A 70,441-nucleotide genomic window follows, 5' to 3' on the forward strand; every position below is an offset into this window, starting at 1 on the left:
TCTAAGAATCAAAGTATCCTGGATGACCCTGGATTGTACTATATTCACTTTCTATCTTTGACTCTACACACCTGAAATCAGTGCAGCTGTTTGAGTGGTTGTTTTTTGCTTCTGTGGCTGTGGAGTATTGTTCTAATTCCTCTTTCAATCCCCAAGGGCAAGGGCTTGAGGAATCTCTCTTTATTCAGACAGTAAGTACCATTAGTTTTCATTTACCTCATTCAGTAGGTAGCTGTCATGAGCCTCATTCCTCTCCATATGAATGAACTCCGACCCCAGTGTGCTGTATTTACAGGTGAGAACCTGAAAGAAGAGCATCAGGGGAGAGTGAAGATTTCCAGGATGTTTTTGTAAAAAAAAAAAAAAAATCAAACAGGCATACGCACACACTTCTCTTCAATCAATCTGTCATGAATGCAGCATCGATTATTACTTTCTAGTTCATGGTACTGACAGTCTTGGGAAGCCAGTTGGTCATTTAGCAGGCGTTCTTATCCAGGTCAGATTACGAAGCAGGAGCAAAATGCAATAAAGCTGCAGAACAACAGACCCTGTCCGAACAGGCATCGGTCTCTCACACAGTGCGGAGAGCAACAACTGACAACCAAATATTCTTCAAAAAGCAGTAAAGTCACTGATATGATAATTTGGGTACAGAAAGCCAGGGGAAGAGAGCAGGGGAAGGAGGGGACTGAACACCACAAAAAAGCAAAAGCCAGACTCCTTACCAGAGTCCCTCTGCCCTTTCTGTCTCTGGTCCTTGCCTGTCACTAGGCAGTTAAGCCATTCAATGTTTCAAACAAAACAACATGCCGGTTCAAAGTCCCTAAATTTCTTTACTCTTCTCAGTATCAGTTCCAAATCTGTGCAGCTAAATGAAGGCTATTTAGGTAGTGGCCCCGGGCTTGCTGCCTACCATGGACATCCTGTTGACTTAATGTTGTGTGTTCATTCTCATTATCCAGAAGCAAAACAAAACTCGGCTTGCAGTTGGTTTCAGTAAACAGACTTGTCTGAGAAACCAGTGGTTAAAAGCATAAAAAGGGCTGCCAGTAATTTGCAATTACGTGAAGGGACATTTTTTGTCCATAAGGGGTCAAAACTTTCTATGGTACAATGATTTTAGATGTTACAGGAGTGAATGTTCCTTTCACAGTCTACACATTGCTTGGTTTCCAAAGGGCTTCTGTTCTATAAAAAATTAACTTTTAATGACCAAACACTATATCTCTTTCCTTGTCTCTGTTTTTTTTTTTCCTTTTTTCGGTTGTTTCCTGTTAACTCTGCTTTTCTGCAGCATCTTGGGTTTCTGGAACATGCTTTTCATTTGTGAAATGTGCACTTTACATTACTGCTGGTATTATTGTTCTTGAACCCTGGCCAGCAAGCCAGAGACAAATTTTGTAACTATAGATGTTATTGTTATTAGGTGGAATGGCTGCATATTGGGAAATTTCACATCTGCCCTGTGAAAATGAGAAAGGAAACAGCAGAACACTGAGGTGTAAATGCATTCTTGTGATAATGCTGTAAACATGATCTGTGTTACCTTTCCCAGGTGTCTGGAATTGAAACAGTATCAAATGAACTGCTCTCTCAGGAGCAAAATGGTCACAGCGTTTCGAAATGCTGCGGCCGCTGAACGCTACCTTTGTTAAATGAAATGTATATGACAGTGCTCACACTGATCTGCATGTTTTAACAAGGAGGTAAAAACAACCCTTTTAGTTCCATCCTCATGCACCACCAAAATCGATAACAAGATGAGGGAAAGGAAAAAAGTAGAAAAAAGGGTTGCAGTTTGGGCATTTATTGTGTGACTATGAGATTGTAATGTGTAGTACTGTATATTTCTGTGTACTGCTGTTTGTAGTATGCTTGGGTGCACAGACAGAATATTAAAAGAGCGTTATATGCATTAAATGTATTTTTCATATTACTGAGAGACACAGCACCCTAAAATATTAGGCTTCACCTTACCCCCACAGACACTGTACTGACTTTAAAAATGTTTAAATGTTCTCAGTAATGTTTATTGGTGAATGAGTGTATGTTGCTCAGTCATTTTTCCATTTGCAACTTTATTGTAACAGAGCTCATTCAATCAAACTTTAATTGAAACTGTTTAATTGTACCTAAATGAATAATTGAATGTAAGAAGGTCAGCTATTTGATAACAACCTGCCCTGTTAATTTGCTTTGGTTAAATACAGGAGTGTGACTGCTGAGGGGTTGGGGGTCAGGGGTCAGGGGTTTGGCAATTTCTTTTAAATCAATGGTTTGATTTTTGTGCTTGTGCTCCCCCTGCTGTTAAGTATGGTGAATGGGCCTGCACTGTCACAGATGCAAATATTCAAATATTGTATCTGTTATCATTGTTAATATTGTTATCATACATGGTGCAACCCACATAAAGAATCACATCTGTGATTATTCTGATAAGTGGTCAGTCTTTTAAAAAGTGGAGTGGTGTGGCTGGGATGAGTGCTTGTTAGTGAGCTGGTTGGATGCACTTTAAAAAGGGGGGAAGGTCCAAAGAGCCAGGATACTGCAGCATGGTACAATGAGAGCAAAGATCCTGACAATGAAGGCAACCACAAGGAGGCATTCAGAGTTATTGCACATTATGATGACATTCTGGCTGGACATTTTGAACCTTCAACAGCGTTTTCTTGTATGGTAAAAACAAACCCAGATTGATCTAGTCTAATTGCTAGTCTGTTTTTCTGCCGTTCTATAGCAACAGGAGATATAGCAGCTCCTTTTTTTCCTGTCAGGGAGGAGAAACTACTGACACTACGGAAATCATTAAAGAAAGTTTTTTTTATGTTTTGCATGGTTGTGATGCTTAGTGTTTAACTGTTGTGGATTCGTTATGTGTTTTATGTCGTACATGCAGCGTTCGTTTTATTGGCCACAGGCAGTTCGCAGTGAGAGAGCAGCATTCAGTTCAGGAGAAACGCAATGCACAGGAGCATGAGACCGACAGATCCAGAACAGGACATAAAAAACTCCAGAAAGCTGCACTGTCCTCAAACGGTCCTGTGTTACTGTCCTCCTCTGTGTTCTTCCTCACCACTGTCACCCTGGTCTCGCTTGATATGGGAAAATTTTTATGCAAAGTCATTAAATTTGATTTGAATAGTAAGTAATGGGTTTGTATTATACTGGGTTTGTTATCTAATTGATTGTGGACTCAAATAATATGTGATATGATATCCTCCCCCCAGAAGTCTCAGCCTACCCATTTTAGAATGATTTGCCCAAAAATGTTATTAAATCTTATAGGGCCAAACAAATCATTCTCACTTCCCTCTTTTATCTTCTTCTGCTTCTCCTTTTTAATTTCACTACTGCCTTAGATGCAAATGCATTGGCACCCCTTTCCTATCCTTCTCACCACTGGTTCACCACTGAAGCCGAATGTAAGTCGCTTTCTGTCCTTGGCAGAAAATGGAAGACTGCCATCATTGTAATGGTTTGCCATGGCTCTTTAAGAGCTCTTATAATGTTGCTGTTTGTTAAGAGTGATGTAAAAATGCATGAAATGTTGAGAAGTTGTACTGCTTTTACTTTGGGACTTTGCTTGTTCTTTCCCTGCATGTCCAACAAGAATCATGACAGAAACCACCAAGTGGGCCGTTATTTGTTATCTTTTCTGATTTCTTTATTAAACTCTGAGCTGTACCGCCACTCCATGAAGGCCTTGTCATTTCTCTCATTGTCTTAACACCCGATTCAAAGCTAGTGGAGTCACGCATTCTCCCAAACCTCCTAACCTCCCCACCATTACCAGGCATGGTAGTGAGGGCTCCCTGGCTAACAAGGAGAAGGAGATAAGGAGAACACATTAGAGAAGTGGACTGTTTCACAGAATAACGATGCAGTGATCAGAATACAGATAAACTTACTGTGCGGTGTATGCTGTTCTGCGTCATACACTGCTGCTGAGTTCTGAAATACCATCAAGCTGGCAATTATTTTACATCCGTTAATTATTTGTAAAGGATCCAATAGTTTACTCCACACCTTTACATCAATATTTGAAAGCTAACTTTGTAAACAAAATTTTAATGCTATTTTCCCCTTTTGCAACTGCAATCCTAATGTGGAATCCCTGAGTGTAATACTCCAATGCAGCCAATGGGCATTTTTCATACTTGGTCTCCTATGACACCACAGCAAGCTAAATGCCTATTGGTGCTTAGCTCCATACACAGCTGGTTGTTTGGCAGCTGGATATGTATGTGTTGAGGGGAAAGGCCAGAAAGCATACAGATGTGCTGGAGGCTGGAGACCAGAGCCCAGTGGTGCACAGAAGCATTCCCTGATCCAGATTAACTGTGCTTTACCAGATGATGACAACTAATCACTTACACCCTCATCATTCCTGTAGTGCAGAGAATAATGCATACCAGGGTTCCTTAACTACTTTTTCATACAGGCCAGACTTTCAAAAATACTGTAGGTGGGCCACACATACCCCCTTCAAAGTATACCTATATATAGTATGCCTATATATTATATTCAGAACAGAACTCCCCTGTGGAAATTAATGTAGAACCAGCAAGTGCTTATTAAACAAATAAAACATATGCAAATGTTTCAGGCACAATACCAATGACAATTACAAATCCAAATTAAGGAATCAACAAGAATTGCATTGCATTAAAAAGAGAAGAATGGGATTGTCCAGATTCCTGAACATGTAGTACAATGAATGTATGTCACATATTGTTTTACCAGACATTTACATTTTACATGTTACATTGTTACGAGCAGCTACACCTGGCTCAAAAACAAACGATAAGAAATGGCAGTAAAGGAACAGCCAGCTGAACCTGACTGTTTTACTGCACATTCACACAAGACACAAACCAACAAAGCCAAAATGTGGTACGAGGCAGACGTCCCAGTCCAAAACAGCAGAAGTGAAAATGCTGAATCTGGTGATGTCCTTATGATGGTTTTATCAGTTTAGTTTATTTTAAGGATGGGAAATGGGCAACAGTCCTACTATCTGCGAAGTGGAACATACAAGGGGCGGTGACTCCAACATGCAGGTTAGTGAGTCCCCACAGTAGCGTAACAAGCCAGCCAAGCACTACAGTCGCTGAAGGTCCAAACAAGCACAGTTCACTGATGTCCCAGCAAAAAAACAAACAGTGACATCGCTGGCCCAAACAAATGCTGGCTAATAGTCTCATCATCAAAGAGCTCCTGCTCCTCCAAACCCTCTCCAGTTCAAACTTGACGCCAGAAGTTTGGATCTCCTACTCATCTTCCGGCTGGCCCTTCACCTTTATAGGCACCTAAGTGTGTGTGTGTGTGTGTGTGTGTGTGTGTGTGTGTGTGTGTGTGTGTGTGTGTGTGATGTGCATTGCACCCCCAGATGGACCTCAGTGCACCCCCAGTTGTATCCTTATATCCCGATGTCTACATGCCTGGTTTCTCCCCTGCAAATACAGCACACTGGGGTCAGATTTCACTCATATGGAGAAGAATGAGGCTCTTAAACCCATGACAGCTACATACTGAATGAGGTAAATGAAAACTTATGGTACTTACTGTCTGAATAAAGAGTGATTCCTCAAGCCCTCACTGTGGGGTTGGAGGAGGAATTAGAACAATACTCTGTAGCTACGGAGGTAAAACACAACCGCTCAAACAGCTGCACTGATTCAGGTACAGGTGTGTAGAGTCAAAGACACAGAAGACAGAAACAGAACTGTGCTAATTACCTTCTTTTCTGATATACTAGAATGTGTAACAAGTTTTTGGTGCATTATTGCCTCTGGTAACAACATTTCTGATAATAAAGTAGCCATAAAAACAACATTGACCAAGGCACACATGTACTACAAAAACATTGCAAGAATGTTGCAATGTTGACAAAACAAATTTGAACTGCAGGGGTTGTGAGCGCAGTCAATGCATATTACAAAAACCTGCAACATAAACGATACAGTCAAACTAACCCCCTCCACCACTTCTCCCCCCACCCTCCCCAGTTGAATCTTTGCCCCATCTGAAGCAAACCCCCACCCCTGGTTTTTAAAATCCCCGGGCTCCCACCTTGGTGACCAGACTGCCCCTGTGTATGGTCCGTGGAGAGCTGGCTTCTCCTTGGGGCCAGTGACTCTCCACGTCTGTGGTGATTACGTAAATTCCTCAGCTCCTCCGACTGCGTTCAGCAGACGTGGGATATTTTGTAATAGCAAAGGGGTCAAAGACAGAGCATTCACATTAAAGGTAAAATCTTTTATATTTGTATTTTTTGTGAACTCTTGCCTATGCATGGCCACTACATGTTCTAACTTCCTACTCCAACTGACAGTTAGTGGCTCCAACTATAATGAGTGTCTCAAAACACTCCTACCTCTAAGCTAACTATTTTTCTACCCAGTCATGTATTCTCTGCCTTATACTAGCTGGGTCAGAGGAAAGAGTTCACTGTGTTTTGGGTGATCAGTGTTGTTGAGGCAGACGCACTAACACCCCCAAACAGGTCACCTCTGCCCTCTGCTAGGGCTGGTCAGGGAGCTTAAATGGCTCCAACACTATGAATAGTAGGTGGATTCCTCCCATCACCCTGACTGAGCAGTCCAGTCACTACACCGGTGCTTCCCTCTGTCTCTCACTACCTTTTCAATCAATGTTTCCACTATTATCATTACATACAATAGCTGTAAAAAAGGAACAACATCATCAAACTATAAAAGTTTGGAGAATTCAATTTTTCACAATGTTGGTTTAAATGTCTAAACAACTTGCCATGTTTGCTCCTCTTCTCATCCTGAATTCCCAGTACCAAGCAAAGGCAGCGATGGCCACGAGAAGAACTGCTAGCACAACAGCAATGATTATGCCGACAGGCAGAGAGTTCTCTGGATCTGTAATCAGAGGCGACACAACATGAAAATACTGTAAACGACAGACGGGTGGAGAGAGGCAAGCATATGAACACACACACACACACACACAGAGTTATGCAAAATGCCCCTACAGAGCAAGACTGCATCTTTAACAATGCTTTTGTTTTTTGTCTTCGTTCTTCCCTTAGAGCTACTGACAGGTGGTATTAACAAAAGGTATTCAAAAATATACACCATTGGGATTGGTCTGAATAAACAGAATTCTTTAAATAATAAACTGTGCTTATACATAGGACCTACATTCACTACCTTGGAAGAACTGATCTCACTAGAATTAGTCCATTTATCTTTACCCTGGTTGGTCTTTATCTCCTCCTCAGTCACAGGCTTGATAATATTCTTCTCCAGGCTGCTGTGGTCCACAACGCAGGTGTAGTTGTGCTCCTTCACGTCTGCAGGTGAGACTGTCAGCCTGCTTCTGGTCTGGAACGTTCCGTCCTCATTGGACAGAGTCTCCAACAGCTCCACGTCCTCATGCAGGTCCTCTCCATCTTTCTGCCAGGACACAACAATTCCTTCGGGGAAGAAGCCGGTGGCAAGACAGGTGACAGGAGAGGAGGGGTCCCTCCGGAGCAGAGAGACCTCAGGAGGGACTGAGAGAGACAGAGAAGGGGAGGGAGAGAGATTTATACAGTTATCATATTTAGCTTTGCATAGGAAGTACAATACATTGTGAAGTCATGCCAATGAGGCAAAATTAGAATCTGTAATCTTTGCACCTTGAGAGATGGAAGATTCAGGAGTGCTACTGTGTACTCTCTGAGCCAGATACATTTAAAATGACCTCATTCTAATATTGCTTCTTTTTATAACAGTACAGAAGAATACTGCTGGAGTACTAATCATGGATGTTATGATCTATGGTATTGTAAGATGAATTAACTTGCCTCCTAGCTATTTTGGTTGTTTATTTGCTTGGGATTAGCTGACAGAGAATTCAAAAGTATGGATAGTGAGACCTTGTTGCTTTGAGTTCAACAAGATGTCATCCCATCAGGGACAAGCTATTGTGAGCTAATTTACAGATATCTTGTAGCTAACTATACAATTTACAGTAATAGACACACACTGTTCTATTGTATGTTGATCAATTCTGACTGATGCTCCTGCAGTTTCCCCTCACAGTGCTGTACTGTAAATGATGCTCTGTGTTTGTAGTGTCTAAGTTTTACTGGAATGAGTCTCTGCACTGTACCTTTCCTCTCAAGGATCTCTCTGTCGTATTCAACTAACTTCTTCAATAGCGCAAAGCATTCATTCTCCAGGATCCCTTTCCAAAACTGAGCTGTTTCTATATGATTGTTCCAGTCAGCACATATGATACCAGCCTGTGGGCTGTGAGCAATCCAGGCAAGGGTGCTTATGTCCAGGCTGATGAAATCCTCTGCATCATATCCGAACTTCATAAACTCTCCAGCTTTTCGATCTTCACTGACCTCACAGCCCAGCATTATCTGGAGTGTGTGGATTCCTACAGGGAATAACCAGACATGAGCACACAAGGACACACCATCACCTTCAATAGTTTTCCTTGAAATGGAGCCGTTGTTTGGGTAACAGTCACTGTCAGCTACTTTCTGATGACTCCATTCATGTCCTCACACATACAGTGGTGATGCAGCTTATGATGCTAACAGGCCTGTTAGATCAGATTTAAATCCATCCGAACAGGTTCTGAGTGCGGTGAAGGGACATGTGTCACCTTTTGCTAGGTGACTCTCCGCCTACCATACACAGGTATATGACGACAGAGGTTATATAATATGTAATAAGATGATATTTACAAAGAAAACAACAAGGCGGTATTGCTAGGCAGCTTATTAACTAACTTGTTGCACCTTTACATTCAAATGTTCTGATAAAGCCTTGCCAGCCAGCTAACTACTGCAGTCGTCCATCTGATGAGTATTTCAGACTTTACCATTACAACATTGCCTTGCTATACTATACAGTGACTGTGTCACTCAGAAATCTCAGTGAGGCGAACAGTTTGACTGCGTGCTATGACTGGTAAGGCGAGATACCCTGTGTATTCAAAACAAATTTCATTTAAAAAATCACTTTAAGAACATTGTCAACACTGTCATTCCTAATAATGTATGTAACAGGCTAGATATCTGAGGGGTTCTTCAACTTTTCCTGTTTCAGAATATTTTTTTAAGTGAGAAGAAGGGCACTGCTAGCCATGTAGCATACCTGGTGGACAGCATTTACCCAGCTAGCTAATTCAGCCATTTGTCAAATACAAGTTCAGAGTACTTCGACATTTTGGATCCTTTATCTCTCTAGCCAGGTATACTGAGACATTTCAAATACTGTGGTCGAATTCACATGATTGTGACTGGCATTGCTTTGATTTTTTGCTGGTAGAGTTTCTATCCCAAATGGACAAAGGTTATTTTTCTTTCTGAAGTATTATGTCAAAATGATGATTACTAAGTGAATACCTACAAAGTGAATAACCACCCCATACCCTCCCCAACTGACATTGCTTACCTCCTGAGTGACCATAGAGCGACATTGCGAATTGTAAAGCATTCATTAAATCTGGTATGGCAGAACTAATCAGGACATTGAAATAATGAATGTACTTTTGACTGTCATTCACTTTGTTCAGTGCCCACTCCAGCCTGATCTGTAACTCTCTAGTCTTGCTGTCAAAGTAGGCGCCTGTTTCCTCATCCAGCATGAGCACGGCCACAAACTCGGGGAGGTCTCTCACTCCTGTGCTGCCCGTTACACAGCCCTTCCCGGTATGCGTCACTACAAGTGAAGCAAAAAGCCATTTTAGATTTACAATTCTGCATCTGCTTTTCAGCAATAAACAAGAAAAAAACCTAGAGTTATTAAATAGCAGGGACATGGTGACAGTATGAGCAGCAACATCGTCTTGAAATTCAACATTCCTAATATGTTCTTGACCAGCTGCACTAGTACACAAATCTCAGTCTTAAAATGCACTTTAAATGTTTTATAGTTCACAGAAAATCATGTCCTGCCTTCACAATAAGCTCCAAGTATTGGCAAGCTCTCTTTAGGCAATTGGAGGACTTCATGGAGGTAGCCTACATTCAATCAGTCTGAATAAAGATCATAATTGTAGTTAATAAATTGTAGTTTCCCCTTAATGAATGAATCAGCTTACTAGCACTTGTAGTGGAAGCAGAAACCAGTGGATGGAGACCAGCCTCGATTACACTGACATTTGCATTTATTCATTTGTCAGACGCTTTTATCCGAAGCGACTTACAAGTGAGGTACAATACAACACAAGTGAAAAACCCATACAGCCTCGATATATTTCTAGATACACCATAAGCAAAATAACAAGCTTTTACGACAGCCTGTTCCTTCGAACTTTGGGTAGAATTTAATACCGAACCCACATAATTTCTTTAAATTGCCCTATAAATTGCAACCAAACTTTATAAAAAAAGAGAAACACTTCACATATGACAATGAAATCCAGTGAGAAAGGAAGACGTTCAAAAAAAATCTATCATTAACCCTGTGTAAAATAACGAAATTAGTTCCAATGCGGAATTAAATGGAATTTATCAGGGCATGGTATGACTATGTTTCCCTGCCCAGATGAACTTTAACAACCGTCTGCTGAATTTTGAATGTAAACCCATTTTAAGTGACCATGTGTGGGACAAGAATGCCGTCAAATGTAATAAAAACAGGTAAGCAGCAAAACACAAGGAAAGGCATTCCTCTGTTACTGGCAAATATGCACTTCAGTTATTAGAAAAAAAAATAATAACAAATAATTAAAATAAATTATTTTTAAAATTAATTTTAAAATTGCCTTTGGTAGCATTGACAGTGGCATCTCAAGTACAGTTAAACCCATTGCATTACATTACATTACATAACATTACATTACTTCATTTAGCAGACGCTCTTACCCAGAGCGACTTCCAAACAAGTGCATCACTAAGCTAAGAGTAATTAGCGCTAAGCATTACAAGAGGTCAGTAAGGTGCTAAGTTAAGTGCTAAGCTAGTGTAGAGTGCCTTTTTAAAAACGAAAATAAACATAGATAGGGAGGAAGGTAGGCTAGAGGTACGCTACCTTGCTGAAATTGCGATACACGTATTTTTAGTTTGGCTTCATCAGAAAGCTTGTCGGGTATTAAAAAGAAACTGTTTGATAAAGAGGTACACAAGGAACCAAAATAGCTCATGTAAGAAGAGAGCAGGGTGACCTGTTCTATCACGGAACAGTTCCCTAAACTGTACTCAATAGTGTGAAATACATTTGACTACACCAGCATGATCTAACAGCAGCAATGGATAAAGCTAACTCAGAGCTGGTCTTGCCTGTAGCTTCAAAAAACAACTGAGTTGAACAATGTTTCCATGACCATTACTGTCAGAATTTTGTAAGTGGTACGATGTAACCGCTTACTAACCTTGTTACAACTACAATGCTCGCAACACCCCTGTAATTGCGTAAATTAATCTTAATGAAGTATTGTCAAGGAACAAAACAGGCAAAACCTCGAACTCACCTGCAAAACCGGTATGTAAGCTGCAAAGGACTATCAACACCCCAATCATTTTTTTCTCTTATAATGGTGCGGTTTGTCTACTGTATAATAGAAAATTTGCGCATCAAAAACTCTGTCCCTGTTACTAGTCTTGCTCCAGTCGTGGTCAGAATAAGAAAGCATCGGGGAACAGGTGTGAGTGAGAGTGAACAGGAATCAGAGTCGGGATTCACTCTGAGCGCAAGGGGCTGGGTTTTGCTCTTAAGTGGGCAGGTAATTCGATGCTTTCAAATCCATCTCCAAACGGGAGATACCACAGAGCTATTACACAGAGCGTTTTTACAGCGCTATCAAGAGCAGGCAGTTACACTTCAGTATTCTGCTGTTTTTTTTTTTTTTTGTTTTTTTTTTTCATTTTCACAACAGGTGTGAAATTTCCCACTATGCAGCAAACTCCTCTAATAACAATAGCAAGAATAATTACAATAATTGTTTTGATCGGATGCATATCACAGTAAAAATAACATTATTACAATAACACATTTTATTAGCCCTTTTTGAATATTCAAGAACAGTAATACGTACAGTAGTATGTAGGACTATGGCTCGGGGTGGGCACTGTGGCCGGAGAGGAGGTAAGTTCTCAAAGATAAATTTAAAATAAAGAATAAATCTGATAAATACAGCATCACTGTGGTGAAGCACCCCACAGGGCTTGATCCTTCTCTTCACTCTCAAACAATGAATGAATGAGTGCTATATGTACGCGTACAAACAATGCACACACAGATCTTCGGGAGAACGGACGCTTCCCTATACTGAGTTTTTCTGCTGTGTGCCCTCATGAGGACTCAGGTGGTGAAATACTGCTCCCTGCTGTGCGTGTCGCTCTTCGGTTTCAGGTCTGACTCCTGCCTGCCGTGATTGCTTTGTAGCAGACTTGCACAATCTCCAAACAGTCAAAGACCCATCAGACATATTCTGGAAAGTCCCGTACCACGGCGGTGGTTGGCCAGGCTAAGTAACCCCTTCTGGCAAATCTAGTCCGTCTTATTCTCTGTGTGGTTTAGGGTAAGCTGAGAGCTCAGGACGCAACATGTAACCACAACAGACAGCGAATCAATTAAGCAGCCCTGTATACAACATGTCATCACACAAAATAAAACTTAATATATCATGTGAAACAGTGACCTCCGTAAATAAAACAGCCATAGCATAGTTATACTTTAATAGGTACTGTTGGGTTAGAACGCGACATCCCCTTTTTTATTTCTTTGATTTAGGGCAGCATTTCCTTGATCAGTTTGTTATTAAGCAGCTTCAGGAGTTCATAACGAGTTGATCATTTGAATCAGCTGTGTTGGAGCAGGGAGAGATCTAAAACATGCAGGACAAGTGGGCCTCAAGGAGAGGTTTGGACAACGCTGATGTAGCGCTGCTGACATCATCTCGAAGCTACAGGTGCACTAAACGTCTGGCCTGTATGAAAAAGTAGTTAAGGAGCCCTGGTATGCCTTATTCTCTGCCCTACAGGAATGACGAGGGTGTAAGTGATTAGTTGTCATCGTCTGGTAAAACAGTTAATCTGGATCAGGGAATGCTTCTGTGCACCACTGGGTTCCAGCCTCCAGCCTCCAGCACATCTGTATGCTTTCTGCCCTTTCCCCTTAACACATGCATATCCAGCTGCCAAACAACCAGCTGTGTATGGAGCTAAGCACCAATAGGCATTTAGCTTGCTGTGGTGTCATAGGAGACCAAGTATGAAAAATGCCCATTGGCTGCATTGGAGTATTATACTCAAGGATTCCACATTAGGATTGCAGTTGCAAAAGGGGAAAATAGCATTAAAATTTTGTTTACAAAGTTAGCTTTCAAATATTGATGTAAAGGTGTGCCGTGGAGTAAACTATTGGATCCTTTACGAATAATTAACGGATGTAAAATAATTGCCAGCTTGATGGTATTTCAGAACTCAGCAGCAGTGTATGACGCAGAACAGCATACACCGCACAGTAAGCTTATCTGTATTCTGATCACTGCATCCTTATTCTGTGAAACAGTCCACTTCTCTAATGTGTTCTCCTTATCTCCTTCTCCTTGTTAGCCAGGGAGCCCTCACTACCATGCCTGGTAATGGTGGGGAGGTTAGGAGGTTTGGGAGAATGCGCGACTCCACTAGCTTTAAATCGGGTGTTAAGACAATGAAAGAAATGGCGAGATCTCCATGAAGTGGCGGTACAGCTCAGGGTTTAATAAAGAAATCGGTAAGATTACAAATAACAGCCCACTTGGTGGGTTCTGTCATGACTCTTGTTGGACATGCAGGGAAAGAGAGCAAGCAAAGTCCCAAAGGAAAAGCAGCACAACTTCTCAACATTTCATGCATTTTTACATGTGTAAAACATGTAAACAAGGACAACATTAAACAAACAGCAACATTATAAGAGCTCTTAAAGAGCCATGGCAAACCATTACAATGATGGCAGTCTTCCATTTTCTGCCAAGGACAGAAAGTGACTTACATTTGGCTTCAGTGGTGAACCAGTGGTGAGAAGGATAGGAAAGGGGTGTCAGTGCATTTGCATCTAAGGCAGTAGTGAAATTAAAAAGAAGAAGCAGAAGAAGATAAAAGAGGGAAGTGAGAATGATTTGTTTGGCCCTATAAGATACAAAATGCGGTTGGTGAGATGACGCTAGATGGTTCTGAAGAAAATGTTTGTAATGTGTTTGTTGGGTTTTTGTGGGGTTTTTTTTTTTTTTTGCAGGAAGCCACAGAACCAGCCAAACAATGCATAGACACTGTATATAAAAGAGGAGCAGCTGTTGGGCTGTAAACCTGAGGAGGTTGGGGTTTGGGTTCCCCGAAGAACATTTTTGACCAAATCATTCTAAAATGGGTAGGCTGAGACTTCTGGGGCAGAGGATATTACTTGATTACACAACCAGTTAGACAACAAACACAATATAATATCAACTCATTACTTACAATTCAAATCAAATTTAAATACTTTGCATAAACATTTTTCCACACCAAACAAGACCCTGCTTGCTTTGCGTCAGCTTGTCCAGCCACTTCCTCATCCGAGACGGAATGGAAAACATTGGGAAACATTATTAATGGATTATAAAACATTATTAATGGAAACATTGTTTTCATCTCTCCATGACAATGGCAAAGTGTTGCAGACTTATCATACAAGTTTTTCCTGCTTATAGGTTCCTCTTTTAGACCACAATAATGATGAGTAAAGCTTGGGTTTTTCCCCCAGGGGTGTGTACTGTAATGTAATTTATATATTTTTTTATTTGTTGTCACATGGGGTGGCCTGGGGTGGGGAACACAGGAAATCCTGCCACCCCAGTGATCCCCCATTCCAGGTGCAATTTCCTCTTTAACAGAAAGGAGCGCCTGTCACTTGATTTTATTTGTTCATGGTGCAACAGTTTACAGCAGGAAACTTTACAACTTTTCAAATCTGAAACAGAACAGCACTTACTGTACTATGACTACTGTTCTATGTCTCGTTCCAGAATTAAATTATTCAAGACTCCTAACGGCTGCGTTAGCCTACCAAGCAGCAAGGAGAACAAGTCCACCTCATCTGCAATCCATCATCAGACCACCATCACAGCAGGTCACTCCGTTCTGGAACTTCCCCTCCTCGTCAGAATTCCGTCCTCTGTCTGCTCTGGCCATGGGGGAGGCTGGAGGCCGTCATTGGGGTCAGGACAGCAGGGTCACTGCCCGTCACAGACTGAAGTCCCGCCTCTTCAAACTGCCTATTGGCTCCTTGACCCAAGCACCGCTCACCTTCTCTTTATTGCTGTAGTCTTGCTGTAGGATGCGTTGCGTTGCACTTACCGTGTCTACACCGCTTGTGAAATTATTCAAGCAAGTATTTGCAGCAGGGGGAACGTAGGACCCTGAAATTAAGAACTCCAAATCCCAGAATCAAGCCACATTGTGTATAAGGAACTCCCTTTGATGTGTACTTGATATCACGTAGTTTTCCCGATATGGCAAAATCTTGTCCCATAGACTACTCCCAATACGCTAGCTAACGCTATGTTTCTACAGCTCTAAAAATTGTGAACTAGTTAATTATAAGGAACGGTTACAACCCTCTCAAAAGTCTTTGGTTGGCCTACAACCTGTTCTACAGGATGATCCGTATTATTTTTTGTTGATAAAGTTTCGAGCTGGGACAACAGGAAGTTTGACACGATAATCTTTTCCGAATGTTTCCTGGAGCGTTGTTATTCCTGTTACAGGTTGTTTGTATAAATGAATGCAAAACTGCGGTGACGCCAAGCGAATGAAGTCGCCGGCATTGGAAGAACTGAAGCGTAAGTTTTACTTCTATGAACTTTTATACGGTTTTAATAACGTAGCTACGCAATTCTAATGCTCCGACGCTGTCTTTCAGATTCCGGCGTTGTTTTCCGTGAGCGTGTGTTAAGTGAACGTCATTTAATTTGCAATAGACAAAATATAACGAATCGGTAGGCTTTTAACTACTTTACTTGCCAAAATATAATTGCGAATTTGCCTGCGCTGTACTGAAAGATATTCGATTCTGCGCCTATAAGCAATCACTGAACTCAGCGCTTGCCACAGTTTAGAGAAACGAACGAAGATACAAACGCCAACTCGCACACCGTCATTATCTGGGACCAAGAAAAAAAATCCCACCAAAAGAAGTAAACGTAGGTGAAGTGTCCAAGCGCAAGGAATGAAGTGAAAACTGGCAAACGTTTTGTTCAAGCGAATTTAATCAGTGCTAGTCTTATACATAGCTAGGTTCTCAAAACCTAACTGATGACACCGCGGAAGGTTGAGTACGACCGTATACGCGCACCGGCCCGGTGTCGGAGCGCACTGTCGGCGTGCTAAAAGGCAGCAGCCGGTCCGCTTTCGTGCACAGCAGAGGTGAGTAAGATGTCGTTAGCGTTTCATAACTATTAATTGTTTGTACTCGATATTAATGATGATACGTTTAGCTTTGTCTTTTGTGGACTTTGGATGCGGGCAATAAGCGGGGGCCATTAATTAGGGCCCCTAAAGAGGCCCCTCCCTTCAGGAAAAGGAGAATGGAATAGTCTTGTCTATTACATAATAATGTTAAATTATCACTAAACTGAAAGGGGTATTGTTCCAACAGGGCCAGTTGTCCTGTGTGTCTTCTTTCATTCCACTTAGATGCATTTTGACCATACAACCCCCGTTTTCTCTGTGGGTGCTCTGACAGTGGTTTGTTTGAATACATGAGAGAGGAGTGGACGGTCATTCAGAATTTTACGTGTTTTAGAAATATATATATAAAAAGAGGTGTTCACGTCAGATGTGTTAATCTGTACATAGGATGACCATATATCCTCTTTTTCCCGGACACATCTTCCTTTAGAGACGCGTGTTTTAGGTTCCAAACGAGGACATGTCTGGGAAAAAGAGGACGTATGGTCACACTAGTATAAAAGTATCAAAGCACATTTGTTGCATTACGCAAAGAATAATAGTCATAATGAAATTTTCTCAGATTCGCCTCAATGTTAGTTCCTTTGCATGCTGTCACTCAGTCTCTCTCTCCCTCTCAGTGCACTTCCCTGTAGTGCTTAAGTTTCATTGTGTGTGTATAGGCTTCATCAGCTGTGATTTGTTGAAATGAATCCTAAGCATGGTCCCTGTTCATTGGTCTTGTAACCAGAGCTGCTTTCCAGTGCAGAGGAGAAAGATCAGACACAGCCTTTTATGAAGTGCAAAGTCCAACGAGCCGCTCCAGTATAAGTGAAAAAGAAAATGATTGGGGTGTTGGTGTTACTCCTTTGTGGATTCCATGCTGGTTTTGCTGGTGAGTTTTCATTTGTGGGGGGGGGTCAAATGTTAGTTTTTTGTGTTTGGCGTTTTTATGTTTTGATTTATTTTCACTTGTTGCTTACGTTTAAAGTTCTTAATTCTTAATTCTGCTTTCTTTAAAAATAAAATACTTGTCCTGTTTGATAAGTTCCATTTTCGTTCCATGAAAATGTGTCACTGCAATTAAAGGAATTGAATATGTGTTGCACAAGAACAGTGTGGTGCTTCTTCAGTTCTTCAGTAATTATGTTAGTGGGCATATTGTTTAACTTAAATTGTATTTTTGAAGTTGCATTAAAAAGAAAATCTGATGTGTTTTTCGTGGCTCTCTGCCACCTGGTGGCATTCTTGTGTCTCTGCTTCTAAAACACTTTTTTTTGGTTCTCTAATTGTAGTGACAGACTTCAGCAGGACATATTTGACCGGCACCACGGGACTGAGAGACCTCCCCGAGTTTGTGGCTGTGCACGTTGTGGACTATGAAACAGTGGCCTACTTTGACAGCTCAACTAGACACTTACAGTTCAGAGAGAAGTGGCTACAGGACAACCTAGAGCAGAAGTACATTGACTTTTACAATAACGTCCTTAATCGTGCCATAGCAGATTTGATAAATAATTTGCATTATGTAATGATGCTCTACAATCAAACAGGAGGTAAGAGGCCATCACCAGGGATGGGAGGTTATATGTTAACCATTAATTGCACATAACTATTAATATTGTCGTGTCCATTTTTTCCTTGTGTGCTGACATGTGTGTTCATTCCTCATAGGGATTCACACATTCCAGCTGATAACCGGATGTGATGTGAGTGAGGATGGAAAAACTGGAGGATTGGCAGTGTTTGGTTATGATGGAGAGGATTTCACCCGCCTGGATATGAGCACCTACACCTGGTCTGGTGCAAGCCACCAGGCCTTTATCTTCAATGAAGACTGGAACCATCGTGCAGATATAGTTCAATTCTGGAAAGGATATCTGGAGAATAACTGCATTGAGCTTCTGAAGAAATCAGTTGATTACGGCAGAGAGAGCCTTGAGAGGAAAGGTACAGTCAGTGATTTATCGCCTGTGAATCTCAGACACTACAAACACAGAGCATTATTTACAGTGCAGCACTGTCAAGGAAAACTGCATGAGCCCCAGTCAGAATTAATCAAATTACAGTACAAATATGGATTCACTTTCCAATCACTCAGTCTTCTAAGATGTGCTTGTTAACACATTTATACATAAAAAACATTCAAATCTTCTCTGCCTGATGGGATAAATGCTAGTTATGCAATGATATACAGAATGGCAGATACTGCCTCAAAAATTGGCTCCCCTGTAACTCTGTGTTTAAGGTGCTTGCCTTGAGCGCGAGCTGAACTTTATGGCCCAGCTTTGATCCCAGCCGTATCATCAGCTAACCATGTCTGTAAATTAGCACACGCTTGTTTCTGATGGATTTCATCTTGTTGAACCCAAAGCTTCAAGAGAAGATCTCACTGTCCATATTTTGAAATTCTCTGACAGACAGTAGGCAAACAAACAAATTAACTAGCTAGATGATTTTGCCTTATTGACATAATATCACTCGAGGCATGACGCAAGGTCATGACAACTGTGTAAATCTCTCTCCTTCCCTCTCTCTGTCTCTCTCAGTCCCTCCTGAGGTCTCTCTGCTCCGGAGGGACCCCTCCTCTCCTGTCACCTGTCTTGCCACCGGTTTCTTCCCCAAAGGAATCGTGGTGTCCTGGCAGAAAGATGGAGAGGACCTGCATGAGGATGTGGAGCTGTTGGAGACGGTGCCCAATGAGGACGGAACATTCCAGACCAGAAGCAGGCTGACAGTCTCACCTGCAGACCTGAAGGAGCACAAGTTCACCTGCATTGTGGACCACAGCAGCCTGGAGAAGATGATTATCAAGCCTGTGACTGACCGGGACATAAAGAGCAATCAGTGTAAGGACAAATTGATCAGTGCAAGGCTGAAATAGGGAGAGAATGTGAATGTCTGGTAATAGAGACAGACCGGGTCTAATAGACTGAAATGCTTGTGGAATTCGAAGCAAAGTTCTCACACATTAAACAAGTCAGTCCTGTACATTGGATGCAGGAAGAGGTCATATGTATAAGCACATTCTGTGATTTTGAGAATTCTCTGCATAGAGATCAATCCCTTTTGCTGCCAAGGATGTGTACCATCGTAACGCCAAATGTCAGTACCGTGTCAGTCACTGAAGGCGTGTCTCTGATTACAGATCCAGAGAACTCTCTGCCTGTCGGCATAATCATTGCTGTTGTGCTAGCAGTTCTTCTCGTGGCCATCGCTGCCTTTGCTTGGTACTGGAAATTCAGGATGAGAAGAGGAGCGAACATGGCAAGTTGGTTAGACATTTAAACCAACATGGTGAAATATGTAACCATCCAGAAACACAGTGGATAAAACTTCATGCTCATAGTGATCATAGTTTGACTATGAATCCATGATGGTGGAACACAGTAGACTTTGTTCTACTAGGGTTGGGGTGGATTACTTCAGCTGGGGTCTCCTTATCCCACTGCTCGTTAGCGCCCTCTAGCAGCTCATCAGGCACCTGCAAGTTACTTGCATGATATGAGTGGGGATACACCAATCCGTGGTTTCGCATTGACTCTTCTGCAGTGCACTGTGGGACTTGTAGTCTGAAAAAAACAGCAGCTGGTTGTGAGCCAGTCTGTTAGAGGACTACAGTCATTGTCAGTCAGTTGCTTCTGCGTGAATGTGGAGGATGTCATGCTGTTGTGAGCCTCATATACACTTGGAAAATCCGAAGTTAGTGTGGAAAAAAAGGGGTTGACACATTAAAAAAAGAAATGGCTGAGAAGGCTACAGGGATGTGGTACATTTGCTGAACACATAGGTGATTAAAAATGTAAAAAAAGGTTATTCCTTTAACATAAATCCTCTCTCTGGCTTCTTTTCAAATTGCAAAATATCCCACGTCTGCTGAATGCAGTTGGAGGAGCTGAGGCCTTTACGCAATCACAGCAGACGTGGAGCGTCCCAGGCCCTGACAAGAAGCCACCTCTCCACAGACCAGAGGCAGGGGCAGTCTGGTGACGAAGGTGGGAGCCTCAGGACTTTAAAAATCAGGGGTGGGGGTTTAGCAAGGATGGGGCAAAGACTCAACTGGGGAGGATGTGGGGGGGGGTTCCTTTGACTATATCATTTATGTTAATAGTTTTCTTAATATGCAATGACTCAGAACCACTGCAGTTAAAATTTCTTTTTTAATATTGCAAGATCCTGTCAACAAAGTTGTTCATGTGGCTACTTTATTATCAGAAATGTTGTTACCAGTAGCATCAATAACACACCAAAAATAAGGATGCATCCTACTATATCACAAAAAGAAGATAGCACAGTTCTGTTTCTGTCTTCTGTCTCTTTGACTCTACACACCTGTACATGAATCAGTGCAGCTGTTTGAGTGGTTGTGCTTTATCTCCATAGCTGCAGAGTGTTGTTCAAATTCCTCCTCCGACCCCACAGCGAGGGCTTGAGGAATCACTCTTTATTCAGACAGTAAGTATCATTAGTTTTCATTTACCTCATTCAGCAGGTAGCTGTCATGGGTTTAAGAACCTCATTCTTCCTCATTCTCCATGAATGAACTCTGACCCCAGTGTGCTGTACTTACAGGGGAGGAACTGAAGGGGAGAGTGAGGATGCCTGCCGAACAGGCATCGGTCTCTCACACAGTGCGGAGAGCAACAACTGACAACCAAATATTGTTCAAAAAACAGTAAATTCACTGATATGATACTTGGGGTACAGAAAGCCAGGGAAAGAGAACAGGGGAGGGAGGGGACGGAACACCACAAAAAAAGCAAATGCCTGACTCCTTACCAGAGTCTCTCTGCCCTTTCTGTCTCTGGTCCTTGTCTTTCATCAGGCAGCTGAGCTATTCAGTGGATCAACCAAAAAAACAGGCTGGTTCAAAGTCCGTAAGTTTCTTTACTGTTCTCAGTATCAGTTCCAAATCTGTGCAGCTACATGAAGGCTGTTTAGCTAGTGGCCCTGGCCTTGCAGTCAACCATGGACATTTTGTTGTTTGATCATTTGAAAGCAAAACAAAAGTCATGGTTATGTGTCACAATATGAGTGAAAAATCATGGTTGCCTGGCTGCTTGGGGTGGCATTATGCTGTATTGTTCCAGACTTGTCTCAGAGGTTGCGGGCTCCATTCCCAGCTGGTGTGCAGTGCAGCTGTTCCTTTGAACAAAGTGCTTAACATGACTAGCTGCAGTAAATATCTAGCTACATACATGGATCATCAGTAAAATGTAAGCTATGTAATCACTGTGGGTAAATATGTCAGCTATGAACATATGTTAGGATGTAATATATCCAGGAACCTGGAAAATCCCTTGTTATTTCTCTTTTAAACATGCACCATTGTTACTAATTTATTCCGCATTGTCATTGTTTAGTCTAAGAAGAGCTTACCTACTCTACATTGCTAACATACCACATGTGAAAAATAAATCAAAGTCAATGATTATGGTTTATTGTGAATATGATAAATAACTGTGCCTATTTGCCCAGATAGTGTCTGCATTGTTTGTACACACATGCTGCTTTTTCTACATTCTTAGAAGGTGAAGGGACATCCGCCGCTGACACAGTGAGAAATACGAGGTGTCGCAGCGCCCTCTACAGACGGGCCCTTTCTCTGCTATGATCATCAGGAGGAGCCAATGTATGGTTTATGTCCGTCTTTCTGTGTTTCGAGTGGGTTAATACTCCTGACCACGTGGGGCAGTACATGCACATTGGGTGTAGCTGCATTGGGTGAAGGGTATTTTGTTGTGTTGGATGGTAGGAATACACACGGTTCTTACTGCAAGCAGGAAATATTGAAACAAATAATACCTGAATACAAAGAAAAATGTGCAAGCAGAAACCCAGGGGGGAGCCACTGCCCTTAGCTGTCTACCATTACTGTGACAGTTTGTCATTAACTTTAATTCAAACTTGAAATTTGCAATAGAAAGTCTCAACAATCAGTGTTTTAGTCTGATAGTGACATCATGCTTAGCAATTGGTTTTCCTCAGGGGTTTTGTGCTTCCCAATCTGTTTAAAAATCACACAGGGTTAGAGAGGAATGAGGGATGGAAAATTTAAGGGATCTGCGTTTGAAAGTGCAAGCTTCCAAGCCACTTCCCAGGTCCCAAGCCGATCTCACCACCCGGCGACTGTAATTGAACATGCTGTTAGGTTATCATTTGCTGTCAGTGATCTCCCTTCAGTAAATAATGACAAATTCCACAAATCTGAAGGAACATGATGTATACCTTACTTCGGATAGATAGGCTCTTACAAAGATGGCCGATTCTCAGATCATGACTGAGAGCACACAGGTGGTCATGAATATTTATTAGCTGTGACATCCTTACTTGTTTGGTTCTGATCTGAATCTCTATCAATATGTATAGAATAGTTGGACCAGCCATTCATTTAAGGATCACAGTGAGTGTTCCAGGCTGTTTATTCTGCTGTGCTGCACGGTGACAAAACAGCTTCTCAGCATTTTCCGCATCACCAGGCAAACCCACATTAACTGCACCAAAGTGGACTGCTTCTTCTCACCTCACACCTTCTTCTGTTGACCAGCTTACAGTCTTATATGAAGCTCTCAGCTTAGTTGGATCTTGAAGATACTTGGATATGAGTCAGTTTGCTCTACTTCAGAAAAATGACACAGCCAGTTTCAGCCTGGACCACAGGTCTCTGCTGCATTCAAACACCTGGCCTGTAGTAAAGGAATTTGGACAGTGGTGTGATGATGATTTTCTGAACATTAATGTTTCTAAAACTATATACATGGTAATTGATTTTATAAGTCAATTATAGCCACTCTCTCAGATTCTCAGACCATCATCAGAGGCCACAGAATTGAATTTGTTGAAAGCTACAGATACCTGGGTACTGCCATTGGTGGCAAATTCACTTTTGATGTAAAAGCAGATATTATCTGTAAGAAGGGTCAGGAACATTTGTATTAAGGAAGTTCTATGTTTTTGATACAAACAGAACAATGATGTCACTGTTTCATAGGTCTTTTATTGTGTATATATACATTGTATTGTATTGATTATTGTGTGTATATATATACACACTATATGGACAAAAGTATTTGGATGCCTGACCATTACATTGTAATGACATTGTATTCAAATACATATACTTTAATATGGAGTTGGTCCCCCTTTTGCAGCTATAACAGCTTCCACTCTTCTTGGAAGGCTTTCCACAACATTTTGGAGTGTTTCTGTGGGAATTTGTGCCCATTCATTCTGTAGAGCATTTATGAGGTCCGGCACTGATGTTGGACGAGAAGGCCTGGCTCACAATCTCCGTTCCAGTTCATCCCAAAGATGCTCGATGCGGTAGAGGTGCGGGCCAGTCAAGTTCTTCCACACCAAAACTCATCAAACCATGTCTTTATAGTCCTTGTTTTGTGCACTGGGGCACAGTCATGTTGGAATAGAAAAGGGCCTTCCCCAAACTGTTGCCACAAAGTTGAAAGCATAGCATTGTCCAGAATGCCTTGGTATGCTGAAGCATTAAGATTACCCTTCACTGGAGATAAGGGGCCTAGCCCAAACCCTGAAAAACAGGTGTGGCCAAATACTTTTGTCCATATAGTGTATATATATAAAAAACCTATACACACAATAGGATGCTGACTTTGGAGTTTTATTGATGTAAAGGTCTAATCATAACCAATTCCAACATTACAGCTGAATCACACAGATGAAAGGAGACAGACTCACCAAAGTCCAGATTTTTTATTTTAAGTCATGGCTTCAAATAAAACACATCAGTTGGCAAGAATAATTTACACATATTTGAACCATTTATTAAGCTACCTTTATTTTGGTGGTTTAGTTCTATTTATCCTTATTATTAATTCAGTTATTTTCTAAAATTTTTGTCTTAAAATGTTGTCTAAAACCTGTATTTATGCTGCTTAGAATCTGAACAGTAAATTTTCTCCCTGAACAAGAACCTCTCCTTCTCAAATATGTGTATATTTAAATCCGAATTAAATATCTATGTCACACAATAGCCCTCCACCAACTTACACACACAGAATTATTTATATGGAAAAAACTTAATTCTAAATGACAGTATAGCTCAAATCATAAGAAAAAGTAGCAGGAATATTCACAACTCAAAGAATAAAAAAGATTAAAATAACTCCTGAATGACAGCTTGTGTTGAGAAACACTCAGTGTGACTGCAGCTTCCTGTTCCTGTAGCACTATGACATTCTGCAGGTGTGCTGACACTGTGACTTATCAATACAGGTTATTACCATTGTTCAATCTGATACTAATTCCACATGTTCCCTTTAATCAAATTAAACTGAGGTTCCTGCAAGTAGTCTTTTGCTAATATGCTCAAATAAAGGAATGCTAGATGTAGCTGCGTTACTCGGAAACACATGCCTAAAGCATCTAGATCTTCCCCTTCATTCAGAACCTTATGGGAAAGGTGACTGGATGCAGACACATGGCCCATTATTACCATGTCTTGTAAACTACGATCAATTCAAACTAAACAAATCAATTGTGCCGTGGGGCATGAACACAAATCACTACATTTAGCTCTGTGTTGACAGGCTGGGGGAGCAGCACACTTTGCTCAATGAGGGAATATAATTACTGACCCCCATGCAGTTAAAGTGAGCACCCACTCCTTAACAGTTATATCAATTGTTCTGTTCTGATTGGTGCTTTATCCTCAAATATAACCACTTTAATACAGCAGGTTTCTGGGCATTACTCACAAAAGGGAACACAAGTCATCTGTCTATCTAATCTGTACAGCTTTAAAAAGAGGAGACTGTGATGAAGCAAAACAGAGATGAAACATAATGTAAATAAATGAACCAGTAGACTTTAAGTTGCTTCTACCCACCTAAAAAGATACTGGTATACACACTTCAAAGTATTTTCTGTCAAGCTTGAACCAATGGTCGAAAGAACAGAAACACGAAACTCGGTCATTTGGCCACATTAAATTCTGCTCCATGGTTTCTCTTGACATGATTAACTAAGCTGGTCAATGTTTGTATTGTTAATCTTTATCCTATTTATGATCCATTAACACCAAAAATTATCCATAAGGTGAAATTTCAAGCACTATCAAAACAGTGAAAAGCTTCTCTATGACCCCGTGGTCTACCGGTTTACAGAAAATATTGATCAAATATTATATCCATGAGAAATCAGTTGAAGAGCAGTGTGTACACACTGGTTTAATATTAGCAGAATTTCCTTGAAGTCTTCATCCTCCTCCCATAATCCCCTTCTCTCTGCTTCCCCCTTGGAAAAACAGACAGCACACTGGGGTCAGAGGGGAGAGTATTCAGACAAGAGGGAGGCTCTGAAACATAACAGCTACTGAAGTGCTGAATAAGGTTAACAATCACCACTGGCACTTACTGCCTGGGATTCCTCAAGCCTTTACTAAGCTGTCGGTGGAGCAGTCAGAGCGATCATCAGAGGCTATAAAGGAAAAACACACACATTTGAACAGTTGAACTGTGATATGTATATACAGTCAAAGATACTAAAGACAGCTGTACAATGCAAGTATGTACAGGAGACCCTCAGGACCTGCAGATTCTCTCTTTACTACTGTTGAGTGGTATTTGTTGGTATCACCTCAGCACTGTATGAAAGCACTACCAGAGACACTGGAACCACAGTCAAATTCCTTGTATGTGTAAAAGCATACTTGGCCAACAGGGCTCCAGACTGTGACCAAAATGGTCACATATGCAACCATTTTTTTGAGAGTGTGTGAGTTAAAATTTCATGGCGTTGCATTCGTGCGAGTGCATGATGATCATTAGGCTGTTTTAGTGCCCCTCTGGCAGGGGAACTGCGTTAGCCATTGTGGTTGAAAATAGTAGGCTTACTTTTTGTCTTCACTGGCTCATTCGGTCTCTCCCTACCTACACTTTTGCACACTGATGATGAAACGCGCGAAACAATCCATTTAGCTCTTACCGTGTTGCAAAGATGAAGCAGTCTATGGCTGATTAACCTTTTCACATGCAACTTATTTTATGCTATGTAGCCCATGTTATGTTACATAGTTCGTTATGTTTTCATTAGCGTTATTAAGCTTCTCATAGTTTTCACCGTCGCATTTGCTATATTTTTTAATGTTAAATTGCTGCTTCCTCAAAGCTAGAATTAGCTAGAATTTTTCCAACCTTGTGTTCTAATCGCACCAGTTTTAGCATACACACTAAACGGCTAATCACACCGGTGTGACCGTACACGCGAAAGATTTATAAAACAAAATGAGGAGAGAGGCTGGTGGAGAGGGAGAGCCAACGAGAGGTCCCGACTCAGACACAACTGGTGATGAGAGTGCAGGCTGCAGGGAGAGCGCAGGTGCAGGCTGAGCCAGTGAGGAAGAAAAAGTACTACTTTCAACCACAATGCCTAACGCAGTACCCGTGGTTGCGGTACGAGGGGAATGCTATGCTGTGTGTGTATTGTAGGCTATGTGGCCCATCCATTGCAGGCAACTCTAAACTTGTTACCAGGTCAACACAGTTTAAGCTTGAAACTTTGAAGTTGCACAATGACACAAAGAAACACAAAACCTGCAGGGACCGATGCATCACCCGAAACACTGAGCCCCTCCCCACTTCTTTTCAGCGGTTAGGTGAGAGTAATCGCTCAACGGAGGAGAATTAAACAAAGTCATCAAGTTCAACACAGCCTATAACATAGTTATGCTTTGCTTTTGTTTGATAACATTTTTGTTATGTCTTATTTTAAAATTATATAATAGAAGATGACCTATTTTGTCAGCCACTGCTTGTGGCAGAGAAGTTCAGATTAAAATATTTTTCAAATATCAACTCATAAATCACTGTCAATCTTTACATCAATGCAAAACTAGTGTATGCAAATTAAGACAACTATTCATCAGCATCAGCAAGAGAAAGTTGGTAGCACCAGTGCTACCAGTGGAAAAGTTAGTCTTGAGCCCTGGCCAGTAAAGTCTGATTCTGATTTACAGTTCTGCATATTGGCACCAGCCAGCTGTTCCTGTTCCCAGCACCTACACTCTCATATTTATTTTATCTACCGTTTATAGTCATACCTGGGTTCATAAAGTAGATAATTCCATAATTTGTTACCAGAGGCACAAATAACATGGAAAGCATCCCTGTAAATACCAAGTGTAATTAACAAAGTATCATTAACTGCAAAAGAAACTGCTTCAAGTGCCCTTTACATGTGACATACAAAAGTATATAATAAATTTATCTGAGCGTACATAACATGTATTTACATTCACATTTCACCAGAGCTACAGCTCCAATGGCCACTGCTTTAGCTCCAGCTGTTAATATAACCAGCATTCTGCTATAAAGTATTCACTTCATTTTCTGCTTGATTTAAAATGTTCTTCCATGTGGACTCTGCTGATCTGAATGTGCCACTTCACTCTTCATTGCTCCTAATTCTATCCCCCTTATCTTCTGCATTTCAATATCCGCAGAATCATATTGGCCAGGATGGCCATTCACACAACCAATCATCATTCATTCACTTTTAAAAGGTAATTTCGTATGGGTCCCTTTGATTCTGAATATTTTTACAAGTATTTTTTAATAAAAAGGTTAATTCATTATAAAGAGAACTTTGTTCTCAGAGTCTTCGTTGACTGAGATATACTGTATTGCATTATTACATGAATAGAGATCATCATCATTGCTTGTTTATGATTATATTACATTAGATGTGTTTGTGTCAGGCACAAATCCAACTTTGCACTCAGGCCCAATTATGGTGTAGCACCATATATGCAGATTTCCCCATTAAAAGGGACCAAGAATGTAAATGGTGAGATAAAACAGACCTATTTTCATGCATTTTAATAACACTGGAGTAAACAGACTTACTGTTAGCTGGAACAAAGCCTAAAACACAGAGAAAGAGACAGTCAGTGCCCATCATATACGCACTATTCCCACACAGTGCACAGTAAACCGGGTCAGAATGGTGCTGCTGTCTGTACACTGTGTTATACTGTGCATTACTCAGCATGGCTTGAAGCCACTGGATGAAACTTCAGTTAAATGAACTCGATGTTTATTGTTCTGCAAGTTATTTTTTCTGCATGTTTTTAAATTTAGAGAGATAACCACTTTCAGTTACTTACATTTGTTACACTATTATGAACTCCTCTCCTCTTCCATGACACAATTTTATCCCATTTGGATAAACACTAATCCCCACTGGTAATCAGTCCAGTGATAAAACATTCAACCATGTTCAAATAAATGTTTTTTAAACCACTCACCAGGCTTGCCTTTCTTCCTCCACACCATGAACCCAGCAATGGCAATGACAGCCACAAGAAGGACCGCCACCACAACACCAATGATGATGGCCACAGGAGGTGACTTTTCTGCAGACATACAGAGAGAGTGAGAAAATCTCTGTCTCTGTCTGTCTGTATCTCTCTCTCACTCACACTCACAACTGTCACAACCGTTTCAGTCTTCAGTTGATGTATAAACTGCATTTGTTGTCTTGCTCTCTCTTACTGTCTAAAACACTCCTTTTCCTTCTTTTTTTAAACACAGTTTCTCAGTGCTTTGAAACTCTCTCAGCTCTGTCTCTCTTACCCTGGTTAGTCCTAATCTCCTCCTCATACACTTTCTTCACGATATCCTCCTTCAGACCCTTATGCTGCACAGTGCAGGTGTAGGTGTCTCTCTTCCAGTCTTCAGGCTTCACTCTGAGGCGAGACATTTTCTGGAACGTTCCGTCCTCATTGGGCAGCGTCTCTCCCAGCTCTACGTCCTCATGCAGGTCTTTTCCGTTTTTCTGCCAGGACATAACGATGCCACTGGGGAAGAAGCCGCTGGCATGGCAGGTGACAGGAGAGGAGGGGTCTTTCTGGAGCAGAGAGACCTCAGGAGGGACTGGGGTAAAAAGAGACAGAGAGGGAGGGAGAGACTTAAGCTGATACAGTACACACTGCTGTATGAGTGAAAAGCTCAGTACAATGGAAATGATGAATGGTGGTTCAAAGTACATTGCTACTGCATTTAAATATAACAAGTTTGTGCAAGTGAAACATTTCATTATCATTCATTATTCACTATTTTTACACTGATTCCACACCTTTCATATATAAACATATTGTTTTTGGAAAGAATAACATGAAATCTATCAGTTCTTGTGAATACACACAAACATTAAGCAATAAATGCACTGCTGCTGTGTGTTTCCGGGTAATGTAGTGTAAGCGTTTGCTGAACGTTGCTGGTGAGCAGTAGAGGTGTTATCAGTGCTGCTGTACCTTTGCGCTCCAGAGTGCTCCTCCCGTAGCCCACATACTTCTTCACCCAATCAATGCAGATCTGGGTCAGGTAGCTCTTCTTCTGCTCATTCTCATCTCTGTTACTGTCCCACTTGTTTTTAGTGATACCTCCCTGTGGTGAAGGAGCGTTCCATCTCATGTTCTTCATGTCAAATGAAATGAAGTCTTCCCCGTCGTATCCATACTGCCAGAACCCATCTGTGGTCCCATTCTCACTGTCCCACTCACAGCCAACCATCTGCTGCAAAGTGTGGACACCTGCAGAGAGAGCACACACAGACACTGAGCTCCCCCTCACCACTCTGCTCCTGCCATTTTCACTCTCACAGTTCAGACACCACAGAGACAGCAGCCTACAGGAGGAGTCAACCTACAGTCAGAGACACAGACTCTGCAGCCCTGCATCCCATCTGATGCCCCCACCCACCCACATACAAACTGATGCGATTTCCATCATCACCCCCCAGTGGTGGAATGAACTCCCCACCCCCTTGAGAATAACTCCTTCACTCCAACCTTTCAGACGTGGGCTGAAGACACACCTCTTCAGACTCTACGTGGACTGACATCCTTGCCATTTGAGCTTGTAAATCTAAGATTCTTGGCTCATACTTGTAGCACTCTCTCTTACGTTGTCTTTGTAGGACGTTTTTGCCTAGGTAGTATAGCAGCACTTTATTGTCCCAGTGACTTTATTTGATATGTAACCTTAGATCAGGTTAGTTCTGACTCGCTACACTGACCTTGCACTCAGCTTCAGCACTATCTGCATTGTATAACCTGTACACATCTTGCCCTTGTGCCTGTTGTTTGCCCACTATATGCACTTTTGTACATCGCTTTAGATAAAAGCGTCTGCTAAATGAATAAATGTAAATGTAAAATGCACAAGCTTGAGTTCATCCACTGAGCTAAGCACAAGATCAGTAAAGAAGAGCTCTGATCAGAGTTCTGTTTCTGTGCCAACGACTATACTGGGATCTGTGAAGAGGTGCCCTCATCACAGGGGGAGAGTGCTGTTTCAGTGTAAATGACTGTATTTGGATCTGTGAGAGAAGCTCCTCTGTGTCTGAGCTGACAATCTCTCACTCAGACATAGGTCTCTGTGCTCTATGGGTTTATTTCACTCTAATCAAATACTTAAATATAATTAATAAAACACAGATCATCTTCCTCTCAAACTCTGGGAAGAATTCACTATAAATCACTGAGCCACTAGGTGGATTCAACTGCATAAAGGAAAAGAGACATCGAGACACAGAGAGTTGGAGATGGCAAGGCTAGGGCTGTGACGATAACCGCATCAACGCAATACCGCAGTCATGAGACGCCTACCGCGGGGTTGAGCTCATTACCGCATCACCGCAATTATTTATTTATTTTAGGGCTGTCAGCGTTAACGCGATAACGCTCGTTCACGATTAATCTGGAAACTTTAACTCGTTAATGTTTTAACGCAAATGAATCATATTAACAAGTTTGACCGCAACTTCCTTCCATAATTCCAGCGCGGATATTTACCTGGCTGAATTACTGAAAGGCGTGGCAAACGCAGATGTGCTGAACGGCAAATTTCGTTTTAACCCTTTTGCATGTAACTTATTTGTTATGGTATGTAGCGCGCGTGTTACTTTATATGGTTCGTTATGTTTTCATTTGCATTAAGTTCCTTATAGATATCAGTTAGCATTTGCTATATTTTTAGAGTTAAATCGCTGTTTCCTCAAAGCTAAAATTAGCTAGAATTTCTCCAATCTAGTGTTCTAATCGCACCAGTTTTAGCATGTACGCTAAACGGCTAATCACACCGGTGTGACCATACGCGCCAAAGGGTTAAAACGAAATTTGCCGTTCAGCACATCTGCGTTTGCCACGTAAAATAAAAAGACCTTAAAATAAAGAATAAGTACATTTCAATTTTTTTGCAAGCAGTGATTGTAGTAGATAGCCTACCGACATCATGAATGTTCAATTATGTTGCATGTTTAAAAACCATTAGCCTAATGTCCCCTTACCATCTTCTTATTTGTCATTTGATTTGAAAAATAATTAAAACTGTTTTAATGTGGCTACATACAGCCTACCTGTTCATGCTGCTTCAGACGCCATTATTGTATAGCCTACAGAATTATGTGAACTAAAATATAAAATATTAAAATGTTAAATTAAAAAATGCAGCGCCAGGGGGCAGTGGGGGGGGGGGCGGGGGCGGTAAACCGCTAAATTGCGGTAATTTGTTGCTTTATTACCGCGGGAAGAAAAAATCATTACTGTCACAGGCTGTGCTCTCCAGAGTGAATTCTCTATTAGATGGTGTGGGGCAGTTTATAAGGCAAACAGGAGTGTTAAATCAGATATAAATTCATCAGGGCCAGCTAAGAGTCTTATGAGAAGACACTACAGCTGAGAAAAAATACCACAGTCTGAGTCTCCTTTGGTCAGTTCTACACTAAACACTCTGAGTTTTGGAGTAAAAACATCAACCACAGAGAGGAGAACTCAGAGGTCACATCAGGCCAGAATACAAAGCCACCGGGGGCTCCCACTCTGTTCTACATTAAAGACAGTGCAGTCTGTGATGGAAGATGGCCAGAGACTCCAATGTTCTGACTGCTGCACTCACTCCACCACACTGGGGCCAGGACAGAGGATGCCACTGGAGCATGAAGCTAAAAGACAGCGATTCAACTGAGGTAATGATTAAAGTCAAGTATTCTCATTATTCAGCATGTAAAATTAGACTTGCTTCCCCTGTGAACTCACCTCCAGTCTGGTTGAAACGCTGCTTTACAATCTCTATATTGGCCTTGAAGCTCTGCTGTGAGCCCAATAGTATCTGTGCGTTTCTTCTCCAGAAGTCTGCATCCACTGCTCCTTTCACCCACTCCTGTCGAGGAATGACCTTCTTAGAGATGCTGTCATAGTAGCTGATCTGCTCTCCATCCACCATCCCCACTACCACAAACTCAGGAAACCCTGGTATTCCTGCTGTCGCCGTGTAGAAGTAATGATAGGAATGAGTTCCTAAAACACAGGGGTAAAATATGTCAGTTTTTCAAAATTTAGGCAGCAGAATTACATGAAATTGAAAGACAAGGCTATCTGAAACACAAGGACACAGACACAGGGGATGGGGGTACTGTGATACAACCACAGCACCACATGGTTTCGCCATACTTACATAACACATGCAAGGAAGGTATTGTTACTAGCGATATCACGAGAACTCAATGAAGTCAATGCCGAAATTCTGAAAACGTGGAGGTACTCGTTTTTCTACAGTACCATGGGTACCGATGCTTCGGTACCAAGTCGATGTACAGTACCGTAACTACCGGGGATGCAGCTGCAGTGACTGCTCCGCCTCGACTCGTCAAAAAGAAAAACAGTAGGCGGGTCATCAGGGATTAATAATAAATTTGCAAAAACCAGTATGCAAATGGTGCCATTGAACTTTTCAGACGAAAGGAGGAAACACTTCCAACTTAGCGAAGCACCTCAAAGACAGACATCCCGATTTATTCAAAGAATTCAAGGTGAGTGAGTTTCAATTCATATTAACGTTACACTACCAACAAAGTGTTATCCTTGTTATCCTTATCCTGAAATGCACGTTACCATTATTTTTGTTTGAGATAGCTGGCATTGCTGTGTAGCCAACTATGTTCCATACGATGTCTGCAATGGCTAAACGCTAAAGGCTACCGTGTTTAGGCTAATGTAATGTAACCACAGCTCATAGTATTAGGCTACCGTCCTTACCATTCCGTCTATGTCATCTGTCATCAAAATTTAATGTTAGCATTTTAAATAAATATTTCTGGACTAACAGTCCGTCATCCTGTCAATGTAAATTTAAACTACTGCTTGCACTCTGAGTATATAGAGGTGTGTGTGTGTGTGTGTGTGTGTGTGTGTGTGTTAGTACATTGTGTGTGCAGCCTTTGAGCTATACCTGATAACTTAAATCTCATCATTTTGCTTTCACAGTATCAGCCAGAGGAGGATGTCGACCAGGAGAAGCAGGAGCAAAGTCAGCAAACACAACAAGCACAGTATTGTTTGAATACTTGAAGGCTACATGCCACTGTCCTTTTTTATAATGTAAATAGTTGTTTCTTTTTATTTATTACTTGAAGGCTACATGCCACTGTTGTTGTTTTTAGGAGTGTATGTTGAAGTACATGGGTTTTATTGTTTTGATTTTGTTTTTTTACCGTGGTATCGAATTGGGTATTGAGAATTGTGGAATTTCACTGGTATTGGTATTGACTACTAAATTTCTGGTATCGTGACAAGCCTAATTGTTACTTTGTTTACAAGCCCAATTCCTTTGCCTAATTTGTCCCTGATGCCCCCCAGAGGTCTCTCATTTCCCACAGAAATGAAAAATGAATCATAGCTTCATATCTGTGAAATGGTATTGTGGACTACAAAGCAGGGTGAATTTCACCAATTAGAAAATAATGTCACTTAAAATATGCAGCACAGTCCAAACTATGTTGTTACTGGCACATTAAAGTGATATGATTTATCAATAAGATTTTTTTTCTTGATTTCATTTCCATACCTGAAATCTGTTGGGAAATAATCCCTCCAAAACTAAGCTTAGAAGAGTTAATGAGAATTCTATTTAAATATATAAAAATATATAACCATATGCATTTCGACATATATAAAAATACAGCAAATATTTGCCAACTTATAAGGTGTGGGTTACACAGTGGAAAACTAACAGCCGAAGAGTGGGGAAATATTGAAAGTACACTGAATAAAAGGCAGCATTCAGTCAGCAATAAATAGACACATGTGTCCAGGTGCACCTCACAACAGAAGTAATACAGCAAAACTGGCTTACAGTGCAGTAAAATGATAGCCTCTTACACTCTACAATCTGCCCAGACATTCAGCTCCTGCCTCCCAAGCTTTGCATGCTTTGCATAGACCCCATTATGAAGATTCATAACCAGCCAGCAGATCAGAGCACCTAAAATATATACAAGGTATTCTGGAGTTAGTGTCGCTGAACTTTGGCTCAACGACACTAACTCCATCCAGGTCTACAAGGAACCTGGGGGTAGTGATTGACAACCAGCTAAACTTCAGCGACCACATCTCAATTACTGCACAATCATGCAGAATTGTGCTGTACAGCATCAGGAAAATCAGGCCCTACCTAACTGAATATGCTGCACAGCTCCTTGTCCAGGCTCTTGTCATCTCGAATCTTGACTACTGCAATGCTATCCTGGCCTACCTGCATGCACCATTAAGCCTCTGCAGCTGAAACAAAATGCAGCTCTACATCTTGACTTCAGTCAACCAAAGAGGGCCCACATTACACCTCTCTCTGTCTCGCTCCACTGGCTCCCTGTAGATGTAGATCCCCTCGATCTTCAAGAATCTGAAGACACAGCTCTTCTGCACTCACCTGAACACCACCACCTAAAGCAATTTCTTATATTGTAAACTATAAGGAAAAAAACTACTCCATGGTTTCATGTGCTTTGTCTGGCCAACTACTGACACTTGGTCATGCTGCGCTTTTAATATCGTTGAGTCCTTATGTGGCTTTTTGCTTGCGTTATCTGCCAAATGAATAAATGTATATAAGTTATGCCTATGCAGATTGTTCCTTCCTGAGCATGTGCCAGTTAAAATTCAAATATTTTTAAAAAGCCAAAAGAATAAAACCTGAATACCGAAGGAATATAAACTATTAAGGCTATATGAAGATGCTGAGAAAAGCATTATTTTACAACAATCTTCTGTATTACGCCTATATTAAATTGCATATGAGCAGACAGTTTTCTCCACTCAGAAATAATTCTTTTTATCAATTGTAATTCTTGGTAGAGACACTTGAACAATAAATTAACTATGTTTGAGCTATCAGAAGGTCTTTTCACAGCTACCTACAGCTAATGATGTAATTAGCATAATAGATTTTCAATACTGAAAATTACCCACTTAAGTGACTACATATTTATACTGCAGACCTGCAAAGCTTTTTTTCTCTTTAGAACCTATCAAATCAAAATGACTATTTTGTGACACACGATATCATGAAGGTCTGTGTTTGGAAACTAACCCACTGCAGACTCAGCTGCTTACCAAACCATCCACACATGTCCCCAAATGTAATGAACACTGGTGCACAAATGAGCAGGTGTATGAGGTGCATTTAATACAACTGAACCATTCCATTCATTCAGATTCATTTGAATTATTGAACAAACCACATATTTCATAATCGGTGGCCACTGCATGTGGACAGTATCAGGACACTTACAATCCTACCCCTGATTCATCCACCTACTGCCTACACTTAACACAGTAAGAGCAGGTCTTCAGTAACTTATAAAATCTGTATTAGGTTTGTTGAGTGTGGTGTACTGAGGACAGGAGAAAGAAAGCGCCAACATGAAACTGGGTGGATTTCATTTCTCACTGGTATTTCTAAACTGTTACATTAGAAATACAAGTACTTGACAAGTTTGTAAGTACACTGCAATGTGGTACGGGTTCAAGTCCTGTCTTTGGCCTTGATGCTGTGCACATAATCAAGGTGTTTCACCTTAACATGTTTAAGAAATTGATTTAACTGAGTAGCACAAATTTAATTCACCCCAAACGCATATTAAAATAATACTGAAACTGTAGCCATTACTATACAATTTAAAATTCTTAGTCTGAGAAGAATACATTATATTCATTTAGCAGTCACTCTTATCCACAGCAACTTCCAGCACAACAGAAGAGAAATGTATCCATCCAACTTAAATCAGTAACACTGTCAGACCAGGTTAACAGCACTCCCAGACCAATGAGTATGATCAAGCATCACCACAACTTGTGCTAACCTTAAACTCAACAGGCTAGAAACTAAGGGAAGCCAAGAACACACACTACCATATATCACAGTCACTAGATCTCAGTACCCATAAGACAGCACAATACTACACTTGTTACTGCTATAGACAGCCACTTTTGTTTCTGAAAGCTCCAGGTCCAAGCTCCAGTCCAAGGTAACTCCAGGTGATGACAATAATCCTCTCACAGTGACGGGCACTAAGACAAATATTTTCTCTACTACCGTTTCAGCAGCATGTCAGCTCCTGATCAATATCATTTATTTTCTTCACAGTGGCCTTTCTCTAGGTAAGTTACATTTTACATTCCATACAGCTAGATATTTAATGAAACATTTCAGGTTAATAACCTCACTCAGAGGTACAAAAGCAGTGCCTGATCTGGTCACTGAACCTGTAACCTCTGAATAAAAGTGGAGTTGTCACTACATATAATACAGAATTTGTATTTTACAATACAGAAGTTGTACACTGGAGCATATTCCTAGTTAGCTTTGACCAATAGTCACAGATACAAATACTCCTATTGTTGTACAATCCTGGAAAACAGTAGGATACCCATCATTACAGATAGCCCTATTGCAAATGTTCGCAGATTAAGAGAGCTTTTCTTACACACAGGTAGGACAGTGGAAAATCTGTAATAACTATAAGCCACATTCTTAAATTTGCTCAAAGCTAACATAGATGAGCGCATAATAAAGAAAAAAAGTATAGACTATATAAGGTTTCCGTTTATATACAGTAATAATAAAACAATGTTCGCTTTAAAATGCACAACTCGTGTTCAGAATTATTCATATAAATATTAAGTTTAAGTCAGTTAATGTTTGTAAAAATAGGCCTTGACATTCATGTCATTTTCAGTAAAAACAGACCTACTCTTTTTTAGAGAAAGGACACTGATATTGGATATGATATTTACCAACCTTTTAAGCACAAAATAGACGACACTGACAGCTTACCTGCTTCCTACATGCGGAACTGAAAGTGTGCGCCATCTTTGCACCCAACTGCCTGGGTATAGTATGTATATACAGCGTATTCGGAGATAACGAAACATTTTACGCGTCTCAGTTTTGACAATTTCTGTCGAATTTCTCAAAGACAACGTGAAAGACATTTTTATACTATTATTCCAATATAGCCTTGTGTATTTCAATCTAAAACATACTTAACGTCTAAAACAAACTGAAAACAACACCGTCGACAACACTGACTTCAAAACATTTGTGGAAGTTGACTTGAGTTAAACTCACCTGCAGATGCCAGGTTAACGGCCCACAGCAGCCCGAGAAGAGAGAGGCTTCCCATCTTCATCTTTATCACAAGTAGAAAAATGATGATAAAGTATGAAATTATGTTTACGGTTAGCTACTTCATTTGTTACACGTCCACTCTTACGGCTGCAAACAACGAATGAACTAATAAGCCCCGGACATGCTCTCAGCCAATAAAAACCAAGCTGAGGCAAAGCATCACCAAACTCTGGGACAAAATGAGTGCAGCAGGTTGAGTGTCGAAACTGAACGTAACGGGCATGTTTGAGCGGGAGTATACTGAAGCGGTTTTTACGTAACGAAGTGAACACAGGTACACATAATACTACACTCCGTGATAATCAAAGTTTTAGTCTTCAATATGAAGTAAATGATTAAGAATTGAGGCAACTTTGGTATTGTGAAGAGAGGTGCCACATACGGCACAAAAATGCAAAATGGGTAGAAGCCATGGGCAAACTCATGCGAAGGTGGCTCTTTCGTAGTGTGGTGTGGCGAATGAGGCGTGGCAAACGTGTGTAACTCACAGTGTCACGTAATTTATAGTGCGCGCGCGTGTGGCATAGTGGGTTGGCTTCCTTGTTTTTATGTTCGGTTGCTTGGGTCGTTTTCTTTTGATAGGTCTCTGTAAGGTCTCTATCGGACGTCTGGTTTTTATTTTTTTGTTTGTTGTTATTATTATTATTATTATTGTTGTTTTTGTTGTTTCTGTTTTTCACATAGCACCTTATGTCCAGCTTCAGAGCACTGGCACCTGGGAAAAGTCAAAAACGGGGAAACTTTCTTGGATGATTCCCGTGAATTTTTCCTGTTATATCACGTTTAGGACTATGAATCATACTCTTCAGGAGTATGAATAAATATGTGTATTAACACAGATCATTTAAGATCTTACATTTTTACTTTACAGTTTACACCGATTTAAAGCAATGTCTATTAAAAGTAGTGTTACAGGCTGATTACACTCTTACCACACTACTGTTAGTGAGGATCTTACATCGCTTGTTTGAACTTCTATAGGGGATACCATGTGAACAAAGCTGTTGCTTTTGCAGTGTTTGGAATTTCCCTGCAGTGTGGCGGTATCTTTGTGAAGCTGAAAAGGCGTGTTGCTCATCCTGAAAGCTGGGGCCTTTCTCATCCAAAGAAATGCGTGATGACACAGTTTCCCAAAACTGAAAGCAAAATGCATATTTCGTATTCCTTTTCATTCAAGGGTTGCTTATTAAATTACATTACATTGCGTTACATCATGTAGCGACGCTCTTACCCAGAGTGACTTCCAAATTAGTGCATCACTATGCTGAGTAGTTTTCGCGAACTATTACAAGAGGTCAGATACTGAGTTAAGTGCTAAACTAGTGTAGAGTGTTTTTTAATAGAAAATAGGGATAGATAGAGAGGAAGGTAGACTAGAGATACAGCTTGAAAAGATGAGTTTCCAGCATTCTCTTGAAGGCGGCCTGCATCACAACTTGATTTGTGTGTTTACAATGAAACGCATGAGACACAGGTGTTACAGCGCCCTCAACAGGCAGATCCTTCCCTGCTCCTGTTTCAGAGAAATCGCGTGTGTTTTGGGTAACGCTGGCAGTCCTCACAGTGAGAGAAATGGCTCAGAGCCCAGGAAGCGACGCTGTCAGTGACTCAGAGCTTTCGGTTCATTATAAAACCCAGTTTCCCTGCATTTCTGGTGTTTGCCAAGCCATGTCATGCTGTGCACACCAAGAAACAATGCCACCTTCTCATACTGTTGTTTTATTTTATATCTCAATACAAGTAAAATTAGCATGTGTGACTTTAAAGAGGTTTTAATTACCTCAGAAAATTGTAATTGTATTAATAGATTCTTTGTGATTAGTTATTGAAATTCACTTCTATTAATTCATCAGGATGTAAAATGAGTAAGCTGGGAGAAACAGTATTCATGGTGTCGGTTACATGAATTAAGCAAGCAAGCTGTCTTTAATTGTGTAAACTGAAGTTTGAGCTGTTTACACTATTGTTGTTCTTTTGCTGATGTCCTCAAATAAGGGTATTGATTGCACTTCCAGATGTTAAACGCTCAAAATCTACAGTTGGGTAACATGGAAACACATGCACATAAAGCACATTGATCATTAAGCCCCTTGTAGACCAAGTGACTGAGTACAGAACTATGTGGTGTTAATCCTGAGTTGTTAATGTGTTATATAGGACATGGAATATTAAAGTATTTCATAAAACACTATGAGATTGAGTGTCAGAGTCCAGAGATGTTAAAATGAGCACCTGGTCCTTATACAGTTACATTCCAGTGTTAACACTGCTATTCTCACAGATACTGGCTGCTCTGTGATTCACATTTTGTCCTCACAGGTGCTCACTGCAAAGGGTCAGGCTTCAGTGTCTTACTCACACAGAGCACAACTCATCTATCTAATCTGTACAGATTTAAAAATGAGATTGTAGGCAAAACTGATAAAATATAATAATGTGATTAAATGAACCGTTACACCATGGAGCTGCTCAGAATTGCAATGTGTAAATCTATAGACCAACAGCATTGTTTCTGGCATAGTTTTGGTTGAGTGAACTTACAGTACAAATGCAGAGTCTCTGCTTGCTGGGTCTCTCTCTAATCCTTCTCCCTGCCTCTTCACAAAAAAAGAAGCATCAAAGTCAATTCAAAAACAAACGGGCAGGGCTGTCTTTGTAAAAAAGCAATTAAACTATGGTCACCTCTGAGGTCTAACAGGCTCCAAACTGTCACAGGTTGTAGATTCAGAGCATTAAAACAAAGCTGGTTGTGTGTGCCTCATTGTGTATCTGTGTCTGTATGTGGGAATGCGTGTCTGTTCATGTGTGTGCATATGCCAGTGTGTGGTCTTCTTGTGGTCTTCCTTCAGCTCCTCCCCTGTAACGACAGCAGGACACTGTGATTAAAACACACTCCTCTGCCTCCCTCAGCAGAGAGCTGCAGGTCTGCAGGATGGAGCTGGAGCTGCAGGAGCTGCAGTAAAGCAGGTTAAAACACACTCCTCTGCCTCCCTCAGCAGAGAGCTGCAGGTCTGCAGGATGGAGCTGGAGCTGCAGGAGCTGCAGTAAAGCAGATTAAAACACACTCCTCTGCCTCCCTCAGCAGAGAGCTGCAGCTCTGCAGGATGGAGCTGGAGCTGCAGGAGCTGCAGTAAAGCAGGACACTGTGATACAGGAGCCTCTCATATCAGAGTTACTCTGTGTTCACCATGACTACCTGTAGCAATGAGAGCCTCTTCAACCCCCAAAGCTTCAGATTGGTTCTACAGTAAAGAGACTTACTGTGTGTTAGCGAGAGTGATCTTTCAACTGGTCTACAGTAAAGAGACTTACTGTGTGTTAGCGAGAGTGATCTTTCAACTGGTCTACAGTAAAGAGACTTACTGTGTGTTAGCGAGAGTGATCTTTCAACTGGTCTACAGTAAGGAGACTTACTGTGTGTTAGCGAGAGTGATTTTTCAACTGGTCTACAGTAAAGAGACTTACTGTGTGTTAGGGAGGTTGCCATTTGGCCCCAAAGAAATTGTATCTGAATCACGTTAGAACAAAGGGCTTGTATAGTTTCTATCTCAGGGTCAGAGTAATTTTGTTTGATCTTAGCTTACTGTGATCATCTCCAACTACAATTTTCAAATCAGTCAATTAAAAGATATTGTGCAATCCCAACACTGTTTCAGATTTTGTTGTGCATGTGTTCACTTCCAGTGATTAAGAAGTGAACAAGAACTGTCTAACAAGAGCCAGGAACAACACTGGAGACAGTCCAGCTCTACTAGAATGTGTTCTTTAAGAAAATCACAAATGCCACCAGTAAAAGTAATGCCAGCAAATGAACAGAAGTATCTGAGTGAATTTACTCACTTTTGTGACTCTGATAGCCTGAAATATAGATGGACACAGAGTCAGAGACATTCAGGTAGAATGTTTGAGTATCGCTTTGAAATTCAGCATTTCTTACAAACAATTTCACCAGTAACCACCCACATCACATCATATTCCACTTAACGTGTGAGTGTAGAATGCACTGTGTGGAGTCTATCAGGCTATCAGTGTCTCAGTGCCTTAGCATGTACCTGTATCAGTGTCTCAGTGTATTCTCTCTTACCTGCCATGTTGCTCTAGAAGATGGTCTTGGCGAGAGCCTCAAGGAGAGCAGCAATAATGGTGCCCACTGAGGGACCGTCAGGAACTGCAATCAGCAGTGATCGTATTAATGTACACACACATTCAAGCACCCACGCATGTGGACACAATGACAAGGCTTTGCTGAATAGAAAGATGTCCTTGGGAAGCTGCCGTCCTCAACTGTATAGGTGTAAATATCACAATCCCTCACTAGCTGGCTACAATATCTCCCACATCCCCAATTTTAATCACAGTTTCTCAGTGCTCAAGTTCCTTTCTCAGGTCTGTCTCCCTTACCCCAGTTGCTCTCCTCCTCCTGCACTCTCTTCACGATATCCTCCTCCAGACTGCTGTGCATCACAGTGCAAGTGTAGCTGTCTCTCTTCCAGTCTTCAGGCTTCACTCTGAGGTGAGACACTATCTGGAATGTTCTGTCATCGTTGGGCAGGGTCTCTCCCAGCTCCACATCCTCATACAGGTCTTCTCCGTTTTTCTGCCAGGACACAACGATGCCACTGGGGAAGAAGCCGGTGGCATGGCAGGTGACAGGAGAGGAGGGGTCCCTCTGGAACAGGGAGACTTCAGGAGGGGCTGGGGTGAAAAGAGAGAGAGAGGGAGGGAGAGACTCAAGCTGATACAGTACACACTGCTGTATGAGTGAAATGCTCTGTATAATGGATATGATGAATGATGGTCCAAAGTACATTGCTACTGCATTTAAATATGACAAGTTTGTGCAAGTGAAGCACTTTATTTTTACACCGTTCTCACACCAATTATATCTAATGACAAATAACACTGCTTCTGGAGAGAACAACATGAAATCTATCACATTTCTGAAAATCCAAATCCAGAGCTTAAAGACACAGACAGAAATATATTTATAACATTTCAAATAACTTTTGCTGAACGTTGCTGGAGAGCAGTAGAGGTGTTATCAGTGCTGCTGTACCTTTGCGCTCCAGAGTGCTCCTCCCATAGCCCACATACTTTTTCAGCCACTCAGTGCACTCCTGGGTCAGGTAGCTCTTTAACTTCTCATTCCAAGCTCTGTCACTGTCCCACTTGTGTTTAGTGGGAACTCCCTGCGGCAAAGGAGTGATCCATCTCATGTTCTTCATGTCAAATAAAATGAAGTCTTCCCCATCGTATCCAAAATTATCGTAGCCCTCTGTGGTCCCAGTCTCATCGTCCCACTCACAGCCAACCAGTCGCTGCAAAGTGTGGACACCTGCAGAGAGAGCACACACAGACACTGAGCTCCCCCTCACCACTCTGCTCCTGCCATTTTCACTCTCTGTCTGAGCTTTACTCAGTCGAGGCTGAGAGTCTTTCTCGAACACAGTTCACTATGGGTTAATTTCACTCTAATTCTAACCAGATAATCAGATTTAAATAATGACACACAAAACATCTTTCTCTTAAACTCTGGGAAAAATTCACTATCAGTCACTGAGTCACTAAGTAAACTTATCTGAAGAAAGGAAGAGGGACACAGAGAGAGTGAGTGGGAGATAGTGAGGCTTTGCACCCCAGGGTAAAACCTCTGTTGGATGCCCTGTGCTGGTGTGGACACCCACCTCCAGTCTGGTTGAAACGCTGTTTTAAAGTCTCTGTACTGGCCTTGAAGCTCTGCTCTGAGTCCAATAATATCTGTGTGCTTCTGCTCCAGACATCTGGGTCCACTGCTCCTTTCACCCACTCCTGCCGAGGGATGAGCTGCTTAGAGCTGCTGTCATAGTAGCTGATCTGCTCTCCATCCACCATCCCCACTGCCACAAACTCAGGAAACCCTGGAATTCCTGCTGTCGCCGTGTAGATGTACTGATAGGAATGAGTAACTGAAACACAGGGGTAAAATATATTAGATTATCAAAAGGCAGAAGAATTGAAAGTCAAGGCTATCAGAGGCAAAAGGACAGAGACACAGGGGATGGAGGTACTGTGATACAGCCACAGTACAATACGGCATGGTCATAATTAAATAACTTATGCAAGAAAGGTATTGTTACTTTGTACAACACTACTTCATGTGTTGTTGGCAGCAGAGGCCCAATTGCTTTGCCTGATTTGTCCCCAGTGCCCCTCCAGTAGTGCCTCAGTTCCTACTGAGGTTAAGCGTGAATCATGGTTTCATATCTGTGAAAACTATAGTGAGAAAGGTATTCATTATCTGGTTTGAACCATAATGGACTACAAAGTACAGTGAATTTCACCAATAAGAGGAGCATCTTACTGAAAAAAAAAAACACGTAATACAGTCCAAACTATGTTGTTAGAGACACATTATGAGTTAACTTCTTGCTCTGAAATCTGTTGGGAAATAAACCCTCCAAAATCCATCAACTCATAATCTGTGGGTTAAACAGTAGACAGCTAATTGTCAAAGAGTGGGAAAATATTCTAAGTATATACATTGAATAAAAGACAAAAGTCAGCCAGCAATAAATATATTGCAAATATAAAACAGCCATTCACTGCAGTGCAAATGGTGGTTTAAACCCCTTATATGTTATACTCTGCCTAGATATTCAGATCCCGCCTTCCTTCCCGTATCTGTACACAAGGAGTTCTGGTGCTGCCTGCATTGCTAAGCCATGCAAGTTCTGAATGTTTTGCTTCAGAATATTTTTTTAAAAAGCAAAGTCAAAAGAATTAAGCCTGAATACTGCAAGAATATACACTATTAAAACTATGTGAAGATGCTGACAAACACCATTATTACTCAGAAAAGACAGACAGACACTTAGAAAGAAATTTTATTTTACAGCAAAGGACATTATTTGAAACTTTTTTGTATTATGACTATATTAAATTACACAAGAGAGGACAATTTTTTCACTCAGAAGTAATGCTTTGTATCAACTGCACTTCTTAGCAAAATACATCAGCTATGTTTTGGTAACTCCATGTGACAAAAACAAGCCTCCCACAGTGATGGTCATAAACAGGAATATTGTCTCTACTACCATTTTTGCAGTTTGGCAGTGACTTTTCCCCAGGTAAATTACATTTTACTTTCCATACAGCTGGATATTTACTGAAACATTTCAGGTTAATAACTTCTCTCAGAGGTGGAAAAGCTGTGCCCGAACTGGTCATTGAACCTGTAACCTCTGATGACAAGTGGAGTTCCTACTCCATACAATTACACACTTTATAAAAGTTGTATACTAGTGCCTATTCATGTTTAGCTTTCAGCAACAGTCAGAGATACACATATTCCTGTTGTTTTACATGACTCGGAAATATTAGGATGCCCATAATTATACATACCCCTGATGCTTAGAAGAGTTTTTCTTACACACAGAGAGCCCACTTTTACTTAACCCTAAAACGTCGTCCTGGCACGGTGCGGCGTATCGCTGACGTGCTGCAGTCTGCCTTAAAGACAACTCCTAACCCCATTTTGCGAAGTTTAATCTGGCCCAGTATCTGACCGGCTGTTGAACAAGGTGTAAACTGATATATAACACAAAATAAAACTGTTCAATAAGAGATTACATGGATGTGTGATATAAATGAAATTGCTGGTAAGAATTCTTCTGTATCACAAGTAGGTTGTTATCATTATCTTAGCTCAGTTTACAAATTCATAGCACGGAGACGAACATAAAGCGCACACTGTGATATAGACAATCGCAATCTCTGATGTAAATTAAAATACAACCATTAACTAAAATAAGATAACGGACAAACTTGCATCTTACGCTAAGCAGAACAGGAAGCACATTAAATGGACGTTGACAGAAATGGAAGAGTGAACAGACCAAAGTTTGTTTTCAACTACTGAAAACGGCGTTTGCTTCAGAAAAGCAAAAGGCTACTATAACATTCTATCATGTGATTTCCATCGAGCAGGTTGCCGGAGCCATAAAAGCATCGTTGACAGCTAAGAAAAAGACAGAAAACGTTAACTTTGACTTCAAACACTAAAGTCTTTTGTGGAAGTTCTGAATTCAGTTATACGCACTTGCAGATGCCAGGTTAACGGTCCACAGCAGCCCGAAAAGATAGAGGTTTCCCATCTTCATCACATCAAAAATAATGATGAAATATGAGATTATTCTTATGATTAATTACTTCGGTTAACTTCGGTTGTTTCGTTTGCGTTCCAGACGCTATTAGGACCGCTGCAAATGCCCCAAAAATAAATTAAACAATAAGCCACAGACATGCTCTCGGCCAATAAACAAACCAAGCTGAGGCATAGCGTCACCAAACTCCGTGCGAATTCAGCACAGTAAGGTTGAGTTTCGAAACTGAAATACACCGTTGTGTCGGTAAGGAAGTGTATTGAGGCGGCACAGACACAGATAATACCACACTCCATGATTATCAAAGTTTTAGTCTTCAGTATGCTGAACGCAAATGAATAAAGACTGGGACAGTTCTGGTATGGTAAAGAGAGAGGGGCCGTATCCCGTATGTTACGCAGCACATAAATGCAGAAGGGGTAAAGAGCGTGTCAATCAATGGCAGAGGAGTGTAATTCACAGCCTCAGTGTGGTGGATGAGCGGGTTTCTACCTGAAACGGGGCACATAGGTAACACATAGGGCGAGTGTGTGTGACAGCGTGGGTTGGGCGCAGAATCGGCGTCTTTAATTTTATTACAGCACCTTCAGTACCTGTACAGCACATAAAAGATTTATCACAAATAGCTATTAAATATTTACATTAAATGAAGAAATAAAAACCCACACACATAATTAGGCCTTTCCACATACAGCACCTTAACAACATTTTTGTTTTTTAGTTTTATTGATGAAAAGGTCTAATCATAACAACCAGCTCCAACCTAAATGCAACAAGTCATGTGAGGAAATATAGTTCCTTCTCAAATATGTATATACAGTACTTCAATCCACATTAAATATCTATGCCATACAGTAGCCCTTAACCAACTGATATCTACAGAATTATTTACATGAAAAAAAACATCATTGTACAAGACATAGTAACTCAAATCATAAGAAAAAAACAGCAAAAAAAAAAAAAAAAATCAAACATTCAACTCAAAAAAACAAAAAGATAAAACCGCTACTGGATATACAAAAAAGTGCTTTTGTTGACTGTGTGAGAAACATTCAGATGCAGTTTAACCCTCAGTGTGACTTCAGCTTCCAGTTCCTGTAGCACTATAACATTCTACAGCTGTGCTGAAACTGCCTCCTGCCAACACAGGTTATTACCATTGTTCAAACTGATACTAACTCCAAACATTACCTTTAATCAAAGAAATTAAGCTGAGGTCTATGCAAGTAGCCTTTTGCCAATATCCTCATATAAGGGGACGCTAGGTGTAGCTGCGTTACTTGGAAACACATGCCTAAAGCACATTGATCTTCCACTTCATTCAAAACATTATGGGCTCACTGGATGCAGACAAATGGCTCATTAATACAATGTACTGTAAACTATAAATGAATCAATCTGCTATGGGGCATGAACACAAATCTCTACATTTAGCTCTGTGTTGACAGGTTGGGGAACAGCACAGCTTGCTCAGTGACACTTGCTTTGTGAGGGAATATTACTACAGATCCCTGAGGAGTCAAAATGAGCACCTGCTCCTTATTCAGTTATACTCACTGCTCTGTTCTGATTGGTGCTTTATCCTCAAATGTAACCACTTTAATACAGCAGGTTTTTGTGCATTACTCACAAAAGGGAACACATGTCATCTGTCTATCTAATCTGTACAGCTTTAAAAAGAGGAGGCTGTGATGAAGCAAAACAGAGATGAAACATAATGTAAATAAATGAACCAGTAGACTTAGTCACTTTTAGTCATCTAAAATACTGTGGTATGATACTATGGTTTCTCCTGACAGTACCAACTAAGCTGGTCAATGTTTGCATTCATAATTTTTACCACACTTTTTCACACCAAAGAATATCCATCAGGTGAAATTTTAAGCACTATCAAAACACAGAGCTCTCTTACACATAACTCATTACACTGTATGTCATGGGCATAACTGACTCTGAAATTTTCCAACATTGTTCAACTTTCTTGAAGGCTTCATTCTCCTCCCATAATCCCCTTCTCTCTACTTATCCCTTGGAAAAACAGACAGCACACTGGTCAGACCTAAGCGTACTCAGACAAAAGTGAGCCTCTCAAATACAACAGCTATTGAACTGCTGAATAGGGTTAACAATCACTAATGGCACTTACTGTTTGAGATTCCTCAAGCCTTTGGTACAGTGTAATTGTTGGAGTTAAACCAAAAGTCATCATAGGCTATAAAAGGAAAATGCACATTTAAACAGTTGAACTGTGATATGTATATACAGTAGAAAATCAGGACCTGCAGATTCTCCATTTACAGTTCTGCATATTGGCACCAGGCAGCTGTCCCTGTTCCCAGCACCTACACTCTTATATTTATTTTATGTATTATTTATAGGCATACCTGGGTTTACAAAGTAGATGTGTTCCATATGGTAATTTTGTAATCAGAAAATGTGTCATCACAGACACAAATAATATGGCTGGGATGCTTTCCAAGTATAATTAACAAAATATCTTGAACCACAAAAGAAACTGCTTCAAATGCAGTTTACATGTGAAACATGCAAAAGGAAACAATAAATTTATCTGAACATACATAAACTGAGATGTGTTCACATTCACCTTTCACCAGGATGGCCACTTGCACAACCACTCTACATTCTTTCACTTTTAAAAGGAAAGCACATTTGCACTATTGTGAATGGGTCCCTATGATTTTGACTATTTTTAAACATTTTTTTAAAAATAAAAAGGTTAATTCATTTTAAACTTTGTTCTTACAGTCTTTGTTGTGAGATATACTGTATTGCATTATTACATGAATAGAGATATTAACCACTTGTTTATTGCATTATTATATTACATTATATGTTTTTTTTGTGACAGGCAAAAACCCTACTTTACACTCAGGTCCAGTAATGGTGTATTACCTTATATGCAGATTAAAAGGGACCTCAACAATGTAAATAGTGAGGGTCTCCTGTATATCACTCAACACTCCACAGACCTATTTTCATTCAGATTAAAACACTGGAGTAAACAGACTTACTGTCACTTGGAACAAAGCCTAAAACACAGAGAAAGAGACAGAGTCAGTGCCCATCATATACGCACTATTCTCACTCATACAGTGCACAGTAAACCGGGTCAGAAATGGTGCTGCTGTCTGTACACTGTGTTATACTGTGCATTACTCAGCATGGCTTGAAGCCACTGGATGAGCCTTCAGTTAACTGAACTCAATGTTTCCTGTTCTGCAAGTTATTTTTCCTGCATGTTTTTAAATTTACAGAGTGTTACGTACTCGCTACTTCCCCTGGCTCGTTTTGTCGATATGGTGTTGTGAGAAGTACGAGCGTAACCTGGCGTGTGCAAATGTAGAGGAAAAGGAAACAAACAAAATAAAATGGCACCAGACGGACCTCGAAAAGGACGAGGCCTACCTGTTGCCTGGGTCTCCTTGGTGCTTGTTGGGCCAGCCCATTCTCGCCTGCCTCGGCGGCCAGCTCTGCGGACTCGGGGAGCGTCCCGTATTTTGTTTGTTCAGGTTTTTTTTTTCTTTTTGTATTTTTCTTAAAATATCTCGTGCATGACACCCGTGTAAGTCCCTCTTCCCATGGACTTGTGGATGGCGTCGGCGACCAACCCTTCTTTTTCTGGTTGGCGTTAGGTAAGTCGTTCGGCTGAATTTATTCTAAACTTATATGCGCATTCCTCAACTACTTTTCACCATTAGCTTTTCCCTTCGCTTGCTGCAGCCAGAACCCATGAGGTGATCAGTCTCACATCATCCTTTCTCTGTGGAGGCAACCAAACGCTCAACACCAGGTGGCTGTTGCTGTCGCCATTACCCACCATTTCCCGCCAGTTTTCCATCTCCTCCATTTTATCACCTGGAGCTCCGTATAGCAATCAAATGACAGGTAGCCCCGCCTTCCGAGGAACCGTCAGCTGCGTGATGACGTCAGCAGCAGGTGCCAAAAGAAAATAAATAAATAAACCCAAAACACTGTGTGTGTGTGTGTGTGTGTGTGTGTGTGTGTGTGTGTGTGTGTGTGTGTGTGTGTGAATGGTGGTCTACCCACTCGTAACAAGAGATAACTACATTTATTACACTATTATGACCTGCCCTCCTCCTCCATAATGCAATTTTATCCCATTTTGGTAAATGGTAATCCCCAATGGAAATCCCCAAGGTGATAAAATATTTAACCATTTTCAATTAAATGTTTTTTAAACCACTTACCAGGCGGTCTTGTCTTCCTCCACAGCCAGAACCCAGCAATGGCAATGACGGCCACCAGGACTGCCACCACAACACTAATGATGATGGCCGCAGGAGGTGATTTTTCTGACACAGTAGACACAGTATAATGTGACAGTGAATACTTCATTTTGTCTCAACAGTTTCAGTCTTTAACTGATGTATAAACTGCAGATGTTGTCTTGCTCTCTCTTAATGACTAACTAAAATATTCCTTCTCTTTGCTTTGAATCCCTCTCTCTCTCAGCTCTGTCTCTCTTACCGTGGTTAGTCCTAATCTCCTCCTCATACACTCTCTTCACAATATCCTCCTTCAGACACTTATGCTGCACAGTGCAGGTGTAGGTGTCTTTCTTCCAGTCTTCAGGCTTCACTCTGAGGCGAGACGTTTTCTGGAATGTTCCGTCATTGTTGGGCAGCGTCTCTCCCAGCTCCACGTCCTCATGCAGGTCCTCTCCTTCTTTCTGCCAGGACACCACGATTCCTTCAGGAAAGAAACCAGTGGCAAGACAGGTGACAGGAGAGGAGGGGTCCCTCTGGAGCAGAGAGACCTCAGGAGGGACTGAGAGAGCGAAAAGAGACAGAGACAGAGAGACATGATGAATGATGGTTCATCAAGCAAAGCACATTGCTACTGCATATAAATATGATGAGTGTGTTCAAGTGAAGCGCTTCTTATTATCTTTACACTGATTCCACATCATTTGTATCTAATAACAAGCATCTTTGTTTTTGGAGAGAAGAACATGAAATCTGTCATATTTCTGAAAATCCTAAACCATTTGTAAACACAAACAAACATTTAGAAAGAAATGCACTTCATTACCCCTGCTACTGTGTGTTTCAGGGTAATGTAGTGTAAGTGTTTGTTGAACGTTGCTGGTGAGCAATAGAGGTGTTGTCAGTGCTGCTGTACCTTTGCGCTCCAGAGTGCTCCTCCCGTAGCCCACGTACTTCTTCAGCCACTCAATGCAGATCTGGGTCAGGTAGCTCTTCCTCATTTCATTCAAAATTCTGTCTCTGTCCCACTTGCTTTTAGTGGTAACTCCCTGTGGTGAAGGAGTGATCCACCTCATGTTCTTCATGTCAAATGCAATGAAGTCTTCCCCATCGTACCCATACAGTTCAAACCCGTCTGTGGTCCCAGTCTCACTGTCCCACTCACAGCCGTACCTTTTCTGTAGAGTGTGGACACCTGCAGAGAGAGCACACACAGACACTGAGCTCCCCCTCACCACTCTGCTCCAGCCATTTTCACTCTTACAGTTCAGACACCACAGAGACAGCAGCCTTTAGAGGAGTCAACCTACAGTCAGAGGGATACACAGACTCTGCATCCAATCTAACAGCCAGTCCATCACAGTGCTGTGATAAGTCATTCTATAGCAAACACATGTGTTCTACAATAAAGACATTAAGTGCAATCATTCAAAAGCACAATATGGCAATACAACATACCCTCCAGTATGACTGCACAGATGGCAGAGAGAAGATGAGTTAAGATTATGTAGGGGAGCCCAAAATGCAGTCTGAGATGGGTCTATGACCACAGATGCCCAGAAACTCCACTGTCCTGACTGCTGTACTCATTCCACCACACTGGGGCCAGGACAGAGGATGCCACTGGGGAGTGGAGCTCAATGTCCAAGACAGCGATTCAGCTGAAGTAATCTTTCAATTCCAGCACTCTTACTCTTATTCAGCTTCTAAAATTATAGCGGCTTCCCCTGTGAACTCACCATCAATTTGGTTGAAACGCTGCATTGCAATCTCTACACTGGCCTCGAAGGACACTTGTGTGTTCAAGAAAACCTGTGTGTTTCTCTCCCAAAACTCCACATCCACTGCTTTTTTCACCCACTCCTGCCGAGGGATGAGCTGCTTAGAGCTGCTGTCATAGTAGCTGATCTGCTCTCCATCCACCATCCCCACTGCTACAAACTCAGGAAATCCTTTTATTCCTGCTGTCGCCGTGTAAAAGTACTGATAGGAATGAGTGACTGAAACACAGGGGTAAAATATATTAGATTATCAAAAGGCAGAAGAATTGAAAGTCAAGGCTATCTGAGGACACAGAGACAGGGGATGGGGGTACTGTGATACAGCCACAGCACAACATGGTTTTGTCATAATTAAACAACACATGCAAGGAAGGTAGTGTTACTTTGTCTAACACTGTACTTCATGTGGTGTTGGCAGTAGACAAGTAAACTGTCACATTAGAAACACCAGTGTTTGATGTTCATGTAAGTATACTGGAGTGTGGACCAACAGGTTCAAGTCCTGGCTATACCATTGCTGTTGTGCATCTTATGAAGGTGCTTCACCTTAACATTTTTAAGAAACTGTTTTAGCTGTGTATGTATGAGGCACAAATTTGAATCACCCTAAACATATTAATACTGCAACTAAAGGCATTACTATACCTTTAAATTTCTCAGTCTAAGAACTCCCCCATATGTTACTGCTATAGACACAAGCTACTACGTATGGTTACCCCAGGTGACATAAATAACTCTCTCATAGTGATGGGCAGAAATAGAAATATTGTCTCAACAAGCATTTTTACAGCATATCAATAGCTCCATATCAATATTACTTACTCATTTACTGAATATTTAATGAAACATTTCAGGTTCATAACCTTACCGAAAGGTGCAAAAGTATGAGGGGCCGTTTAGGAAATATTTCAGACTTTTGTTATACAAATGCATCTGAAACACATACGCATTCACATGTGAAACTTTCACACGCGCATCCATACTACTGAAAACTCACACACATATATGTGAAACACTCATATAGACACATGAGAAACGCATTCACACACACATACTTATAAAATGTTCGTACAGATACGCATGAAATGCGCATATAGACTTGTATAAAACACATTCACACACACACACGAAACGCTCATACAGATACAGGTGGGGTCTGAGTTCGTTTAGAGTGTTCACGTATGCGCAAAAAATGCTGACTAATCGCTCTGAGTTCGTTTTGGTGGCTGTAAGGGACCAAGTGTGAAAACACCCTAAGTTAACGCAATATTTTACACATCCCAGTTTTAATGCTCTTACGTTGTAACGATTTTCTCAGAGACAAAGTGAAAACCAACTACTATTCGTCCAAATATGGTCGTTTATATACTATGTTCATTTAAATTTAAAATCATCATTAATGACCCAAACAAACTGAAAACAACACCGTCAACAACACTGACTTCAAACACTAAAATCTTTTGTAGCAGTTCTTAATTCAGTTAAACCCACCTGCAGATGCAATGTTAATGGTCCACAGTAGCCCGAGAATAAAGGGTTTTCTCATATTTATCACAGGTAGAAAAATAATGCTGAAATACGAAATTGTTTATGGTTAGGTTGGCACATTTCCGTTCCACACGCTCCCACGGCTGCGGCGATTACCTGTACAAGGTGTGCACTACTAAACCTGGGTCCTGCTTTTAGCCAATAAAAAACAAGTTGGGCAAAGCATCACCAAACTCTGGGACAACCTGAGCGACGCAGGTTGAGTTTCGAAACTGAAAGGAACAGGCATGTTCGAACGTGCATATTTCATATTCCTGTTCATACAGGGGTTGCTAATATTATCGTTAACAAAACCTGCATTGACTCAAAGGCCCGAACGTTCATTGTCCCTCGTGTTTCACACAAAAAATAAAAAGTGACAGTAATGATGACAAGTATCACCGGCATAACAGTGATAATCAAATTATCTTTAGACAATCTGAGAGTTCTAAGAGTATGAAACCGTTTTCTGATTCTTGGACAAGTGGTGTATGCCGTGAGGGTATAAGTCTTTTGGAGGCTTTATGTACATGTTTATTTCAATTGCACCATTCGATTATTCAACAGAACGTTTCCCAGAAAGATGAAAAACGGTAGCAAAATATGCATGTTTACTCAATGAAAAATACATTTTACAGTCTTGACGTGCTCAAAAATCAGATATTTATAACATGGGAGTGTGAAAAAAAAACAAAAAAAAAAACAGAATAATGGCTAGTAAAAGACCGTTTAAGATCCGTGCAGCAAAAGTGGTTTACAAGGGGATCTATGATCTATTTTTACTGAAAAAAGATCTTAAATTAAAATGACTGAAAATGATACATATAAAATTGCATCATAACCTAAGATAAATTATTACTGTTCTGGGCAGGTTCAAAAAGGACTTAGTTGATCCACCAACAAAAATTTTTTGAACAGTATAAGAAAGTCTGGAGAAAATGGCTGCATGGATATGCCATTAAGCATCAGGGTCATTCCAGCATGACCTCATTGGGGAACTGTCTGTCTATCAGATTAAACAAAGAGATCCTGCAGGTGTTCCAAAGGTCAAAGGTCAAAGGAGGATAAAGCTTAGCAGCTGAACTCCTCTGTGACATCACATGATGGGGATCAAAGGTCAGTGGATGGAGACGCTGAGATAGACACAGATGCTGCCTCTTCGGAGTGTGATCCTGGCCGGGAGTCAGTCAACATTAATGCACTCGGGTCTCTACCCCCCACATCGCTGCACCGCAGCTTATAGGAACCCAGGGCAAACCTGGGGCTGAGGTGACGGTGGGGTAATGAGGGGCCCTGCAGTGCAGCTGAGCTGGGCCTGGAACTCAAAGACTGCAGGTTCAACTCCACAGGTGGGGCACTGCTGCTGGGGGGGGGGCACTGCTGCTGCAGCAAGGTTCTTAATCTGAGTTTCAGTCTGAAACATCCGGTGGTGAAAGTGGAATATATTCGTATATATTAGTATATATATTAGTATAATATATATATTGGAATATATATATAAACATATAAACTAAGTACAGTAAGGCACCCTGGACAAGGATGCTTACTAAAGCATTAAAAGAAATTTAAAGTACAGGTAGGTGGACACGCATGTATGTGTGGGTTAAAGTAAGCAGAAGGTTTTGTTCTTCTCCCATAATTCCCTTCTCTCTGCGTCTCTTCTGGAAGGACATATAGCACACTGGTTAAGAGTTCACAGTATATAGACAAGAGTGAAGCTCTCAGCATATGAAATCTGCTGTACTGAACCGCTGAATAAGGTTAATAATCGGTAACAGCACTTACTTTAGTCATACCCTTGGTGCAATGATGGAGATGAAGCTGCAGCAGATAGAGTGTAAAGGTTGATACAGTCCTCCCCATGGCAACCAGAGAGAGAGAAAGTACCCCTCACTTTTCACTCCTTCAGCTCACAGTCAGTCAGTGGGGAATAAACACATTTTATGCAGACAACACACAGTTAAAAATTCATGGCACAGCCTGGGTTCATTGTTACAATGTCACCATCTGTTGTGTCTTTTTTATTGAAGATGTATTAATGTGAGGGGGAAAGCAACTTATAATTTGCAACTTAGCAAAGTTTTATCTTGCTTCTGTGATAACACTTAAGAAAATAATATTTTCTATTATAACAGGCAGTAATGTTTTATCTTGCTTCTATGGTATCATATAGTAAGGTTTTATGTCATCTTGTAATTGTTTCTGCACTGACCCCAGAAACCTTCTTGTGCACACCGTACTGACTTAAGCCTCTACAGTATGAATTACAATCACTTATAGGAGCCAGTACAGTGCAGTATGCTGAAAACCTGTTCTTGCAGCCACTGTGCCGGGTGGGTAGACTCACACTGACCTAAACATACAGGTGTACAGATGGATGGACGCATGGCTACATGATGACGGGGTTTAAACTAATCTCAGTGGTTCAGTAAAACACAATGCATGGACACATCCTGTCGGTTCTCATACACCAAGACATATTCACTGGTGAGAAAGGAATCACAAAGAAACATGGTAACATCTCAAACCGAAAGAATACGTATGAGATCATGTCCAAAAATGTAATAGCGAGACAGAGTAGCTGAGGTTGCTTTGTTTTACTTCCAGCTGCCTATAGACCTGGCAGACTGCTTGCAGACAGAGCACAGAGCACACTGATAAAGAGGGAAAAATAGATATGCATTGGTCTTTCCTAAAACTGAGCACGAACGTCCTACTTCTGCTCAAAAAGATCACCATGGCAGTTATGCTGCAGATTATGGAGCAGTTATTGCAGCGCACTTTTACCTGTCCTTGCAGTTGGTGGAGGATACACTTTGTGTGTCTGTTCTTTGCAATTCCAGCTTTTGCTTTGGTAACGTTAACATTTGCCCTGCAACAGCGCAGTATCTTTGCAAAGTCAAAGTTGGCCTGCGTTCGCGGTAACGCTCAGGACAGCGCCGCTGAGGGGCAAGGTCAGGGCAGTGATGATGATGGTTGTGATGGAGCTAATGGAGGTGAAGGTGATGGGGTCCTTCTGGAGCTCATGCGCACAGACAACTATACTAAGCTCAGAACCTCTACAAAAGAGGGGCCCATAAAATGCTCCAGACATTTTTTCCTGAATAAATGCGCGATGCCAGCCTACCTTGCTGTGTGCTGGATTGTGATTCTCCTGATTGACGGAAAGTACTGGGCTTGTGCACAATTCACTAGGTGTGGCAACACAACTGGTGTAGCAGACATGACGGATCCAGAGATGGTGGAGAACATGATGAAGTCCAAAGTAAGTATAAATATCTGTACTTTTTGTTACAGAGAATAATAATCAGTTTTAGTTCATTTAGAGTTCTTTCCTTATTTCTGCATCTGCAGAATATGGTCCATGAAACAATATATTAAAAAAAAAAAAATCAAGATGGCACCTTTTTCATTAAACGTCATATGTTTTGTAATCGTATAATTAATGTACATTTGGATGCTGTAAAATTGTTGTTACCCAAATGTTACCCATTTCATACAGCATACAATGAGTTTTCAGATAGGATCAAGAATGTGTCTGTGGTGGGTAGAAATCAAAAGTTGTGTCTTGTAGTGTCCCTGCACAGGGATAAAATTATGCAAAATGTCAGCTTTGGTTAATTATTTTTCAATAATACTTTTATGTATGAAAGTAAAATATTTCTCAAAAATCCTTTCTCCACAGGATCTCCCTCTGTCCTGACTTTCCATTAAATGATGTACATTTTTGTCTGATTTTTGTCTCACATGGAATGACCCATGCATTGTCTAAAATGTTATCAAACTGGTCTGTTCAGTACATTGAAAAATTAAAAAGTTAATATGAACAAATACAACTACAGCAAAAACACAGACACAGGAAATTCAGGTTCTTCTTGATTTTTTTTTAATCTAACCTTTCAAACCTCCTGTATAAGAGGCTCATTTTATCACTTCTGATTGTGTTTTTGAAATAAAACGACCTTTCTGTTTCATATTAACAATCAAAAAAGAAAACAGGTGAAAAATAAAAATGGTATAAAAAAACTGATCAAAGAAAATGAAGGGTAATGCTGCATTTGCAGGGGTCAGTATTTATTAGTAATAACAGATGGGCAAAATTTCACATTTCACACATAAAGCTAAATGACTGTGTTCTGTCCTTTCTAGTGCATCGGTTTGTATGTGGTGTTTTTCATGATGTTAGTCTACATCAGCAACTTGGTCTTCGAGACTTACAGAAGTCCTGAGAAGCGTTATAAAGAGATGTATGAGAGGATGCTGAAGGAGAAAAGAGAAGAGTACATCAGGGCATACGCAAAGACTCGCTCAAAGATCAGAGCCACCCGGTGTAAAGAAACGCTGGAAAATCTGCTGCAGTCAGCAAACACAGACTTAGATGCTGCCACCATTGTGAATGAAATACAGAAGAGTTTTCGTCCCTGATTCATTTTAGTATAAATATGAAATGTCAGTTGGACTCAGTGTGTCCAGATACAGTGTGACAAAGTCATATCTCCTTTCATGATGACTGTACTGAACTCATACTGTTTCACTTTACTTTCCTTCACTCCAAAAATGCTAAATGTAAATGGTATACCTATACATGGCCTGTCATTATGCCTTAAATGTGTGTTTCCTGTGTTCAAGCTGTATCAATGTGAAAAGGGAAGCAAATTCTGGATGTAAAGCAAATGTATATGGTAACTGTGGAAGTAAAATTATATGAACTGATGTACAAGCAGATGTGAAAGCAGACGTATAAGACCTTAGAGTGAGCTGATATTTTAAGAGGGTGACCTTAGAAGGAACTGTACACACTGCATACGTCATTGGAAAGATGCTGGGCCATGGTGTACGTGCTGTATGCTAATCATTGAGTAAGAAGAAGTGTGAAAAGCTGTAACTGCAAGTTGCCTCCCCTGTGGGGGATGATGTCTGCTTAACTGGTGTACAGGTATGCAGCTGGTCGGAAACCAGCCCCTGGCCTTCTGTGCAGGAACTGATTAGAGGAAGTTGAGCGCGGTGCACCAGTTTCAATGTAAGCAAGTGCTCTATATGTTCTGTCTGTCCTCTGGACATCAGATACTGTGTATGTGCTGGCTCTCTTCTGGAGTTTGCAAATAAAGCTTTGCTCTTCTGAACCAACCCGAAGGCTCCACATGAGTTATCATATATACATCACCTTCAACAATGACATAATAAAGGTGTATCTTCTGTAGTAACACATCATAAAGCTTATTATTAGGATGGTTGCCCGTAGGGCAAGCACACTACTGTTCGTGTGCGGCTTATTAGTGTGGTTGCCCAAACTTCGGACCTTATGAACCTCTTACGTTCATAAGAACCGAACTCAGTCTTACACTCAGTCATGGTGAGGGCAGAGACTGCACAACTGCCCACTGTCACTAGAGGGAGCTGTTTCTGTGAATGGTTGGAGTGGGAAAGGATGGGACATTGGGTTGCCTCTCAGACATCTCAGCCAGGATGAAGGAACACCACCTTCAACTTAAATTATCTAAGACGGAGCTACTTGTCATCCTAGCCAGCCTGGCAATTCAGCCCAACATCACCATACAGCTTGGCTCAATGACACTAACTCCATCCAGGTTTGCAAGGAGCCTGAAGTGCTGATTGATAACCAGCTAAACTTTACTGAACACATCTCTATGACTGCCAGATCATGCAGAATTGTGCTGTACAACATGAGGAAAATCAGACCCTACCTATCTGAATAGGCTGTACCACTCCTTGTCCAGGCTTTTGTCATCTCAAAACTGTACTACTGCAGTGCTGTCATTGCTGGCCTAACTGCATGCACTATTAAGCCATTGCAGCTGTTACAGAATGCCATGGTGCATCTGGTCTTCGATCAGCTAAAGAGGGCCCACATGATAACTCTCTTTGTCTCATTCCACGGGCTCCCTGTAGCTGCCCACATCAAGTTCAAGGCTTTGATACTTGCAGAACGTCCAACAAAACTGCACCTACCTACCCGAATTCACTACTACAAAGCTATGTTCCCTCTTGACCACCATGTTTTGCTACCGAACGGCGTCTGGTGGTCCCATCACATCACGGCACAAAACGACTATCCAGAACTTTCTCTGCTGTTGTCCCCCGATGGTGGAATAACCTTCCATACTTCATCTGTTCTACTAAGTCCCTCACTATCTTCAAGAAACATCTGAAGACACAGCTCTTCCGTGCTTGTCTGAGCATTTGAAACACTACCACCTAAAGCAATTTCTTATATCGTAGCTTTGTTTTCCATAAAAGATTTTGTTTCATAAAATGGTTTCATGCACTTTTAACTCTACCAGCTAGCTTGTACCTTGTCTGGCCAACTATTAAAACTTGGTCATGCAGCATTTCTAATATAATATTTTTTTGCTTGTGTTGTGCTCTGCCTCACTTGTAAGTCGCTTTGGATAAAAGCGTCCGCCAAATGAATAAATATAAATGTAAGTTTCTTATCCAAAGAAATGAAAACATGACACGTGACATGACAACCAAATTTCGTTATATTTATCTTCCATGGCTTACAAGTGAAATGATTCATAAAAATTTGTAGATGAAGCACATTTAAGTCATTCAATACAGTTTTACTTTATTTTTTCTGCTGTCAGGTTTGTGCTTCTATTTACAGTTTTTCTCAATTGCTTAGACACAATTCATGGACCAACTCACCATTTTCTCAAATCTTCACACCCAATTTTAAAAACTCATACCCAACGGTGCAAACATCTAACTTCTGGGTCCCAATGAAACTTTGCCTTCAGACAACAAACGCAAGCTGTCAAAAACACAGACTACGTGACTGTTTGTTACACACTGGAGGGATTAATTCAAAACAGTGCTACCAAAATGTTTAGAATAGGTTTTCAGAGAAATAATTTGGAACTTTGTAAAATCACAGCACTGACTATCCAGATAACCCTTTCAGGAACACCCTGGCAAGAGAAGGAGTTATGCTATGTTGTATGAACCCACTTCGACATGTTGGAGGAGGATGCCACGATTTCTGATGGCTGCACATAGGGTTATGTTGCCTCCCCTCTGGCCAGAAATCAGATCATACCGTTTTAGTTTAGCACTGCAGTTTGGTTTCACTTTCATCATCCTACTGTTTGTGAGGATATTACTTCCCTCAATTGGTTAATAATGCCATAAATTCAGAACAGCAAAGCCATAAAAATGTGATACTGAGCACGTAGAACTGAGGTTGTTATTCCAGTTGTTCGGCACAGACCTTTCAGTTGCTTAGTACAGACCTGGAAGCCTATTGTAGACAGGACACAGCATACCAGCATAAGAAGACAGAAAAATATGAATTGGGGTTTCCTGAAACCGAATATAACTGTAATACTTCTGGTCAAGAACCTCACCGTGGCCATTCTGCTGCAGATTATGGAACAGTTAATGGAGCCCATTTTTACCTGCTCATGCAGCAAATGGGGGACAGTATTTGTATGGCTGTGTTTTATAGTTCCAGCTTTTGCTTTGGTAGTGTTTGCAGTTTCCCTGAAGGAGGGCAGTATCTTTGTGAAGGTGAACTGTGACCATTCTCTCATAAAGAAATGTGCAATGACCATCTACCCAGCTGTGTGCTGGATTATTATTCTGCTGATTGATGGCAAGTACTTAGCCTGTGAAATGTTCACGTGCAACAGCACAACTAGCACAGTAAACATGAAAGATCCAGTGATATCAGAGAACATGGTGAAGTCCAAAGTAAGTATAAATTTCTGCCCTTTCTATTATTAGCTCTCTTTTGGGTTTCACAGATTACTCTCTCAGATTAGTTTTGTTGAATTGAATACTTTTCTTATTACTGTATTTATTGTTGAAATTGTCTAACAAACAAATCTGTTCAGTGCATAGAATCCATTCACTGCACAGAAATTTAAAAATTTTGGATTAACTGATACAAATACAGCAAAACCATTAATGGGAAATTCATGTTCTTGTTTATTCATTTTTTAAGCTTGTGAATGTAGAAAAGGCTCATTTTATCGGTTTCTGTCAGTTCCGTAAAACAATCATAATTCCATTTCATATTGAAAATCAAAAAAGAAAACAGGTGAAATATAAAATCTGTGCTCAGACTTGAAAAAATGGATCAAAGTGGGAAAATGGTATTTCTGAATTTGTCTATCATTTTCCTTTCTACTACATTGGTTTCTGGTTGGTTTGCAGTGGTTGTGCTAGGCTACCTCACTTACTTCATCTGAGAGTGTCACAGAAGTTCTGAGGAAAGTCCAGATTCATTGTTTGACTTATTCTCAAGACAAACTCCTAATGGTTAGGGTGTTCATTTAGCTCTTCAGGTTGTGTAATCTCTTTAAAATAATATTAATTCAATTTTTCATCAGAATGCATGCACAAAACTGTGAAAATTTATCCAAGGAAGTCAAGAAAGTGTCATGCTGAATTTTCAGAGCAGACATATACATTCACTGGATAATAAGATAAGAAATAATAAGAAAAAATAAATAGACACAAGGTCATTTTAACTTTTTTGTTGCTGCCTTTTGTAGGTCATTGGATTCACTGTAGTTATTGTACTTGTACTGGGCTATGGTGTCTACTTGATCTGCGAATTCTACAGAAAACCTGAGGATCGGTATGAAGAGATGTATGAGAGGATGCTGAAGGAGGACAGAGAAGAGTACGCAAGGAAATACGCAAAGTCTCGCTCAGAGAACAGAGCCGCCCGGTGTAATGACAGACTGACACATCTACTGCAGCAAATACAGCCTGCAAACACAGACACAGCACAGCCAGGCAGAGCAGACCCAGCCCAGCCTGCAAACAGAGGGTTAAATCAGCCTGAAAACCCACAAGTAATCGAGCAAGGAGACGTACAATTACAACAGGAAAGAGAATTAGAGCAAGCTCTGAACCCAGTCTTGGAACAGCCAGATATCACAGAGTTAAATGCTGCCACTATTGTGAATGAAATACATAATATTTTTTCATTTTAATAGAAATAAGACAGATGTCATTTGAGATTACTGTACCCTTAAAAAATTATATCTCTTTTCTAATTGCATAAATGCTAATATAATCTAAATGCTAATTGCACTGAACTTCCTGTTTGGCTCTTTGTCTTATGGTGCTTACGACTGAGATGATTCATCAAAACTTGTAAATGCTTTACCTCTCTCTATTTTGTTTGTTACATTTTTCTGCTATTATCATATTTTTGTTTCGATTTAATCAAGAGTGTGAATGAATATGGAAGGCAATGTATGTACAAACACATAGCTTGAGAAATCAGGTTTATAGTTCTTTATGTGTGTTTTTAATGCATGATTTGTTTGAAGTAGTGTGGTTTGACTTTAATCATGCTACTGTTAGGACATCCTGTTTGTTCTATACTCTTTGGACATTTTATTGGTTAATGACATCAAAATTCAAAATAGTAAAGCCACGTAAAGATGATACTGAACAGGTAGAGCTGAAGTCGTTATTTGAGTTGCTTAACACAGACCTGGCAAACTGCCTGCAGACAGGACACAGCACACCAGATCAAGAAGAAAACAGAAAAACATGGATTGGTCTTTCCTGAAACCAAACATGAGTGTAATACTTCTGTTCAAGACCATCATCATGAGAGTTCTGCTCAAGATGGTGGAGCAGTTAGTGGAACCCATTTTTACCTGCCTGTGCGGCAGGCTGAGAGCAGAATTTGTATGTCTGCATTTTGTAGTAGCGGCTGTTGCTTTAGCAGCGTCCTGCACCTTCCCTGTGTAATTGTGTTTTTGTGAAGCTGAATTTGACCTGCAAATGCAGCGATAGCAAGTGTAGACCCAAATCACAAAGACCATGGTGGTGATCATAGTACTGATTGGTAATGTGCTAATGCAAGTTTGTTCAAATGATTGTTTAGTGAAATTAAGGGAATGAAAATATTTTTACTGAATATTCATGTCAATCTTCTCATGTGATTCTGTGGAAACACTGTAGTCAATATCAGTTGTTGTGTGTAGTTTGAAAAATCTGATGATTAATTATGTTTGTGTGCTTAAAATGTAATAAATCTCCAAGGGCGTGATACAACTTTGGTTTATTTATACAATTTCACTATCAGGTAACAGGTGGTAATGCAGAACCACTGTATGCAATGCTAGGTAAATAACACAGAGGTAATTTAATTTGACTGAAAAGCAGATAAAGGAATCTGCATCATTTTTGGAAACTGAAGAAATGTATGGATTGATCTTTCAATATTAAGTGTTGCATTCCAAACTTCAGGCACAATGCCGAAAAGACAACAAAAAATAATTCAGTAAATGCACAGAGTAACATGATTATGATCATCATTCTTCTGTGTGGGAACATCACCACAGTGACTTTGCTCCAGACTGTGAAGCATGTAATGGAACAAGGTTTTTACCTGCTTATGCAGTGGCAACAAGGTAATACTAATATGGCTGTACTTCATGGGTGCACCTCTTGGCTTCATTATGTTACATTACATTATTGTCATTTAGCAGGCGGCCCACCCTGACACATTCTTTATCGTTGCTGGAGATTTTAACCAGGCAAGTCTCAAGTCTGTCTTACCGATGTTCTACAAGCACATGAATTTTGCAACAAGGGAAAATAACGCAATTGATTTAATATTACACTAACATAAATAACTCCTACAAAGCAACACCCCTCCTCCACATGGACAATTCTGACCACCTAACTGCTATGTTAACGCCTGCATACAAACCACAGGTGAAACAGGCAAAACCGGTTATTAGGGAAGTCAGAGTGTGGCCACAGAGTGCCATCCCCACACTACAGGACTGTTTTGAAACCGCACAGTAGGACGTGGTCAAAGAGGCTGCCACACACGACAACAGCACTGACTTGGAGGAATACACAGAGCCTGTCATTGGTTACATTAACAAGTGTATTGAGGATGTGACTGCTGTGAAAACCATCAAGATGCGCGCCAACCAGAAACCCTGGCTGACTGGGGAAGTCCATTTGCTGCTGAAGATCTGAAATGCTTTCAGATCCGGAGACACTGCAGTGTACAGACTGGCCAAAAACAATCTGTCCCAGGGTATCTGAGAGGCAAAGAGGAAGTATGGGCAAAACCTCAACAGTCACTTTACAGACAATAAGGACACATGCCGCTTGTGGCAAGTTTTCCGGACCATAACAGACTACAAGCCAGCTGCTCAAACATGCCACAGTGACCCCTCCCTTCCAGACAGACTCAATAACTTTTACATGCGTTTCGAGGCCTCACACCACAGTGCAGAAACTGACACCTTCACCCAGCGAACAGGTCTTACACCTGTCTCCAGCCAGGGTGAAGAGAGCCTTCTCTAATGTTAATCCCCGAAAGGCTGCTGGTCCAGATAACATATGGATGTGTCCTCAAGGACTGTGCAGAACAGCTGAAGGATGTCTTCACAGACATCTTTAACATTTCCCTCAGCCAAGCAGTAGTGCTCACCTGCCTCAAGAGCGCAACTGTCATACCTGTGCCCAAGAAACCCAACCCAGTCTGCATGAACGACTTCCGTCCCGTGGCTCTCACTCTGATAGCGATGAAGTGTTTCGAGCGACTGGTCTTGCAACACATTAAGGCCCGCCTCCCCACAAATTTGGACCCCCTACAGTTCGCATATACAGCCAACCGGTTCACAGATGACGCAATATCCACCACCCTCCACCTCACCCTGTTCCATCTGGAAAACCGGGATGCCAACGCCAGACTCCTCTTCACCGACTTCAGCTCAGCCTTCAACACCATCATACCACAGCAACTGGTGGAAAAGCTGAGGTCACTGGAGGTGGATACTGGCACCTGTAACTGGATCCTGGACTTCCTGACACAAAGGCAGCAGTCATTCAGAGTCGGCAGGCACGCATCAAGTTACAGACATAGTGTATGTGAACATGAACACCCCACCAACAGTCAGCATTTCTTTAAATCATATTTTTATTTATCAAATTCATCTTGGTTGTCTACAAACGCAAAGGCGACAGTTCAAATACCTTCTCAAACATTCAGGGGTGCAGGGAAATTAAAAAAAGTTCTTCTTCAAGGAGAGTTCAACTTAAATAAAAAAATTAAATATAAAGAGCAATCTTTGACAGTATTTACATTGCTACTCCTGCATCTAGTTTCCACAGACGTCACACGCTTGCTGTCTGACCGACTGCGGTCGCGTCTGAGCGGTTGCACTGGATGACCACATTTACTGCGCGTTCATGGTCAGTATCTGCCCGTACACGCGAGAGCTTGTCTGTGTGTTACTGAAAGACAGCAAATGGGAATGTCCACATTATCAAACCGCTTGTTATTCTTAATATATTTTGACATTTGGGTGTTCTGGTCGGCATATGAATCAACACAGGAGGGGATCAAAAAATTTAAAAAGAAACACGAAAGAGAGCATGACATCTCATTACCCGCTTGTCGACTGACAGTGTTTTGTCATTATTTTATATTTATCTTAGGCGGACGATTATCTCTCATTAGGAAGGACTGTAAGGAAAAGCCATTTGTTTTAAATGCGAATGGGAAGCAGAGACAGTCCCAGCATGCCGAGAGCTCAAAGCAAATCAAAACCAGGAGTCAGGGACAAACATAAAGGCATCTTCCACTCACAGTGCATGTTTCTCACTCCAAATAACCTCAGGGGACAACCAGGCGGCGCTTCAGAACGAGGCTCTCGGACAGATTTTACAGCAGAGTCAGGAATGGAAGATACCAGCTACAGAACAGCCGCACGGCGATCCGCACGCCGTTACAGTACAGTCGCAATTTCACCGGGTTCGGAAATTTAAAGGCGTTATGACGTGGGTTACATTTTTACATGTGAAGTACAGTCAGAGTTCTTGATTGATGATGATGATGATGATGACGATGCACTTATCATGGTAAATTCTGCATTAATGAAGCAGGGAACTGCAAAATGCTTATTTGCCACATGGGTTTTGGATTTTGCCATCCTCACCATCACAGCCATTAAAAAAAGAAACCAAAACATGGTACCTTTCTTGGTGCCGACAAAACAAAGTTAAAAAGACAGTTTACGTGCTACTGGCATCGGCAAAAGAGAGAGAGATCACAAGTATATACAAAAACACAGCAATTTACATTGACGTACTGTCATTGTGGTCTGCATCTGAAGCAGCTATATATATACACACAAATTCATGGGACAGTGTTCCTTTGACATAAAACATAAAAATTCTCATGGTCGTTGGTCATTTTACTATGTTATAAACATAATTATCATAATTATATACCATGAAACCTCAATTAATCTCAGGACTCGCACACTCATCCACCATCCGTTAACAAAAAAAAAAAAAAACAGCATCTGTGTTGGGCTGGTGTGCCTTGCTTCCTAGAATTTGTAGGTTATGTCTTTAGTCATTTTTTTCCATGATGTAACATGATCTTACAACTGCCTAATGGGATTGTTATCAGAAATTGCTGCATCGCCCCCTACTGCACAGGGGTGTTTTCTTCCTGTTGCTTTGGTTGGCGTGCCATGCCTTTAAGACACGGTTCCCACGCCCAGCTCCAGACATCACAAAAAAGCAGCCTGTTGGGATATACTGTGTCAGTGTACCGTATTCTGTAGGCTGACCGCACGGGTGGGGGGGGGGGGGGGGGGGGGGGGTGGGGGGAGGGGGGGGGCAGGATGGTCATTTTGAAAGAAATCCCAAAAAAGGGGACCAAAAACATGGTGGAATCTCAAACAGCCCAGACATTACGCTCACACAACGAAAAACACCACCCTAATTAAGAATCCCAACAACACCGTCACAACCAACAGACCACTGCATATATATATATATAGAAAAAGGTACAAAAAAATCTACATCTACTACAAATATTTACACCCAAATTAAGGTTGGCTTCTGCTTGTTTAAATAAAGATCCTCCCCGATATTCAGACTACTGGTAGCCCAGGGGAACCGAAGGAACAGGAAAAAGTCCCAGACATGTAACAGCCAGTAACTGCCTGTCCAGATTCAGTCTAAGTGCAATGGACCGTAAGGGTTGTGTACTTGCTGTCCTGGATTAAAAATTAATTGAGGGGAAAAAAAGCTGACATTGGGGAGTCCTATTCTTCTACCCAAACATACTGTAAGTTTCAGTGACACTTACCTGATAGTTTGTGTCGGGCAGGTTGAACAAATGACATTTACATACATATATATAAAATTATTACTTTTATCATCATTGTTTTTGGGGAGCAGTGAGCTACACAGTGAAACCAGTGCGTGCTCACACACCAAAGGACTACCAATAGCTCCCTTCCCACATAACACAAAACGTCCTCACAGCGTTGCTATGATGTTGCAATAACGTTGTCAGAACGCTGCGTGTTAGCTGGGATCTCAGTTTAGCATCAGTAGTGTCTCTCTCCCTCCTTTATTGCTCTCTACCCCTCTCTTCTCCTCTTCCTCTCTGTCCACCCCTTTTCCTTTCATCTCTTCCTCTCTCCAATTCTTCGCTCCCTCTCTCATACCCCTCCCTCCTGACTGATGTACAGCTCCGCCCCCCGCCTCCTGCTAGGCAGCGGTTGCCGTGGGGACGGCCCTGCCCCGCCGCTGTGGGTGTGGGCGTGGCGACCGCGGAGGGAGGTGTGGTTGCCATGGTGATGGTGGGAGGGTGGAGGGGGAGGGGGGTCCCGCAGAGAGGGCGGGACAGCGGAGGCCTTGATCGGGATTATGCGGGTGTCCATGACCTCACAGTCCACCTGCATCATCATCTCGTACCCCTGGGAGGAGTTATACAGGCTCTCTGGCGGAGGGAAAGAAGATGGAGAAGACATATCAACACCTCTGGTTAACACAGGCTTGGCATGACCAGTGTCTGAACCAGGCCAGGTAATAACTGAGCCCCTAGTTACAGTGTGACCCCACTCCAGTGGGGCTATGACACTCCGAACTCAGAGGCAGCCAGGTCACAGTGCAAAAGATAGAGAGAAAGAGAGAGAGAGAGAGAGAGAGAGACAAGGGGTCAATGAGGTCACAATGAGAGGGGTCAACGAGGTAAGAGTAGTGAGACAGTAACATAAAGTCAAAGAGGTTATGCAAAGGGAGAGGTCACAGAAAGGCCCTTACCATTGACAGACATGGCCGGCATGACCAGAGACATTTTGGGACGTGTGGTCTTGTTGTGACTGATCGCTGGGAGCAGCAGATGGTCCTGCAGGGGGAACAGCAGCACTAGAACAGTCACACACCACACGCTGAGACTCACCCTGCACACTCACACAGGCTGAGCAGAGACTCATCCTGTTATTACACAGACACTTTTGCAAGGAAAACTCGGGTCAAAAATCCGTTTGTGGTTTTCAAAGGATAACAGTTACACTGTTTATACGTAGAGAGGAAAAGGCTAGGCAGTCAATAAAGACGATTATAAATCTTTTTCACTGGAGCGCAACTTTCTGAGCTCATCCTCAGGGATTCTGTGCCCTGCGAGGATGCTCAGGGTGCAGCACTCGCTGCCTGTCTCACGCCCGACTCTCACGCCCGACTCTCACCCGTCGGAACGAGACCACGTAGAAGGTGTCCTCGCGGCGATCGATGGCATCCAGGAAGTCACTGTAGCTGACCTCTGGCCCAGGAAACACCTGCAGATGACTGTAAGAGAGAGAGAAACCGTACAGTCAACACGCTGCGCTCAATGCTACCTGCTACCACTACTGGCTTCCACACTGCAGTGTGAGGGACATTACAGTGAACATAAATCTACGGCAACATGGACTTCAGCAAAGGCTGATGGGAAATGAAGTCCCAGCTCACCTTTCGATGGATCGGTGGGCCTGGATGGGCAGGTATCTGGAGAAGTTCATCTTTCTTTGCTGTGCTTTCTGTGACACGATTGAGAGAATGTATATATTCGGATCTTTAACACAATATGAACAGTACACACACACACACACACAAATACATGAAATATCCTGAATTCAAAACCAAGAGCAAACTCCAGTCATATTGCATATGAAATATAACTTCCTAAGAGCCTTATAACACATGCATAACACCTTCATAGATATGGAATTACCACTTTACAAAGTATTGAGAAACTATCACAGTGTTTTATCCATCTATAATATTGAGGAATACTGCACATCAACTGAAAAAATGAACCCCTGCAGTGATGTTGTTAATAATTTACTTAAAATGTCAAACTACTTCATAAAGTGGTTATGCCATGCTCACGAAGAGGGTGCGCCCTCTGGTGGAATATCAGGGTAAAATTCCAGGTGCTGAAATACTGAATGAAGTATGACGTTTGATAAATTTGTTAGGCAAGTGCATGAGATAATATAAGGTGTTACCTGAGCTATTTTGGCTTTCTTAACGATTTTCGGCTTCCCTCCTGACTTCTTCCTGTCTATCTGGTGCCTGTGAACCCACCCCCTCAGCTCATCCGCCAGCCTGGAGGAATCGACCAATCACAGCGTTAGTGCAGACCTTCAGACAGCCATTCACGGCACAGTTAGCAATCAGTTACTAAAAGCACTGATGCAGAACAACAGACAGAGAAAAAGAAGGCCAGGAAGCCGTAGAAGAGAACTGAATCCAGGAGAACCCAGAGCAGTTACAGCTTGAGTAAAGCAGTTTGATGAAAAAAGGCTCTCAGATGGAGCACAACTATGCGGAGATGCTGTCCAGACCGCAGTGGCACGGTTCTCACCTGAGAGACTCGGAGCGGTTGAACTGCCTGCAGTCTGAGGCGGTGAAGTAGCGGTCGATGTCTTGCAGAACCAGGTCCTTCACATCACTGAACACCCCACTCAGATTCCTGAGAGCAGGGAGAGACGGTTATGGGCTTCATAGTACAGCCAAGGTCTGATTTGAAGGAGGGAGGGAGGGACTAAATATTTCAGAC

At 41.3% G+C, this 70,441-nt stretch overlaps 7 protein-coding genes across 10 annotated transcripts in view; 2 read left to right on the top strand and 5 right to left on the bottom strand.

The window, feature by feature from the left end:
* LOC118796489 (major histocompatibility complex class I-related gene protein-like) overlaps positions 1–1,212 on the top strand; it is a 7,922-nt gene extending 6,710 nt beyond the window's left edge. For both annotated transcript variants that reach the window (XM_036555394.1, XM_036555395.1), the window contains exons 6-7: positions 157–191; positions 296–1,212. In XM_036555394.1, coding sequence (XP_036411287.1) covers positions 157–191; positions 296–299 — 39 coding nt within the window. In that variant the 3' untranslated portion in view covers positions 300–1,212. The remainder of the gene's footprint in view (positions 1–156; positions 192–295) is intronic.
* Positions 1,213–6,427: 5,215 nt separating this feature from the next.
* LOC118769069 (major histocompatibility complex class I-related gene protein-like) lies at positions 6,428–11,597 on the bottom strand. The gene is made up of 6 exons (XM_036516081.1): positions 11,452–11,597; positions 9,432–9,698; positions 8,131–8,406; positions 7,229–7,528; positions 6,812–6,893; positions 6,428–6,431 (listed from the first exon to the last, which is right to left on the bottom strand). Exons 1-6 carry the CDS (start codon positions 11,498–11,500, stop codon positions 6,428–6,430), a joined length of 978 nt encoding a protein of 325 aa, XP_036371974.1. The 5' UTR covers positions 11,501–11,597.
* A 3,885-nt stretch (positions 11,598–15,482) lies between these two features.
* On the top strand, positions 15,483–21,165 carry LOC118796461 (major histocompatibility complex class I-related gene protein-like). Of its 2 annotated transcripts, none has more exons than XM_036555337.1 (9): positions 15,483–15,780; positions 17,139–17,282; positions 17,683–17,943; positions 18,062–18,337; positions 18,937–19,236; positions 19,536–19,654; positions 20,274–20,382; positions 20,771–20,842; positions 20,960–21,165. In XM_036555337.1, the coding sequence occupies exons 2-8, from the start codon at positions 17,231–17,233 to the stop codon at positions 20,818–20,820; spliced, it is 1,167 nt and encodes a 388-aa protein (XP_036411230.1). In that variant the 5' UTR covers positions 15,483–15,780; positions 17,139–17,230; the 3' UTR covers positions 20,821–20,842; positions 20,960–21,165. The 2 variants fall into 2 exon arrangements, with proteins under 2 accessions (XP_036411230.1, XP_036411228.1); XM_036555335.1 differs by lacking the exon at positions 15,483–15,780 and adding an exon at positions 15,911–16,363.
* Positions 21,166–23,974: 2,809 nt separating this feature from the next.
* LOC118768703 (major histocompatibility complex class I-related gene protein-like) lies at positions 23,975–46,133 on the bottom strand. 2 transcript variants are annotated; one of them, XM_036515580.1, is made up of 8 exons: positions 45,962–46,133; positions 32,457–32,717; positions 29,673–29,951; positions 28,993–29,292; positions 28,665–28,772; positions 28,264–28,281; positions 25,775–25,837; positions 23,975–25,654 (listed from the first exon to the last, which is right to left on the bottom strand). In XM_036515580.1, the coding sequence occupies exons 1-7, from the start codon at positions 46,020–46,022 to the stop codon at positions 25,788–25,790; spliced, it is 1,077 nt and encodes a 358-aa protein (XP_036371473.1). In that variant the 5' UTR covers positions 46,023–46,133; the 3' UTR covers positions 23,975–25,654; positions 25,775–25,787. The 2 variants fall into 2 exon arrangements, with proteins under 2 accessions (XP_036371473.1, XP_036371471.1); XM_036515578.1 differs by lacking the exon at positions 45,962–46,133 and adding an exon at positions 37,825–37,999 and having other exon boundaries at positions 23,977–25,654.
* LOC118768704 (class I histocompatibility antigen, F10 alpha chain-like) lies at positions 39,646–43,826 on the bottom strand. The gene is made up of 6 exons (XM_036515581.1): positions 43,569–43,826; positions 42,941–43,219; positions 42,286–42,579; positions 41,969–42,052; positions 41,725–41,742; positions 39,646–40,741 (listed from the first exon to the last, which is right to left on the bottom strand). Exons 1-4 carry the CDS (start codon positions 43,753–43,755, stop codon positions 41,982–41,984), a joined length of 831 nt encoding a protein of 276 aa, XP_036371474.1. The 5' UTR covers positions 43,756–43,826; the 3' UTR covers positions 39,646–40,741; positions 41,725–41,742; positions 41,969–41,981.
* A 2,892-nt stretch (positions 46,134–49,025) lies between the features above and the next one.
* Positions 49,026–53,666, bottom strand: LOC118769070 (major histocompatibility complex class I-related gene protein-like). The gene is made up of 5 exons (XM_036516082.1): positions 53,545–53,666; positions 52,012–52,272; positions 51,189–51,467; positions 50,535–50,834; positions 49,026–49,075 (listed from the first exon to the last, which is right to left on the bottom strand). Exons 1-5 carry the CDS (start codon positions 53,597–53,599, stop codon positions 49,026–49,028), a joined length of 945 nt encoding a protein of 314 aa, XP_036371975.1. The 5' UTR covers positions 53,600–53,666.
* A 13,549-nt stretch (positions 53,667–67,215) lies between these two features.
* The window catches only part of atf6b (activating transcription factor 6 beta), a 13,074-nt gene continuing 9,848 nt past the window's right edge, over positions 67,216–70,441 (bottom strand). Inside the window, exons 12-17 of the mRNA XM_036515695.1 lie at positions 70,247–70,354; positions 69,888–69,987; positions 69,349–69,416; positions 69,087–69,186; positions 68,662–68,746; positions 67,216–68,338 (exon numbers count right to left, since the gene is read on the bottom strand). Of these exons, the coding sequence (XP_036371588.1) occupies positions 68,058–68,338; positions 68,662–68,746; positions 69,087–69,186; positions 69,349–69,416; positions 69,888–69,987; positions 70,247–70,354 (742 nt within the window). The 3' untranslated portion in view covers positions 67,216–68,057. The remainder of the gene's footprint in view (positions 68,339–68,661; positions 68,747–69,086; positions 69,187–69,348; positions 69,417–69,887; positions 69,988–70,246; positions 70,355–70,441) is intronic.

This window comes from Megalops cyprinoides, chromosome 21 (genome assembly GCF_013368585.1).
Source record: "Megalops cyprinoides isolate fMegCyp1 chromosome 21, fMegCyp1.pri, whole genome shotgun sequence".
In the NCBI taxonomy this organism is placed as follows: domain Eukaryota; kingdom Metazoa; phylum Chordata; class Actinopteri; order Elopiformes; family Megalopidae; genus Megalops; species Megalops cyprinoides.

Coding starts and splice junctions, on each gene's coding strand:
- LOC118769069 (XM_036516081.1), bottom strand. CDS start 11,500: ATGATTGGGGTGTTGATAGTCCTTTGCAGCTTACATACCGGTTTTGCA. Junction 9,699..11,451: donor CTTACATACCGGTTTTGCAG/GTGAGTTCGAGG, acceptor CTTCACTTGTAG/TGACGCATACCGGGAAGGGC. Junction 8,407..9,431: donor GCTCTATGGTCACTCAGGAG/GTAAGCAATGTC, acceptor TATTCCCTGTAG/GAATCCACACACTCCAGATA.
- LOC118796461 (XM_036555337.1), top strand. CDS start 17,231: ATGATTGGGGTGTTGGTGTTACTCCTTTGTGGATTCCATGCTGGTTTT. Junction 17,283..17,682: donor ATTCCATGCTGGTTTTGCTG/GTGAGTTTTCAT, acceptor CTCTAATTGTAG/TGACAGACTTCAGCAGGACA. Junction 19,655..20,273: donor TGAGAAGAGGAGCGAACATG/GCAAGTTGGTTA, acceptor TGCTGAATGCAG/TTGGAGGAGCTGAGGCCTTT.
- LOC118768704 (XM_036515581.1), bottom strand. CDS start 43,755: ATGGTGGATGGAGAGCAGATCAGCTACTATGACAGCAGCTCTAAGCAG. Junction 42,580..42,940: donor GAGCACTCTGGAGCGCAAAG/GTACAGCAGCAC, acceptor TTTTCACCCCAG/CCCCTCCTGAAGTCTCCCTG. Junction 42,053..42,285: donor GGAGGAGGAGAGCAACTGGG/GTAAGGGAGACA, acceptor TGCTGATTGCAG/TTCCTGACGGTCCCTCAGTG.
- LOC118768703 (XM_036515580.1), bottom strand. CDS start 46,022: ATGAAGATGGGAAACCTCTATCTTTTCGGGCTGCTGTGGACCGTTAAC. Junction 29,952..32,456: donor GCGTTTCAACCAGACTGGAG/GTGAGTTCACAG, acceptor CTCTCTCTGCAG/GTGTCCACACTTTGCAGCAG. Junction 29,293..29,672: donor GAGCACTCTGGAGCGCAAAG/GTACAGCAGCAC, acceptor TTTTTACCCCAG/TCCCTCCTGAGGTCTCTCTG.
- LOC118769070 (XM_036516082.1), bottom strand. CDS start 53,599: ATGAGAAAACCCTTTATTCTCGGGCTACTGTGGACCATTAACATTGCA. Junction 51,468..52,011: donor GCGTTTCAACCAAATTGATG/GTGAGTTCACAG, acceptor CTCTCTCTGCAG/GTGTCCACACTCTACAGAAA. Junction 49,076..50,534: donor GGAGATTAGGACTAACCACG/GTAAGAGAGACA, acceptor TCTGTGTTTTAG/GCTTTGTTCCAAGTGACAGT.